Here is a 72,089-nt window from a genome sequence, read left to right on the forward strand (position 1 = left end):
AGACAGAGTGTCACCCAGTCCTACAGCACAGCAGGATGAATTATGAATGGAAATAGCGAATAAAAGAAAAACGGATCCAATAACGAGTATACTCGTTGTTGGCGTCCAACGATTGGCGGGCTATAACGAATTAACTCGTTTTTGGCGCAGAAGCGGTTAAAGTGGCCTTCTCATCAGAAAACGTAAATTAAGTACTAATCGACCACAGAAAAAAGGTACATAATGTACATTATATTAGAGAGTCCAACCAACAGTCATTGCGGTCGCCGGCAAGTGCTCTCACCGCTACACTAACCCAACCCCCACCCACCCTGATACACGCACAGCAACACTAGTTATGTAATATATGTACTTATTTACATACACATTGAATATTGTCAATACAATATGTAAATATATTACTCACGGCTATAAGAGAACATACATTATGTACCTTTTTCCCTGTCGCCGATTAGTACATTATGTACATATTTTAAGCAAGATCTTTTCTCTGGAATGTCACCACAGATACACAGTTCATAATACTTAGTAATGCTAATGCTGCGGCCCAAGGGCTTTCATCGTTGGGCCGCATTCGGCGATAGATAGTGACTTAACAGACATTTACTTAAATGGAGATCTCCCTCGATTGAGTCAGTAATGATCGAGACCTTTGACCTCCCACAAGGTAGAGAGACCATAGAGCTAAGAGGACATCAAACAAATCTTACAAAACTTTAAGCCCCTTCTGTAAACATTCATGATAATCCTCCCCCAATCACCCAAGGGCCCCCAAGAGGACCCGGGGCCCTCTCATAGGTCCTCCTCCAGAATGCCAGCTATGCAGGGATCTTATCTACGGATCACTGGGCTGACTGGGGGCCACGTGGGATCCACTGTGCCAAAGAGCCCTAAGCTTGATCTACACACATACTCGCCACATAGACACAGCATGTGGGTGTTCTCTGCCCATATATGCCTCTCCTCTCTTTGTCTTAGTTTGGTCACACATACTGTAAACTGAGTTCTGTCTCCGTGCACATGTTCACACCACATGCAAACAGTACAACTCTCCCAGTGCTGCAGTGCAGGGCTGTGGCTAAAGGAGAGTGCAGTGAAAGGTTAAGCATGACTGTGGGGGTGGGGGGGGCAGTGCGTGCAGAGAGTGACAGAGAGGGCCAATGCCAGAGGAGAGGAGCACACTGATGGCAGTCCGCCAACGGACCTGCAGGAGGCCAACCTGTCATTATGGAGGTTTATATGATGGAACCCATGCTCGAGGGGGCTGGATATTCTAAAACAATACACCAGTAGCGGGGGGGGGGGGGGGGGGGGTGGAAAACATTTTATGCATCAGAATACATCAGTCTGAATGTGGAAATTCAACCGGCATTCGAAATGAGTGAATTAATTTATTTTGATTAATTAGAAACAACTCTTACCTTGGTGTAGGTTTTAATTGCGTATACATTTTTTGCTGCACGAAACAGTCCTATGACATGTATTCCCGTTACACTACTAAAAATGAATTTAATTGAGTCACACCATGGTGAAAGTGTGAGATTTTATGATGCATCAAATCCTACATAATTGAATAGCCTGCGCCTTTTAACGACCAGTACCATACCAATATTTTCTATTTTAATTATTGAAAACATCATACTGTTATAATAGAGAGAGAGAGAGATCTACAGTATATCGTGGTTAATGGCACTGGCATACTGTGGTCAGGGGCGTAGCTGGGGGGGGGGGGGGGGGGGTAGCTTATGATGATTCCAAGGGCCCAGCACTGGGTTTTTTTTTTACTAGACATCACTGTATTATTGATGCTCTCATTGATACTATGTTTGTTTCTGAAGTGTGTGTGTGTGTGTGTGTGTATGTGTGTGTGTGTGTGAGATATATAGAGAGAGAGGGGGGGCTTTGGTAGACTATTGCATTGGTCCATTCATTGAAGATGAACGCAATGCGACATCCTTTACTAGGCTCACCCACCAACAGTGCAGGTGCTGAACTGCTGATCCGAATGTATAGGTAAAAACCATATTATGCGTTTTTTTCATCAATAAAAAAATTGCCAAAAAAAATCTGCTCGCGCGCTTATGCGCGCTCGCATTCACTGGGGGCCTACAAATAAATTCTTTCATGGGGCCCAGAATCTGGAGCTACACCCCTGACTGTGGTCATAGGAACAAAGCCATGTTCAGTAGATCGGTGCCAACAACCATGATGTACAGTAGCACGACCTTGAAGTGATTGTAATCTAGTGACTTAATTAAATGTAAGCCGGAGTCATCATAACAGTCAAGTTGTATGGTACCAGTTCCTAAATCATTTGATCGTTAATGGGAAGCCTCTCGTCCAATCATAACGCACGGTCATTATTGTATTAACAGCTATTGAATTTGAAGTACCAGACCCAGTATCAGTATATTAAAATAAGATCCAACAACACCAAGCCCTTCCCCTGCTACCCACACTGACTCCCTTGCACACTACACACAGTGACAGTAATACAGACAGACAGTTATGGTCATAGACACTGAACGAGTACTAAGATTCAGAGTACAGCCCGACACCAGCGGGGAGAGAGTACCAAGTCACTTATAGCCTCAATTGCTTAGTGAGAGCGAGAGATGCCCTCTCGTCCACTTTTGCACTACTCCGGGGCAAGTCGTTTGACAATGATTCATAGAGATGACCGGCGCAATGTTCTCATTCGCATCCGCCCTGGACGGAACTTAAGGCACAAAAACACACATATACACTCACTCTAGCTATTCCCCCATTTATGTCAGGTTTGATTCTGCGCTGCAAATATGCTTAATAAATGCCCCCAAGACAGACTGTATTCACTATTTATATTGATGCCATGTCTACATCAAAGTATCTGACTAAACCTATCCTCTGTATTTGGCTGCATTTATATAGCGCTTTTATCCAAAGCACTTTACAATTTGTTCCTCACATTTTACCCATTCACTCACACATGGCGGAGGCAACCATGCAAGGTGCCAACCTGCTCATCAGGAGCAATTAGGGGTTAAGTGTCTTGCTCAAGGACACTTCAACATGCTGCCCGGGAGGAGTGGGAATCGAACTGGGAACCTCCGGATTACCAGACGACTGCTCTAGCTCCCCGAGCCACTGTGTGTCCATGTAGGTGTGTAGGTGTATGTGTGTCTGTGTGTGTGTGTTTGTGTGTGCACACTTGAGTCATCAGTGCTTCATGAGCCAAACCCAAAAAATAACTCCTTGTCATTCAAGTTTGTATGCGTAGCAGTCATAATTAATTAATTTGCTTCCCTGCATCAGATTCTCTTTTCTTCCTTTAAAAATAAACAATTAATTTAGTGAGAGATATGAGCTCCTGATATGAGCCACAAATCTACTGTTCAACTACACAGGCTACTGAAACTTTGCTTAATACCACACAATATGTCAATAGAAAATGTGATAAAGTGCAAGTCAGCATAATGTTTAAAAGGTTACAAAGGTAAAGGATATTCACCCGAGACCAGGAAGTTCGAAAGGCCCATTAGTAAAGGTGAACAGAGCAACTTGCAGTACTTAGCACTTGAAACGAAGGTGCCATCTTACCTCATCATCAAATCAGTAATGGGTTTCTGCTACAGTAAGCGGTCCACTAGAGAAAGCAAGAGGCAGAGAGAGAGAGAGAGAGAGAGAGAGAGAGAGAGAGAGAGAGAGAGAGAGAGAGAGAGAGAGAGAGAGAGGGAGAGAGAGAGAGGGAGAGAGAGAGAGAGAGAACTGCTGAAAGAGAGAGATTGAGAGAGATTAGCCGTGTGTAGAGAACGACAGCAGAGAACGGAGGCAGATGCAAGGTGCTCCCTGGGCTTAGCAGCAGAGTGCTGCTGATTGTTTGAGTGATGTGACACGAAATGCCACATTAATAAGCAGAGGGGCGATCCAAGGGTTGGAGCTGGACCCCCCGTGGTGACTGGAATGTTATTTGTGTGCCTCAGGCTTTCACTGGCTCTCCTGCCAACCTGGCACTGAAAACAGAATACAAATGAGTAGAGGAGTTATTTGCAAAGTATGGGTTGGGGCGAAGGGGTCAAAAAACATCCCCTCCTGGGGGGGTTGAGTTGGTTGAGAGAGAGATGGATATGTGTCCTGAGGTGTTATTGAGTGGGTAATCAGGTTTAGCCAAGAAGTGGCAGGGGTATGTGACTGTACTCTTTTCCCCTTCAAACCAAATTACCTCGTTTACAGTTTACCGTTCAGGAGGTTCAGGGCGATAGAGCGCATGGAGGATAGGCAAATAGATTTCACGCTTGTGTGTGAAACGGTCCCGATAATGACAGTTCTGCTGCATAGTGCCAAACTCCACGGTGTTTTATAGAGGAGCAGCTGGCATGATGGGGTACAAAAGGTGGAGTTGTTTGATCGGTTGTGCCGGTGAGGCCTCTCTCTCTGGACTCGTCATCCTCTCCATGGGCAGATGGGAGGGGAAATGGCCACATGTGTTTCCTGCTAAATTATTATTGTCCCTTTTCTAGCGACCCTGCCGACGTATAGCCGGCAAGAAGAGAGTGTGACGCTAGGAACGTTCCTGTGTTCACGTCGTGTCCCCAGAACTCGGTCCCGGTGTGATACTTTCATCGTTACAGTGCCATCCCCACTCAAATCATACGCAATGGGTAATTTGGTTGGCATAAAATGTTTGAAAAGTTTGTAATGGAAGTTGCTTGGTTTAGAAGTGCATTGGTTTGGTGCCTGAATCACCCAATGTCCTCACGGGTTATTCAGCACCGGGGAGATGACGCAACCTCTTACCATGCGGGGAAGACATTTTCAAACTTGACGACGATGACATCTTATTCTTATTGGAAGTTTGATGCATGAGAAGGTCAGTGTGTCTCATTCACCCCATGCTCACTCCCATGACAACATCATTGAATGGCTGTCATCTGAGATGTACCAAAGGAAATTACCATGATACAGTAGGAAAGGTCCTCTATGCATGTGTGAGTGTGTGTGAGTGTGTGTGTGTGTGTATTCATGTTTGAGAATGCCGACATACTAAAATCGAAGCACTCCTCTGTCATTTAGTGTAATTTCTAGAAATTGGCCAATTGAATGTACCGTCTTTAGAGAGCACTTGCATGTGATTGGCCTCCCCCGACTTAGCACTTCCACACAAAACTCACGTCCCGGTTTCCAGCGAGTATACATTTATAAACTTTTTATAAAAAAAAAGTGTTATTTTGTAAAAAGAAAAAAAAAAAGTATTATTCCCTACAAAAGAGAACCATGTATCTGAAATCCAGAGCACTCTGGACCTTTTCTGGTTTTCTGAGTCAAAAGTATGTTTTAATAGATTGCAATCCATCCATAGTTAATTTCCTTGGCCTCTACCGGAGCTATTACCCCAACATGTGTCTTTGCCTGCGATCATTAAAAAGCAAGAGGAACATGTTCAGATGGGGCTGAGGGCTCTGTCTAGCAATAGGCTAATGGTGTTCCAATGATTGGTTAGATCATGATCCAAGGGACTTCACAAAACCGATAGTGTCATTATTTTGACAATCTATGTATATTCACTAGACAGATATGTTATTATTTTATTTCTCCATAAACAGACACATTCATAGAAACAGACAGATGCAGGAGGGACATCTGCAGTTAGAAGATTAAGCCTTTAATGCTGCTAGATGGGTTAGTTCTGCAGAAAACCGGAATGCAACAGCTTTTTATTTTTTTCATGATGTACACTTTGAGCCTCAAGCCAAGTGACCCAAAAGCCATGATGTAATACCTAGCCCAGAGAACCTGCTCTTCCTCTGAGCTGAGTAAACTCAGCCAGGTAGCAATGCAAACACACAGCTACAAGCAACAGACAATTCAAACAAGATCTAAGGACCAAAATAACAGCCATCTCAACTCGTCTGTTTGTGAATTGCACCCCTCACTCATACGCTTGAGCAATTTATGATGAATTTTTTCCTCCTGGGAAATAATGACCTTATTGTTCCAAGTGACAACATTTCCGGATAGAATGTGATAAATCTCTCAGGCCCTGAGCACCGACAGTGGGGTGCGGTGGATCAGCAGTAGGTGCCACATTCAAATGCCATACACCTTTATTATACATACATATTATTATTATGAAATTTTGTTATTGTGTTTTGAATATTGCCTATTCAAATGATGAACGTTCTGAGTGTAGAGGGGCTTGGGACGTTATGTGATGCAAAGACCGGCACTGTCTCACTGTTGATACCATTATAGTTACACAGATCTTGTAAAACTGAGCCATCTTGAACACTCCAGAATTGAAGAAAAAACTAAAACAATAATAATAATAATAATAATAATAATAATAATAATAATAATAATAATAATAATAATAATAATAATAATAATAATAATAATAATAATAATAATAATAATAATAATAATAATAATAATAATAATAATAATAATAATAATAATAATAATAATAATAATAATAATAATAATAATAATAATAATAATAATAATAATAATAATAATAATAATAATAATAATAATAATAATAAAAATAATAGGTCAAATAAATCTCTCCAGAATAACACATTAAAACACCAGCTCCACTAACTTTTGACATATGACATATAACTCTCTCCAAAATTGTATTTTCTTATTGCACCGGGGCGACAGTGGCTCAGGAGGTAGAGCAGTCGTCTGGTAATCCGGAGGTTCCCGGTTCCATTCCCACTCCTCCCGGGCAGTGTGTCGAAGTGTCCTTGAGCAACACACTTAACCCCTAACTGCTCCCGATGAGCAGGTTGGCACCTTGCATGGTTGCCTCTGCCGTCGGTGAGTGAATGGGTAAAATGTGAGGAACAAATTGTAAAGCGCTTTGGATAAAAGCGCTATATAAATGCACAATTTACCATTTATTGCCAATGTACCTAGGTAAGCCATACATCTTCTGAATGGTCTAGGTATTTACTGGTTGGTTTACTAAAGTTTTTGTTCACCAGTAAGGTGGATGAAGGCCACTTTCATCGATTTACAATTACAGTATGTATAATTAAGAGCAGGGAGAAGAGGGAGGGAGAGGGAGATTTTTACTAGCGCCTGGTGGATGAGAGAAACCCGGAGATTAGTTTGCCTGGGGCAGACTTTTAAATCATTGCAGTCTTTCATTCATGATTCATGACCAATGTGGCAATGTAGCCAAAAAGAACCAGAGGGTTGGAACACTTCTACCTTTATTTATACATTTGCATGTATTTCAAAGCCAAATACTCTCTGCAGAAAATACCACAAATACCAAATAAATGCATTTTTATAAGAACTATTTATTATAATTAAATCAATGGAAATAAGTGAAGGGGGTTTAGTACTTCTTTGAGTGACTGTATATGAACTAAACCAGTAGTTTAGGTCATGCAGGCCCTGAAACCCTGTGTCACACACAGGACAAATCACTAGACTCAGGCTCTGTCCCAGTCTATTTTAAGGAGGCTGTCGTACAGCCCCTTCTCAAAAAGCCCAATTTAGACCCCTCCATGCCAAATAACTACAGACCGATTTCGAAGCTGCCCTTTATCTCAAAGGTGTTAGAGAAAGTGGTGGCAAACCAGCTCACCACCTATCTAACTATACTCACAAAATCTCAGACAAATTCCAATCAGGTTTCCGCAAAAAACACTCCACTGAAACTGCCCTCCTCAGAGTCTCAAATTACATTATGATGTCCTCTGACTCCGGCGAATGCTCTGTCCTGGTCCTGCTGGATCTCAGTGCAGCGTTCGACACAGTAGACCACGGCCAGGGCCGCCTCAGGGGGTGTGCGAGCAGTGCGGACACGTTTGTAGAATGTGTCTGACTTGTTCCTCTGCGGCTCTGCAGCAGACATACTCACTATTGGAGCTCTGGGGCTCTGCAGCAGACATACTATTGGTTTCAACGAAGGGAGGGGTTACAACTTACATGTGTACAGACTCAGTCGGCCGGCGTGCGTCAGCTGCGTTTGACTATTTCGCGCGTGCAGCATTGGAGGTTATTATGCTTATGCCAGCCAAGACAAAGAGGACGGTCAGATGGACTGAAGATGAAAGTTGTTGCATGTTAGACAGTTCAGTCAGGCTAGCCATGTCGGCTTAGCTAAAGGCAGGGACAGCTAGTTAGCTTTAGCTACGTTATAATATCGAGTGCTAACGTGTGGTTCAGACAGTCGGGATAGCCATGTCGGCTAGTAGCTAGCTTAGCTAAAGGCTAACTAGCGTTAGCTAACCTAGAGACAGCGCGTGCAGCATTGTTATGCCAAGATGAAGAGGACAGTCATTCGGCAGATGAACTTCGTCAAATGAACTTCGTCAACTCCACGCGGTTGTCTCCATCCTCTTGGACGTTTGGTGAGTTTTTAATGCACTCTATTCTATTCCCGCCGTGGATATATCTCTCTCTCTCGGGCCGGCTAGCTATCATGGTTAAGGCTAACGTTATGTTGGCTAACGTTATGTTGAGCCAGGCATGCTCTCTCTCTCTAACACACAAACACACATGCTCTCTCTCTCTCTCTCTCTCTTTCTAACACACACAGACATGCTCTATATCTCTCTCTAACACAAAATGACATGCTCTCTCTCTATATTTCTCTCTCTTTCTAACACACATATACATGCTCTCTCTCTAACACACACACACAAACACACATGCTCTCTCTCTCTCTCTTTCTAACACACACAGACATGCTCTATATCTCTCTCTAACACACAAAATTACATGCTCTCTCTCTATATTTCTCTCTCTTTCTAACACACATATACCTGCTCTCTCTCTAACACACACACACAAACAGACATGCTCTCTCTCTATCTCTCTCTTTCTAACACACACAGACATGCTCTATCTATCTCTCTCTCTTCAATTCAAATGGGCTTTATTTAAATCTCGCACAGGGCCTCGCATTTCTCCCAGGCGGCCCTGACCACGGCATCCTGTTAATCAGGCTCAGGGAGTGGGTGGGCCTCACCGGGAGCGCCTTAAGTTAGTTTACCTCCTACCTTCAGGAGAGAAGTTTCGCCGTGGCTGTTGGCCCTTTTAAATCGGACCCTTCACTCCTCTTGTGCGGCATACCATAGGGATCTGTGCTTGCGCCAATCCTGTTTGCGCTCTACAGGCCCCCTAGGCCTTCTCATAAGCTCATTTAAGGGCATCTCCTACCACTACTACGTGGATGACATCCAAATATATTTCTCCTTCAAACCTGAACATTTGGAGAAATTAAATATCCTCCACAAGTGCCTGTCTGCCATCGAAAAAAATCATGCCACATCACCCCTGCACTGGCTCCCGGTAAACTCCAGGATCAATTTCAAGGTCCTGGTGTTCGCCTAGGCCCTAAGCCCCCACCTACATTAATGAGCTCATCCATCCACTTTCCTCCAGCCGGTCACTGCGGTCATCCCATCAGGAGCTCCTGGTGGTGCCCAGGACCAGACAAAACAAAAGGGGACCGAGCTTTTGCAGTGACTGCCCCAAGGCTCTGGAACGCCCTCCCCTTAAACCTGAAAAACACTCCCTCAGAGCTCATTTTTAAAAGGCAGCGAAAAAGGTACTTCTACAGGCAGGCTTTTTAAACACCCATAGCTATTTCTTTCTGTTTATGTCTTTTTTTTTGTTTTAGCTAATTTTAATGTTTTTCTTCTCTTCACATGTTTTATTTCTTGTGTTTTTACTGATTTAAAATGCTGTGAATCACTCTGTGCACTTGTGCTGAGAATATCACGGTTGTGTTTGGAACCCAATAGGCAGACAAAGAGAGACGGCAGACAGGTCTGGATAAAACCCAATATGGGTATATTTAATAGAATGGTCAATGTCCAGGCAGGGATCGATACATGGGGGTGATACCATATTGTCCAGGGTGTGCACAGGGACAAAAGAGTCAGACAGACAGGGGTCAGAGCAGGGACAGGGATAGTCAGCCAGGCAGGTGTCAGAGCAGTTCCTTGCAGGGACGTGCACAGGACTTTAGAGGGGCAGGTGCTCAAAGGCTGAAAAGGGCTCTATACCTGTGTGTATTTTAACCGAGCACGCGAAACGCGCAAGCCTGATTTTTAAGGGCCCTTTTCGGGCGGGGGGGGGGGGGGGGGGGGGCCTTTTTATGCTTTTTGGGGGGTTTTGGTGATCAAATATTGAATATTGAACTATAATAATCAGTGCAGGAGCTCACTTATCCTTGAAAGACACTTTTATCACTGACTTAAAAGGCCCATACTGTACATCTCCATAAATGTTCAGGGGGGAGGGAATAAGTGCTTACCCTACAGACCCCAAGAAGTGCTGTATATTCTGTATTGTTTAATATAAATGCATTTTTTATTCCAATCCCGATTTGTATTTGAGATTCCCAAATCCCATCGGACTTGACTTCTTCGTGTACCTCAATGAGTGTAAGCATTCAACTGTATGCGCCACAGCGGTTTCTATCATCATCATCATCATCACCCACGCTATGCATAAAATATATAGGTCTGCGGAGAGGTACGCTGAGGAGGCCGTGCAAACTGCAATGGAATATGGGGCATCTCTCTCTTTACCTAATATTTTGATTCTATCCTGACATTTTTCAGTTGGAAGGGCAGTCTATATGCGTAACGGTAAAAAATTTAAATAAAATATATATATATATATTTTTAATGGGCACTTTTTTATGAGGCTCAAAAGGGCAGGTGCTCAAGCATCCCCCTATGTGTGCACGTGCCTGGTTCCTTGTGAGCCAGCCAGTGTCTCCAGGTCTTCACCAAGCAGGCTGAGGAGAGAGAACGAGAGTACAGAGTTAGACATGGTCAAAGAACATGAGATCCAGGCAAACAACTAGAAGCATCAGAATAGTGAATACGAGCAAAGTAACACGGCTAACTGTGTATGAGTACGATCGTTTACGATCCAACAGCTTCTCCACATCTGGGGCGGGGTTATATACCCGATGTAATAGGCCCACAGACGTCAGATCAGCTGCCACGCTGAACACCACACCTGCACCTACTTGACCCATAATGAGAGTGGGAGAAGGGGAAAGGGAGAGAGGAAGAGAGCACTGCCTGGCAGGAACCATGACAGAGAAGGGCGCTATAAAAATTAAGTTTTACTTACTTACTTACTTACTTACTTACTTACTTACTTACTTAATTACTTAATTACTTAATTACTTAATTACTTACTTACTTACTTACTTACTTACTTACTTACTTACTTACTTACAAACATAAAGCAAGACAAGACATTTTTCTCGAAAGCCCTTTTATTAACCGGCTAAAGCTAGACAAAGACTAAAGCATCATGCATGGGTGCCGTGACTGAAAAGAAATGTTGAGAAGCGCTGGTATATGGTGTGGCTCTTTGTGGTACCACAGTAATTTGTGTGGCTCTTAGTCTCTGACTGGTTGGCCACCCCTGGTCTATGCTGCTGCCTGGTGGAGATGTGTGCTCTACTGAGTGCACCTTTCTAGTTTCTTGTTGTAGTTTCAAGGCTGTGATTATCCTAGAGGTCATAATAGGTCATTTTATACCGTGAGGTCAAGTAAAAAAAAATATATATAAAAAAAGAATGGTGTCACTATATTGATGGTGACTCACATCACACATGCAATTGGGCTCAGTGGAATTACAAGAGCCTCAGTTTTATAACTATACCCAATCTATGCAAGTCCAAGTCCAGAAAGTGGCAAATATATCACAAGGTAAAAATAACATATTTGTACTGCATTCAAAAGTATGCATGTTTTTTTTTTTTTTATATGGACATGCCCATTTTCCGAAATTCAAAATGTAGCTTGAATTTGGATCTACCCCCTTTTGCCGGTGAGCTGTCATGCCATGGCTGGTATCACTGGATTACTCAACATCTCTGATTTCATAATATGCTTTATGACAGAGGTTCCCAAACTTTCTTTAACCAAGGCACCCCTGAATTTTTCCTCCTTCTCCAAGGCACCCCAACCTTATACTAAAACCAATCATAAAGTTTATGATACCACTATAATTCATAATATGCTCTATGATACCACTAGCATGTCAAAAGTGACAAGTCAACTGGTTAATCAACAGTCTTATTACACATAAGAAGATGCTTTTGGAATAACCTATTTGATTTTTGTAATTACCGGTACCTGGATTTCAGAAATGTGCCACAACTGTTTCTAGAGACTAAAGGCCCCATATGTGAGACTGCAATCTCATGAGCTGGCAAACCCTGCATTAATAGACCTAACACAACCTTTAACCTTTACATAACTACAACAATGTGTTGAAGCTAAATCTTTTTTTATGTACAAATTGAACATTCTTGAGTATTATGGACTGTGAAACACACCATAACTGTTTTAGTGCTACATTGTGGTCACACAATTTATATTAAATTTGTAAGCACAAAACACGACATCAACCCCGAGCGTCATTAGTCAAATGTGAGCCTTGATGCACAGAGGCTCACTGATTTGTACTGAAATGATGCGACCTAGTGGCCATTGGAGGAACTTCTCTTTCTCTTGCATGATGTTACATGAAGTGATGACGCATAATGACTCGGTGAAAGAGTGTGACCTCTGCTTTCTTTTCTTTTTCTTCCAGGAAATTGTGCAAAAAAATGACACATCCTACCTATCCTCTCCTGGTTGTGCCACAGTGAAGACATTGAGACGATGGACGGGGGGAACATGCAGAACTCCACTGTGAACACCAGCATGGCGGACATCCACCTCGTCCCACATGGCCTCTGGGAGGTGATCACCATTGCCACGGTGTCGGCCATCGTCAGCCTCATTACCATTGTGGGCAACGTTCTGGTGATGCTCTCCTTCAAAGTCAACAGCCAACTCAAGACCGTGAACAATTACTATCTGCTGAGTCTGGCAGTGGCGGACCTCATCATAGGTGTGTTCTCTATGAATCTGTACACCTCTTATATACTAATGGGCTATTGGGCTCTTGGGAGCCTGGCCTGTGACCTGTGGTTGGCCCTTGACTATGTAGCCAGTAATGCCTCGGTTATGAACCTGCTAGTGATCAGCTTTGACCGGTATTTCTCCATCACCAGGCCCCTGACCTACAGGGCCAAGCGCACTCCCAAACGGGCCGCTGTCATGATTGGACTGGCCTGGTTGGTGTCTCTCATTTTATGGGCCCCGCCTATTCTCTGCTGGCAGTACTTTGTAGGGAAAAGGACCGTCCCTGAGAGACAATGCCAGATTCAGTTTTTCTCCGAGCCTGTGATAACCTTCGGGACAGCGATCGCTGCCTTTTACATTCCCGTGTCAGTGATGACCATCCTATACTGTCGCATCTACAAGGAGACAGAGAAGCGGACCAAAGATCTGGCTGAGCTCCAGGGGATTAACTATTCTGCAGACACTGGGGTCAACCAGCCCCAGAAGACCATCATCAGATCCTGCTTCAGCTGTAAACTAAACTCAGCCTCGCGTGACAGGAACCAAGCCTCCTGGTCCTCCTCAAGTCGGAGCAATGCCGCCAAGTCAGCCGCCACCACCAACGACGAGTGGTCCAAAGCCGACCAGCTGACCACTTTCAACAGCTATGCCTCCTCGGAGGAGGAGGAGCGGCCCGTGTCCCCGGGGGTCTTCCAGCCCTCCTATCGGAACCAGGCCTGCGGCACCGGCAAGAGTGTGGCGGGAAGCGAGAGTGAGCAGCTCAGCAGCTACGAAGACAATAACTTCTTCCATACGCCTCCCAAGAGCAACTCCCAGAAGACTAAGAAGTGCGTGTCTTACAAGTTCAAACCCGTGGCCAAAGACACCGGCGCCGAGCAGCAGAACAAGAACGGGGACACCAAAATGGCTCCGTCTGCGTTCTCCTCGGCTGAGTCCATGAGCGCCCCATCCACCTCCTCCACCTCCAAGCCCATGGACGCCACACTGAAGAACCAGATGACCAAGAGGAAGAGGATGGTGCTGATTAAGGAGAGGAAGGCGGCACAGACTCTTAGTGCCATCTTGCTGGCTTTCATCCTAACATGGACGCCTTATAACATCATGGTGCTGATTTCGACGTTCTGCTCTGACTGCATCCCCCTCTCCCTCTGGCACCTGGGCTACTGGCTGTGCTACGTCAACAGCACCGTCAACCCCATGTGCTACGCCCTCTGCAACAAGACGTTTCAGAAGACCTTTCGCATGCTGTTGCTTTGCCAATGGAAGAAGAAGCGAATTGAGGAGAAGCTCTACTGGTATGGTCAGAACCCAGTGGTTGGCACTAAACTGACATGAACCATTTACTCCACGATGACCATAGACCATGATGGACTATAACAATGGATATGGAAATATACAGCGATGAAGATGATGTTGGATTTCAGTACTTGAATTGTACAAACAATAGGAGGGTTGTAGAATATTAATGGTATTGTTCTTTAATCAGTATTGCATTTTGATCACTGAGAGATCAGATCATTCATTAATTTGTCCTCGTATACATAATTATATATTGACATTGCATACTTTAAGTGAAGCCAATGCACCCCCCACCCCACCCAAAAATCTTTGATAAAAGAAATCACACTCTTATGCACACAATGTTATAGAAAACACATTATGATTGTTTCATACTGTAAGTATTGTGTTTGAAGACACACATGTTGGGGTATTTTTGTTTTGTTTTGTTTTAAAGGGCTAACAATTATGTGTTTTCTTGAAGTCTGAATCAGCTTGCTATGTAAAGATTGTAACTCTGATGACGACCAAGGCCTTTTTCACCTGTGCCATTCCCACTGATCAGACACCATGTTTTCCACATGGAACTGTTTCAAATCATTTGTAATTTTTGCCCACAATGAAGCCTGACAAAACACAAACTGAACTGGGCGATGGTTAAAGCACAAACTAAATGGTCCTCGAATGATGTGGTATTAATTTTGGCTGAGCTAGGCCACAATTTGCTAAACAACGGCAGTGTTTACATTCATAGTGGGTGGAAGAGGAGCAACATTAACAAGCACTCGTTCTACCAGTATATTTGTCATAAAACGTCTGTTTATTACTCTCTCCATCCTCAGGATATCATTTTTCCCCCCTGTTTTTCTTTTGAGGGTTGAAATACAGTATTTATTTCCCCCGGTTTAAATAAATGTCATTATATATCCATATGTATTTTTTACTAATATGTAAACTACTGTATCAAAAATGTTGTTTGTTCTTTCAATGTTACAGTACATCCGAGCGTCAGTAAGCATTGGATGTGAGTATCTGCTGAAGTTGTTTTTACATGTGTAATAAGCTAGGATGTCATGACCCACTCAAATTTATTTTTTACTGTGATAAAATGAAAGCTGCACTTGTGATTTGGGTGAAGTGAGAGGCGATTTGCTGTAAGTACATGTATATGGTCTACGGTGAAAAATAGAAAAAAGAACTAGAAAACCAACTACAATACTGTTTTTTTTATATTGTCAAAGCTTGTGATGAATCAATTGATTCTTGTTTTCTTTATAGTATTTTGTGATCATGTCCGTGCATTTCTGAATAAAACGTGTTGAAGTTACTATTAGTTCATGTCTAATAATAACCACATAATAAATCCTCTCCACGTGTAAGTCCTGGAGACGCTGTCTTCACAGCTCGTCCTTCGGACAGTCCCCAGAGTAGATCAGCTTCACCGCGTCTGACGGTCTCACCATCATCCAGGCATACTTGCACAGGTGCTCCTTGTTGCAGTCCTTCTGCCAGTAGATGACGTTCCTGCGGTTGAGGTTGGCACCGGCGCAGGCGTCATACCACCAGCCCCCGCCAGCCACCCCCTGGAACTCCAGCTTGGCACAGTTCTGGTAGTAGTTGTCATTGTCTCGGTCCTTGGTGGTGAACTTCTGGTTGTCGTGCAGGTAGTTCTCCGTGTCCTGGGTGAGGGCGTCTACGGCCGTGCCCTGGAACAGCCCCAGCCTCAGTCTGTACGCTGAGCCTTCGCTCTCCACCAGGAACGGGTCGTACTCCCCCGCCTTGGTGACGGCGTCCTTGTCCACCATCTTGATTCCCAGCTTGTAGTGCCCGGGCCCCCGGGTGAGGTGGTGGAGGTGCTCGTTCCCGAGCCAGTGGTCCCCGGTGAGGACCCCGAACCCCTGCTTGTACTCGGCCCAGGTGCGGTCGAAGTTCACACTGCTGTTCATGGTGATGTGCTGCACCACGGTCCAACCGCCCTCCTGCATGGAGCAGTAGGCCAGGATGGGGGACTCGCCTGGCTGGATCAGATACACCCCGTCTCTGGCCCGAGCGGCGGAGTTCATCGACATTAGCATTTCATAGCAGTCCCTGGGCAACACTGTGGGGGAAATTAAAGCAGGATCAAAGTGGGAAAAGTGTTATCCAGATGGCAATCCATAATTATGTTTACAAAGCTTCATGTTTCATTTGATTGTCAGATATTGCCACTCAAAAGACATGATGAATGCCTGTGAGATAACTAGAGGCCTGAGTGTATGAAATACATAATTTACAAAGGGATAATAATATATATATATTTTCTTGCAGATGCTAGCAAAGTCTATTTTAGTTAGTAACACATGTCCGTGTTCTAAACAAGAATAATGCTAATATAACTTTATGTCAAATCCAGGTGAAACTAATAAGGTTGGTCAATTGGGTACCTCGTATCTATCGATACCATGACGACATAGAAATACGATTGCTTATCATCCATGGGCAGCAATCTACAGTAGATGACCTTTTCATTGACCCCGCAGATAGACATGGTCAAATATTGTTGCTCTCAATGTCACAACTGTTGGTCTGGGAAAGGTTTGTGATATGGTTTACAAATCTCTCTTATCAGCTGCTGAGATGATGACTGAGCAACACATCATAAATGAGTCTGTAAACTATCTGGGTCTGTGGAGTTCAACCTACACCCCTAAGCAGAATCAAATCAAGAGTGGTATGTCATCTCAAGGACTTTCTATAATGTAAGGTATTTGTCTCTCAAGGCATGGCGTATTATCATAAGTGAGAGTACAGAAAGTTTTGCACAATTGATTATTTTGTATGAATCATTTCTTCAAAACTGTTAGCCATGAGATTGTGTTACATAGTAACATCCAACTATCTATCTTCACATAGTAAGGACAACCATACCTTTCATTCCCTGGTTAAGGACCAAGTCGTGCTCCTCTGGGTGGAGGAGATGGAGGTTTTCAGCCTGAAGATGCTCAGCGTGTACTACTCTATACGTCAGGCTGAGCAGCAGTGAGAGCGCTGCTGCTACCAGCTGGCATCTCACAGTCATCATCCTTAGTCAAACCAAAATAATTTTTTTTTATATCAGTGACATGCAGTTCTGTCATTTAACCGCAGTGAGGTTAGCATAAAATAACTGAAACAATATTTGATAATAAATTATTCAGTCATGGGTTTCAAATACAAAAATTAACACACGCTCACCTTTGGTGGAGCCACCAGCCTTGTCGGAAATGTGCTGTGCTCTGTACCCGAATCTCCTCACACACGCACACACACACACACTGTTGTTGAAATGAACAGAGAGAGCAAACAAGGCTGCCAACTCTGGACTCAGAGTCCACCGAGGTGCAGCCTCTCCATCCGGGCCTCTGCAGCCAGGCCACAGCTGGACTTCACCCTCAGGTTTGCTTCACAACAGCAGACACCGAACCCCCACTTATCTGTGTCACGTGAGATTGTGAACTCGTATCTCTCCTTTATCGAAAGCACTTCCATAAGTTTGGATTGAGTGGATGAGTCTGAAGTCCAGCTGGGGTTGGACTGTTTAAGAGCCCTGTGTACCTCAAAAGACCCTGACATGTATCCTGTTGTTGGTGGCCTTGTTTGCCTTTTTCTAGCTTTCTGTGTTCAGCGCAATTGAAGGGACAGTTCACTGTATATGATCAAGAACCACATGCATTTAGCTCAACTGACATGTCCTTTCCCCCCCCCATCATTACAAAGTCACATGAGTACAGTAAGTCACTATTGTATCTCCTCTGGGAAGAGGTGGATCTAAACCTTTGTTTTGGCATTGCAATCAATCACATTGGTTTGTTTTTATCAGAAGAGACAACAGAACAGGCAGTGAGTAAAGTACCAATCAAGGACAGCCTCTATATTGTGGCTCTCACAAATGCCTTGGAATTTCGGAGACACCTATGAAGCTCATTTACTGGTAGTTGATGACACAACACACAATATGGCCAACTTCAGAAGATGTGTTTGTGAGTCAAGAGACAGTCAATTCAAATTCCCCATAATTTACATTTTAATTCTCAAAAAAGTACAGTATTTTCTTTCAAGTCATTATACTCTTTGCCCCGGCAATTGTAAACATCAATGCTACATGTACTGGTTTACATTACAATTAGTGCAATTAGTGCCACAGATTTGATCTCATGACAGGATTTTTTTCTCACTCCATAAAACAGTAGGAGTTCAATCATTTTGTGTCCTGTACTGTATAATTACAGTCCTGTGCCACTAGGATGAAAGCAGGACAGTGGTAAAATAGCAGCAGAACAGTGGTACGTTTCACTTGAAGTATAGTTTCAATATTTCAGAATTAAAGAGTTCCATCCATTGAAATCTTCTTCTGTAGCATGTTGTGACTTGCTGAGGCTGCTACATGATGAATTCATCAAGAGGCTCTTCCTTTCCCTCAGGTTAGTTGTGACGAGAAACAATCAATGTCCTGAGGAAAACAAACTGAATATTTAGAATTATTCCATGCAAAATAATTAAATTCAATTCAACTTTATTCCAGACACTTAGGATGATCAATAGAAAAAAAACATAGTACAACAATACAATACAAAACTGTAAAAACAACAATTCTTGGCATCAAAAATACAGAGATAGAGTTGAACCTGGTGTTACTTTTGACAGGATTAATTAAGGCCAAAATAACACTGTTCAATGAGTCATCTAATCTACACATAAACCTGTACATAAGGTTTCTTACAAGTGCCTTAAATGTAGACACTGTGCCATCTAGGTACACACAAGGACAGTCGTAGAGCATCATTATAAGCCACATTTAGTCTTTGCATGCTGTTTTTCCTGTCCAAATTTTCATTTAAGTGTCACATAGATAATATTGTGAGGGAAATGTATCTTAGTGTGGGTATTCTCTAACGTTCCAAAAACTGTCTTACTTTTTCTGTTAGAAAGAAGCTTGTACTTCAACTCATCTTACCAATAATGGATTATGCAGATGTTGTTTATCAGGTTGCATCCAAAACTAATCTCATTCCTCTCCTTACAGTTTACAACAAACTATGCAGATTTGTTCTTGGATGCCATTTTATAACTCATCATTGTGTAATGTACAAAATGTGCCCTTTCCCACTGTAAGAAGACCACTGGTTAAATGTTTTTGATTTTTAATGTACTAATTTTAATTATCCGCAATATCTAAAACTGTCAGGATTGGGGGGGGGGGGTGTAGGACACGCCTGAATACTTTTGACAACAAAAGTTCCGCGTCTCTGATTGGCCAGGTCATTTCTGGTCATGTGACATGTACGCCCAATCGTGGGACCACTGGTTAAGCTTAGGCGCTCTTTCGAAGTTGGTTAAGGTTAGAGTTTGTCTTAGAGCATGGCGATAGAACGCCAGGTAGTTTGCAGGCTGTTGGACCCGGAAATAGGCGCAGAACTTGCTGTCCCACGATTGGCGCACATGTCACATGACCTGGCCAATCAGAGCGCAAAACTCGCACGCGGAAACAAACTTTTGTTGTCGAAAGTATTCACGTGTAGGACACACATGCAGACACACACAAAAAAGGGACTGGAATCGCTGAGCGAGGGTGGGGGAAAACACAAGAATAAAATAAATCAAAATAAAAGCTGTAGGAAAAAAAACTGGGGGGAAAAACCCAAATAACCACCACTGCCATGCAGTTGAAAACAACAAGAAAAACAATAGCACTAGAGACAGAGAAAACCCTAGAAGCATGAGCTTGGGATACTCCTACTATTGAGGGAAAACATGAAATAGACAAGCATCCGAACACAGTCAACCAAGCCTACTTAAAGGCACTGCACACCTGACACCAATCAGGTGGCAATCAAGCCCACACACCTGCCATGCCGCATGGCAATTAACTGGTGTCTGGTGATTGACAGCTCACCAGAGAAAACCAAAAATACATCCAAAGCACACTAGAATAAGTAAGGGATAATGTATAGCTACGAGGTCATTGTCGCAAAATAATCGACCGACACTGCGTTCTGGAACTAAACGCAGTGAAGGTCAATTATTTTGCGACAATGACTGAGTATAGATATACATTATCCCGCTTATTACAAGGCTAACTTACTAACAATATACGTAATTCATTTTACACCATCGACAAGACAAGATCAAATGCAAATGCAGTTGTTCCGTTGCTCCTCGGTCATCGCCGGCAGGTGTGTGGACTTGATTGCACCTGATGTAGTGCAGCCGGTAAAGCTTAGCTTTTGTGACTGCAATCAAAATGCTTGATTGTGATTGGTCAATAGCGCTCTGTTGCCCCTAACAACGGTCATTATTGCGCGTTGCCCGTAGCAGCAGTGAATTATCGAGAAATAATTGACCGCTGCTACGGGCAACCAAGCGCTATTGTCCAATCACAATCAAGCATTTTGGCGAATGTTAAAACGCTATGTAATAACCTAAAATAAAACCCACATAAACCATGATCCATCACAAAAACAGTACTTGGCTCCATATTCTTCCAATTATTATTTAAGACATTCTAGCCAACTCTATTTTATTGTACTTACACTTTCAACACTCCATTCCATTTGATATTTTAATTAATAATAAAAAATGCGCTGTCTTCTTATTATGAGAGTACATGTACATGTTTATAATTAATGACGAGTAACTATAAATATACTGCATACTATCATGACTTTTATGACATTCATGACTGATCTTTTCGAATTAATGATCCATTCCTATCCTTGCTTGACTTATGTTTTGTTGTTTTGTTTATCCTTTGTATTTTGTCATCTCGTCTGTTGGTTTACTTGTTTTGTATATTTGTTATTGCTTGGTTGATTTTGTTGTTGTAGATTCTGTTTCGTTGTCTAATGTTTTCTTTTCTTTCTTTTTTTTGGGGGGGGGGGGGGGGGGTGCATACATTGTATTGTGTCTAGGAGCCCCACGTAAACGAGATGCTATATCTCAAGGGGTTATTCCTAATAAAGAATTTCAATCATCAGGTGAGCAGTATACAGCGGCGTACAATATAGCTCTGAACAGTGAGATTTTGACATCTGAAGTGCACATATGAAATGTACGTATCAGCATGTTTGCCTGTGCGTATAGTTTACATTACAACACTGTCTCTGAATGTCTTTATCATCAGACAAATCATCTGTAATACAATGGATGAGGTATTTAATTGACCACATCAATGTATTTTTGTATGTATATTCTATCTATGCAGCACTTACCTTTGCCATGTCCCCTGCAGTTCCTGGAAGCGATTTCAGAAAAGGCTGCTGGCACCATAACTCCAACAGATGCTGATTGAAGACTTGGAAATGTCTTGAAAACAAAATTAGAGACATGTAGTCACCACATAGTTGCCATTCTGAGCAGGAACACACACATCTCCGGCTCAAAGCTTACAGTGTAACAACGGGCAGCTCCAGTACTTACTCGTCCAACGGAGAATTTGTTGCTCCACTGCAGCCACTCGTAGAGAGTTCCTCCCACCAGTTTTTCAAAACAGCCTGAATCCATTTTAAACCGACAATAAGATACCTGGTAGAGCAAAAGATAAATATAAAAATGTATTTAAAAAACAACAGCGTCTCGTCTTAAATGTTATTTGAATGAAATAGTCTTGAAAGAGATGATTTGTTACAGATAAGACTCACTCTTCGTATGGATGGGCGAGAACCTTCTTCACTAATGGAAAGACATCAACGCAACAGCCGATGTCGAATCTGGGAGAGTCCTCTGTAATGCTGAGGTGAAAACAATAAATAAGATCAGATTTTCATACTTTTCATTTTTGTCAATTACTGTATCTGTATTACTAAGCAGCACCCAGTCAATTACCTTTTGGTTATCATTGGAAGAAAGTCCACAAAAACACCAATATCTTGGATTCTGCAGAAGGAAAGTTTCGATGATCATTTTGAGCTGCAATGACTGAAAGTTAAACAGCTAAAGTCGACAACAACAAAAGAATAGGACGGAGTACCTCAGTAAGTATGTCAACAGTTCCCCAACATTCCTTCGCCACAGCGTCAACGCCACTTTCAACCTCAGGTTTCGTCCAAAGAGCACGTTAGTCATTGTGCTGTGATCCTTGGAGAGCTGGAGGGCAACATCGTTAGACTGAGATACTTTGACATGCATTATACCACTTCAATAAATCATACTGTGAACGCAACCCCGCTAGACTGAGATACTTTCACATGCATTATACCACTTCAATAAATCACATAACGCAGCCCCGCACAAAGAACAGAAACGTGGTCTTGTACGGAGATTCCATTTCTGACCTCTGTGAGCATGACACACTCTGTGTGTTTAGAACTGGTTCCACCAGTCTTGGAGCTGTTGTTGACATTCGGTGGGAACTCCCAAGGGTCCATGTAGAATATCTCCTGGTCCATATCCTGCGTACAGGCCATATCATTCTCCTTGTTGGCCATATCATAGGTCCTCCCAGGCACCGCAGGCTTCCTCCGAGCCACTGTCACATGATGGGTCTTCCTCTTACACGACACCACTCGCTTTTGTCTGCCGGGGTTGGTGGCAGTCCGACCAGCTGGACATCTGAGTAACAGAGAGAAACTATGAAAAGCTATTCACGAAATCTAATCTAATCTAATGTCTCAAATTGAATCAAGACTAAGTACTCGCTAGTAGGCCTTTTCTTAAAGGGACCGATTTGCTTTGCGCATAATCTCACACATATCCCAAGGCGAAATAGCTATCTCTATTGTGATCCATATCTCTTTTCATTGAGCTGTAATTAACACAACACAATGATTCTCTGATGACATCACAGGAGGAGATATTCAAAGTCATTAACTCTCAATGAAATATCAAAACAAAACAGTTTAGAGCCTTGGGAAAAGTGTGAGCGTATGTGCAAAACAGCGTTGTTTTTCCCGGTGAAGTGCCCCTTTAATACGACCACAAATCCAGACCTACCTCTTTTTAAAGTCCTCCTTTTTACCATAGTCCCCCTAAAGTGAGGTAGAACATTAAAAGGGTTAAAATGCAGCAACCACAATGCCATATAAAGTATTTTCAACTAGTAAAAGATCAGTAACGCAGAGTCCTCCGACTCTGTCCTCTCACTGTGGCTGCCTTGAACCAGTCCCAGCTCAGCTCACCTCGTTTGCATTCCTCCCATGAGAGTAGCTCACTTCGTAGTGGACCATAGCCCGAGGCAAGGCGTCTTCAAGGTTCTGATACTCCCCCTCCTCACTGTTGGAGTCCATGGCAGACCTAGAGAAAGAGCATCTCGCAATCAACACACGGCACCATTATGCAGTGGCAGGCTATCAACATATTGTGAGGAAGAGTTGGAGAGATATAAACGTTTTAATGGTGGGATGTTGTTTCTCTTCATATTTGAAAAGGTGCTGTGGATAAGCAATATTGATATAGGCCTAGTTCACGCCTCCAGCCTTATTTGGTGTTTATAGTGTAAACAAGTCATCAGAATGATCTAAGTTAGTCGTCTATACCTCACCATTTCTACACTGTACTGTATCCTGCATTGTATAGACTGTACATATACTGTATATTGAAATTCTTTTTTTGTTTACACTTGGTTACGTACTTGACTTTCTATTTTATACTTATACTATTTTACACAATCTTATTTTATCTAGCACTCTCAGGAGCAAAACAGAAAGAAGCATTTCATGCAAAAGTATTCTGTATTTCTGTATGACGACAACTAATAAAGAAACTTGAAACTCGAACTTGAAACTACTTGCTGTGTTGTAGGCAGTGGAGCATTTGATCCTCGACCCATTGACCTCTAAAGGTTATGTTAAAGTGGTGTGTGGTCCAGTTATGCTGTTCTGATTACATCCTCTTGAAGTTGACATAATGTTTGCCATGTTTTCTATCTCCCCCCCCCCCCCCCCCCCAAAGTAACTAACTGATTGGTTCAGATAAATGTAGTGGAGTAAAAGTACAAAGTTCCCTAAAATAAAAATACTGTACCTTGAAAGTAAAGGTGCAGTAGTTGAGTAAAGATCCTTAGTTACTTTCCACCACTGACTGTAGGCTATGAGGCTACCCACAATCTGTAAAGCTACCATTTAATTGCATTCTATTATACAAGTGTTGACAATTCCAAGTAGGCTATAGACCTGGGGAGTCATGTGATAGTTTTAAGACCTGCCTGGTTCTGGACACATTTTTGCCCATGGTCTTTTTACCATCAAAGTTTCTCAAGGTAACAGGTTTATATGCTTCCACTTATTCAATTGGTCTGACATTTGACGGGAGCAGAGTTGGGCATAATTAAATGATATCCGCATTTTTACATTTTACAGTCTACCCACCTAATGAAAAACTACATCTGTCCGGGAAAGGGTTAATTGCATTTGAGACCCGGTCTCCAGCGAACACTGCGGAACTGCAAGGATGATGTTACGAAATCAAAACAACAGACATAGCACAATATTGGAATTATTATTATTATTTTTTGTATTATCTTTTCCCCCTCCTTTTTCCGTTTTTCCTCCCATCCCAATGTTAGTCGTTATGCCAACTCCCAATCCCCTTCCTGGTCGTTGCGCACTCTACCCCCTACCGTCGGTCTGGTAGGGCGGAGACTATCACATGCTTCCTCCGACACATGTGTAGCCAGACCACCGCTTCTTTTTCACCTGGCAGCGCACTCTCACTGGGGGAGTGTAACGTGTGGAAGGGTCACACTACAGTACCTCCCCCAGATCCTTCCCTCGCTGTGCAGGCGCCCCGACCGAACTGTAGGAGTCGCTGTTTACAACGACCAGGACCCACCCCACCGGCTTTCCCACCCGCTGACACTGCCAATTGTGTTAGTATGGACGGCCGACCAAGCCGGAGGTACCGCAGCTGGATTCGATCCCACTGTCTCTGCGGTGGTAGACTGACGCTTAGTCCGCTGCGCTACCGCCGCCCACAATATTGGAATTATATACTAATGATTACATCTGATGCTCTGAACTTCATAAAAGTCAGTCAAAGCTTGCCAAAAGCTTCAACAGTGATCTCCAAGCCCACGTGGTTAAACTCAAACAACAACGAAACAGGCTAAGAAACTATGTAAATACCATGATCAAATCTGCACAGAGAAATTTCGTCAATGATAAAACTGAGGAAAACAAAAACAAACCCTGTGAGCTTTGGAAATTACTCAACAACCAGCTAGACTGCAGTAAAAAACTGAAAACCAGATTTACAAACATCAACATGAAGACAGAAAACACTCTCTCATCACAGACAAGCTGGATGTGGCGAATTACTTAAACATATTCTTTACAAACATAGCCACAACACTGGTTAATAAACTACATTTACATTTAGTCATTTAGCTGACGCTTTTATCCAAAGCGACTTACAAGTTCTGTATGACAAGTCATCAGGAAGGGTACAACTCTATCAGCTGAATAACACTTTTTTTTAGCACAAGTGTTGAGTGCTACAGTGTAGGTTAGTTATTAGGACAAGTGCATGACAGTAGACTTTTTTCATTTTTATTGTTTTTTCATTTCAGATAATGGTTGAAGAATTGAGTCTTTAGTCGACGGCGAAAGAATGGATGGGTTTCGGCTGTCCTAACTGGGGTGGGCAGTTCATTACACCATTGTGGGGCAAGGACTGAGAAAAGGCGGCTTCTCCTTGATGACCCTCCCGGAGCTCGGATAGGAGTGGGTCTGAGACGACCAGAAGATGCAGAGCGTAGGGGTCTTGAGGGTATGTATTTAGAGACCATTGACCGGAGGTAGGCGGGAGCGGTTCCCTTTGCCGCACGGTATGCCAGGTCGAGGGCCTTGAAGCGGATTCGTGCAGCAATGGGGAGCCAGTGCAGGTCCCTAAGAAGTGGGGTGACATGGGCTGACTTCGATAGGTTTGAGATCAGGCGGGCCGCTGCGTTCTGAATGAGTTGAAGAGGCTTGGTGGCAGTGGCCGGGAGGCCAGCAAGCAGTGCGTTGCAGTAGTCGAGGCGGGAGATGACTGTTGATTGGATGAGGAGTTGGGTGGCTTCTTTTGTCAGGAAGGGCGGATCCTTCTGACGTTGCTCAGGTGGAATCTGCAGGTTCTGGTTGTCGCTGCGATGTGAAGAACGGAGAAGTTCAACTGGTCGTCGAGGACAACACCAAGGTTCTTGGCGGTCGGGGACGCGGTCACAGCTGCATTCTCGACTGTGATGGAAAGGTTGGTCAGGGGGGAGGATTTGGCCAGCAGGTGGAGCAATTCTGTTTTGCTTAGGTTCAGTTTGAGGTGGTTGGCCGTCATCCAGGCGGAGATGTCAGACAGACAGGCAGAGATCCGCTCAGAGACGTGGATATCTGAGGGAGGGAAGGAGAGGAAGAGTTGAGTATCATCGGCATAGCAATGATACAAGAAGGCATGAGACGTGATAATGTTACCCAGAGATTTAGTGTAGAGGGAGAAGAGAAGGGGTCCTACTGTAGGACCGAGCCCTGGGAGACACCCGTCCGCAGGGGGCGGGTGGCTGACAGGGTCCCTCTCCATGACACTTGGTAGGAGCGGTCATTGAGGCATGATGTCAGCGCAGAGCCAGCCAGTCCCATTCCTGCGAGAGACGTGAGGAGGATCTGATGGTTGACTGTGTCGAAGGCTGAAGATAGGTCTAGGAGAATCAGGACAGAGGAGAGGCCTTTCGCTTTTGCTAAGTGAAGTGCCTCTGTGACCGCAATGAGGGCCGTTTCTGTGGAGTGGCCAGTCCGGAAGCCTGACTGATTAGGGTCTAGGAGGTCATTCTGTAAGTTGGTTGGATACAGCAACACATCCTAGCCTTCTACAAAAACCTAGGGGTTCGCAAAGACGACTTCAACCTCGAAATGGTAACAACAGATGAGGTGTTAAAAAAACAGAGTGCCCTCCAACCTAACAAGGCCACTGGCCATGACAATATCCCCTCCAAATTCCTCAGAGACTCAGCAGCCACCATCACCCACATAATAAACCTCTCCATAAAACAGGGACACGTCCCCAAATATGGTAGGTACTGGTAGAACCCAGGCACAGAAGACAAACCTTCTGTTAAATCATAACATGTTATTTGTATATAAATTGTTATATGTGTCTGTGCTCCCACTTGGTTCCATGTAGAATCTCTGGCTGCCCAACCAGAACTGGGAGAGGCCAAAGCCTTTTCTGGAGGAGAGATTTGGAAGGAACCAAGTGTGGTAGAGTATTATGAGAAGGGAATAGACTTGTGAAGTGCCCTAAACACCGTTTAGTGTTTTGTGATGGTAGATGGAGTGATACATCCATGTTGTACAGAATTATTTAAGGTGTAAAATAATGTCTGTATTACTTAATTGATTGATTGTGATTTGTTTGTCTCTGTAGGAGGAGCTTCCAGGATAAAGCCTGGGATAGAAGCTCCTCTCAGGGGGAAGTGGAAGGAGAAGGAGAAGCAGAAGCAGAAGCAGAAGCAGAAGCAGAAGCAGAAGCAGAAGCAGAAGCAGAAGCAGGCTTGGAAGCGAGACACAGCTGTGCTGGAGCTAGTTAAAAATAGTCTACGAACAATTCGAAAAGTACCTTGCAGAAATAAAGCTAATCTACAAATTCCAATCTGGCTTCAGAACATCCCATTCCACTGACACATGCCTTCTCTATTTGAACGACCACATCAAACATGATGTTTTGATAGTTCATGCTACCTAGAGGGGAGAGAACAGATGGTGGAGGTGAACGGTACACTGCCCCTCCCAGTGAGCTGTGGTGTTCCACAAGGAAGCATACTAGGACCTTTACTGTTCCTAATTTATGCAAATGACATGTCATCAGCTTGTGACTGCAACTCGGCAGAATCTGCACCTGGATCGCTGATAAACTATCATTACACCTGGGTAAAACAGAATCCATTCTCTATGGATCAAATAGCAAACTCAGCAAGGCCTACGGCTTCTGTTACAGTGGGTGACAATATTGTCACAAGGAAAGATGAAATTACCTACCTGGGTTCCATCCTAGAGGCAAATCTTTCCTGTGACAAAATGGCAACCAATGTAATAAAAAAGTCAACCAACGAACAAGATTCCTGTACCGGATCTCCTCTCTGGTAAACAAGAATACCTTGAAGACTCTTAACAGGAGCACTCGTTCAAGGGTACTACGACTATGCTTGCATCTCATGGTACCAAAGCACCTCAAAGGCCCGAACATCACAGGCTACAAACATCACAAAACAAACTGGTCAGACTACTGCTTGGTCTTACTCCTAAAACCCACCTTACCCCTACCCATTTTGACAAACCTAGGATGGCTTAGAGTAGACGACAGAGTACAGCAAGTTGCAATGGGCCTGGTCTACAAGATACACTACATCACTAAGATACCCATGTACATGTCGAAATACTTCCCAAAGGTCAGTGAATTCCATGACCACAACACCAGAGGGAGTTCCACAAATCATGTTCAACCCAGATTCGGCTCAAACAAGGGACTAAGCACGTTTAACACGCAATTATGCAATTATGCCACAATAATGTGGAACGCCCTACCCACAGCCATAAAAGAATGTGAATCCCTACCCTCCTTCAAAACCGCTCTCAAAGAGCACACGGGTGGCTGAAATTAGAAACTGGCCCCGGTAAATGTCCAAATACCCCCCCCCCCCCACACCCAACCCCCTCCAATGTACAGTTTCTTCCCCTTCGGATGTACAGTATATATTTTATGATCTAAAAAAAGTACTGTATGTCATAAATGTCCTGGTGAATTGAAAATGGAGGACCCTGATGTAAACAAGACAAAAGTATTTTTCTGGTCTGCATCCTCGTAGCAAATCGTTTGTTTTGAGCTGTACTGTATTGTACCCATTCTGCAATCTGTTAATAAAGTTTTCAATCAATCAATCAATCAAACATGACTACCGGTAATTTGTTTTTAAACCCTGTAGTTTTTATGTTTTGTACATTGTATTCATGGCTTCAATGAAAACAGATGGCAGTGAATGCCGCAATAACCAATGAGAATGACAAGGGATATAAACCTCAAAGTAGTTGTGCTCTTGTGATTGGTCAAAGATTGGAAAGGCTTATGGGTGCTGTAGTAGTTACCATGGCAAGATTACGGTATAAGACAAAATTTCTTGAAAACTGGTTGTAACAGTATACGAATTAAATTATATATACCTCCATCAAAGATTATAAACCTACACAATACAGTTTGGCTGTAATACTTTAGTTTTATCTTCAATGGGTGGCTACAATGGGGTAAATCACAGGTAAATCTTGCTATTGTAGGAAAAAAAGAGGAAAGTTTAGTTTGTACTTTGTCTGTAGTTTGAAAACATTCCTCTTTTTTTCCCATTATGATCAATATGAGGCCTTGCACATAATGTTTGTGTAGTTCTGTCTTCCAACATGGCTGCCTGTAACATAGCAACCATTGTTTTGTATATGGCAATGGAAGAGACAATGGTTGCTATGTAGAAAACAACGGTTGCCATGTGTTGATATACTGTGGCTGCAATTCAAGTTTTCAATCAGTATGGGAAATATATCAATTTTTTTTGTGTATTATTAGTCACTGAAATGCTTTTCCAGTATTTACCTACTCTAGCACTGCACAGAAATAATTATGCATTTTCTTTTGAAAGTCGTTACCAATGGTTACAGGCAGGCTGAGGCAGCCACTCTACTACTCTAGCCATAATGAAAGAAAGAGAACTACACACATTCCCTGCAAGGCCTCTATTACCCACAATCCATAACAATGACGTACCAGGAACCGTTTTGTCCGCGAGCCAAGCAGCTTGGCTGTTGTTGTGAGTATTGAGCTATTCCCCCCCGCCCAATCGTTTCGCATAACATTGCCAACTGGTTCTAGAAGTCCTTAGCTTTATTCAATATACATGATTTATTATCACTTGCTTTCAGAGACTGAATGAACAACGTTTGCTTTCTAGCAGTAGCATAGCGGTGGCTAATTTAGCAAGGGGTAAGACATTGAACAAACGTTGAACTATCGGCTGTCAAAACAAGAGGCGCTTGTGCTGCAGTCGGGCTACAGTACCTCGCATCAGAATGAAACACGTCCCCGTGTTAGAAGAAATGCCAAGACATTCTACAATTGAGCTGCAGACATCTTATTTAAGAACAACGAGGTGTTAGCCGAATCGTTTTTAAGTTTGCATTCAGGCTGAATATTATTCTCACCTTGCTTCCTTGCTTCCTTCCTTCTTCTGCTAAGTTAGTACCCGAGCGGTGGTAATGGTAGAAGACTCCATAGGGGTAAGAGGATCGCTGCTTCTCTTATTATTGTTGTGTTAAATGTCGACTCATCATCAGACAACAGTCCATTTATTTTCTACTCATGAGTCATAGTGGGGGACCCTGGTGGAAACAAGACGAAAGTCTTTCTCTGGTCTGCATCCCCTTAACAATTGTATGTATTGAGCTGTACTGCACTGTACCCATTCTGCAATCTGTTAATAAAGTTTTCATTCATTCATTCATTCATTCATTCATAGCTAGTACCTCTCTGACAATGGGAGCATCCTATTCATGCGTGTGCAGTCGGTGTAATGTGCGCCCTCTAGCGACTCAGATGCTGTTGATACCAAATTCAAATCCAAACATCCTATCAAAGCCAAGTCACCCAAACAGTGGCCATAGTGTACTGACGTTAGCCACCTCATCAACGTTCACTTCTAACCAAGTACTTGGAATAAGCTAATGGTGTGTCCTGTAGTCTACAGATTGCTTTCTTCCACACCACTTAAAGTTTAAGGCTGCCTGCGTGTGTTCCACTTCATGGCAGTTGCTCAGTAGTAGTTATTCCCTGGGTGCAAACTAATCAGCTGCTTTTATTGACACATCATCCCTTTCCATGCAGCTCTTGCTGACTCTGCTACTTCTGCATCTGCTGTTTCATCAGTCTGGTTGACTGATTTAGAGTTCCTCACCAGAGACGGGCAATAACAGTGTGACTGTGTAAAAGAGAATTATCTTGACTACCTAGGTCAAGGCTTGTTCAGTTGTTTCATATTGTTCCAAAAGAGACAGAGTCCACTGTTCTGCATTTTTTATGGTTGATACAGTTAGGCCTATCACCATCACATGATCTTTGATACAAGGCCCTGCTATAATCATGTGACAGCAGGAGCAGCCTGTATTTCCTGTGTTAATGTGAATTGTAACATTCTTCCCCTCAGGACCTTGCTGCAGTAGCCCAGTTTCGAAGATGGTGTCTGTCTATGCTCTCCGTGCCTTGTTGTTGAGCCTTGCACCCCTGTTGGTCCTGGGTGTTCCTCCCATTTGGACCCAACCAGAGCAGGTGCACCTGTCGTATCCAGGTAGGTCTTTGATCTGTCTTCATTTAAAAAAAAAAAAAAAAATAATAATATATATATATATATATATATATATATAATAATCTACATTTTAACAAACAATTCAATGTTAGAATGAGTCATACACTCTTCCTTTTCTTGAAACTAGTAGATAAAATAATCTGCCAAGGGATGAGATCATTTAATTTAATTTAGGCTATTTAATCCAGCTTTTTTCAAGATTTGTTTTCACGCTACCGTATTTTCACTTGTATCGACAACATTGCGATTTTAAGAGTTCAAATGGGTTTCAATCATTTATTACTCTGGGGATTTTTTTTTTGTAGTTTCAATTCATAAGCTTCTTCTGTGATAGTACACCAAACAAATGTGCAAGTGTCGTGGCAAATGATTAAATAATACAATTATGATATTGACCATTTTATGAAGTGGAACAATTTAATAATATGCATGTGTTGTGTACCACTGCAACAGTGGGACAGTCTTATACTTGTTTTTAAAGAATACATGTAATTTCCTTTATTTAAACAGGAAGAAAAGCATACAAACACCATACTTTTTTATACTATACTTTTATACTTTAATACTACTTAGCAAAAATGCAGTTTTTCAGAGGGTTCCTGTCCTGCAGCAAAAGAAAAAGCATAGGGTGTTAAAAAAAAGGATATTAGAAGGATATTTAGAAGAAGTAGAAAGGAAATTAAGAGGAGAGAGGAAATACAGAAAGTAAGGAGTCATGTGGCTCTTAGTATCTTAGTACCGTGGCTCTTAGTCCTGTGGCTCTTAGTCCTGTGGCTCTTAGTCCTGTGGCTCTTAGTCCTGTGGCTCTTAGTAACGTGGCTCTTAGTCCTGTGGCTCTTAGTAACGTGGCTCTTAGTCCTGTGGCTCTTAGTCCTGTGGCTTAGTTCTGTGGCTCTTAGTCCTGTGTCTCTTAGTAACGTGGCTCTTAGTCCTGTGGCTCTTAGTAACGTGGCTCTTAGTCCTGTGGCCACCCAAGTATTGCCTCATCACCAAAATCAGTGAGTAGACCTGTCCCTCCAATAGGAGATTTCTCATACAGCCAATTAAAGCCAACAAAAGTGAATTACTGCGTACAATTAGGGGCATCTCATTCCAGTTTACTGTACCACCGTGAAAGAAAGAAACGCTAAAAGTTCAATGAAACACTAGAGCATAATAACATGGATAAATAATGGACTCTTGTGAGATAATATGACACACTGCCAGTGCCAACAACATTTTTCATTTAATGTTCTTCTAAATAGGCTTGCTTTGGAAGAATATCCCAAAATGAATTCCCGTTTTTACCAGCAGGGCGCAGCCATGCCACTTGTAACATGCCACTGATGTCACATGAATGGGCCGCTGTTAGTGACTTCTGCTTAGGAACACACTTGAAAAAAGTAAACAAAAAAACGCTCAAGTTGTTGTTAAAGAGTTAGCTGGTGTAATTGTATATACCACTTTATAATCCATGGCATATAGGCCTAGTAGTTAATTTCACTGTTCATTGCTTGATGCTGGATGTAAAGGACGGCTGATATTCCATACATTGCATGTATTCCATATGCCAGCCATAGATGCCACCCAATGCAAATCCTAGGAGGCATTCAGCCCCACGGCATTCTAATTTGCCGTGCTCTGTGTGTACTCTCCCAATAATTTACCGCTGTGACTTGGGGTCAGCCTTTGTCATATAGTATCAAATTCCTATTGCGGTTTTGTCTGAAAATGTATATTTGATCAAATATCTCCACTTTTCCATGAAATTGACACAGACCACATTCTGTGAACGCAAAGGGGATAGCAATCACAGAAGCACGGGACACGTAAAAACCTCCACTGTGGTCCGTGTGAATCTTGTGGAAAAGTGGAGATATTTTATTAAATGATTCCCCAGAGGCTGCTCAGTTCAGTCCCAGGCCTGATCCCTGAGCCCAAGCCCCCTCTCCCTTCTGCGCCTCGCCTGGCTATACTAGGGGAGTGAGGGGATGGCCTCTGATAGCTGAAGGCGACTCACATGCTGTGATGGCAATTGCTTTTGACATGTTGTGATAGAGTAGTTGCCCGTGCAGACTGCTTGTATTAGAAGGGTTTGTAATAATTTTCCTAGAAAGCATGATAGGATGAACCGCTATATAATTAGCTAATCACTTCATATCTCCATCTGATTGTAATAATTTATTTGAGATCAGTTTCAGTCCTTAAAGTTAATTGTATGCTTTCTACTGTGTAAACCTACAGTAGTCTACAGTGGTGTGGGCCTACTATTCTGGTGACGTCACAGTAAAAAAATAGCAGCGTGCAACAGCTTTCAAAGAAATAGTTAAATAAGGTGATTCTTTTTAGATTTGTGAATTCATATTGCACATTATATATGTATATAATAACATACTATTGATTCTAATATTGGTGTTTCACATCCCTTTAAAGGTAGAATCTGTAATCCTGTCAAACAGCGTCCTCTAGTCTAGGCAAAAGAGCCCCTCTTGGTATTGCACTGTTTACATTTCTTTGTTTACATTTCTTTGTTTTGTTTTGATGTGCAGGTTGGATTTGAATGGGTATAGGCCAGGGGAGGCATTTGTATTGCTGGCCACACCTGGCTGGCTAGCAGCAGCAGCCCCTCCTGTATACCCACATCAAATTCACTCCACAAATCAAACCAAAGCAAAGACACCTAAAAACAAAAACAAGAGGTGCTCTGTTTGGTGGCATTTGGGTAGAGGGCGCAAGTTCGGTAGCATTTGGGTAGAGGGCTGTTTGGTAGCATTTGGGTAGAGGGCTGTTTGGTGGCGTTTGGGTAGAGGGATGTTTGGTGGCGTTTGGCTAGAGGACTGTTTGGTGGTTTGACAGCGTTACAGACTCTACCTGTAAATCTCTGATCATGTGAATCTGCTCCTGTTTTCATGACTACTGTGTCGGGTTTATCTGTAATATAATGTGTGTTTTTTAAATGTGCTTATAATGTCTATGTATTTCTGCATTCCTGCTTGTCCAATATATATAGGCCTATATTTTATTTTTGTTTAGTTTTTTACTTTGATTTGATTTTATGTATTCTTTTTTATTTGGCCTCTTGGCCAAGTCGTTGTTGTGAATAGTAATTTGTCTGACTAGACATTTGAAGCGATGAAGATCCTTAGGTGATCAAATCATGGATCTTTCAATAATCATTTAGTGGGAGCTGCTCTTCTGTCTGTCCCTGCACCTGATTACCACCGTGGATATGTGCAGGCTCTACTTTTCTAATCTCAAACATAGTTCATAATCATAGTCATTCAGAAGTACAGTAGCTGGTCATTGACAATGAATGGGAGACAGAATTTGAGGACCCAAATTACTATATATCCAAATGAGCTTTATTCTATAGTAGTGAAACAGGATGCTCTGTGTCACTTTTACTATCTTTCCCAATGCATTATCTATGAAGCAGCTCCAGACCTTATACCTGATGACATCTCAAATTCTGAAAATGGGAATAGTTCCCCTTTTTAGTCACCTTTCCTTAGGACACGTCTCGCCAAAGCCTGGAGATCAAAACCACCGCTGTACCTAATCAGTAAGTGAATCCAGTAGTCCTGTCTGATCAGTCTGCCTCACATTCTGGATAATGGGATGTTTCTCCCCAGGGGTCCCAGGCTCCATGGAGGTCACCTGGACCACCTTCAATAAGACTGAGAGCGTGGTGGAGTACAGCCTGTGGGGGGGTCGGCTCTTTGATATGAGTGCCACGGGCAACGCTACTCTGTTTGTGGACTCTGGACCGGAGCGGAGGAGGATGTACATCCATAGAGTCACACTCGCAGACCTCAAACCAGCCTCTACTTATGGTGGGTGGGACTTAGTTTGTTTTTGGTATTGGTTTTGTTTGGTTGTGTGGTGTTGTTATTATTAAAGGTCCCATGTTTTGCTATTCCTTTCACTATTTGGGCAATGTTACACAATTCCTGTGAGTCTATGGAACACATCTGTAAGGTTTCTTTCAAAAAAATTCATTGTTTTGTATTTCTAATCAAGTACTCTAAACTAAAGCAGCATTTTTCCACTTCAAGATTTCAAGCTGTTTTGGGCTGGGCTCCGCCCATGATACTCGCAAAGCGCTTTGATTGACAGTCACCCACAGTCTGCACTGACAGACAGAGAGAGACATAGAGAGATAGACAGGGAGACTAATTAATTTCGCCGCGGGAGGGCATAATCCCACGGCACAATGCATTGGTAACTTGTTTCAAATGAGAATATATACCCCTGTGAATATTATTGCACGGATCGGAATACGCGTGGGAGTGTGCGTGTGCACTATCATATTTTGCAACAGGTTGACATGACGCAAGTGCCGACAGAGAGTGTAAATGCTCCGTATCCCTCTCTCTATCTCTCTCTCTCGCTCGCTCGTTCTCTGCTCTCTCTCTGTCGGCACCCGCGCCACGTCAACACGTTTGAGGAAGTGTCAGTATTTCCACTCGCTCTGTTGAGCGAATTGTTGATTGTGGGCGGTGACTACAACCAGTGCCTTATTCACGTCAGCGAGCGAGTCAAATCAGAATGGCTTAGTTCAGTGAGGGAGAATCTCGTGAACTCGAGACTGGACTGATGAGCCAAAATGAGAATTAGAGACACAGACCCCATTGACACAACCCCACATTGCTAGAAAACAATGCTAAACACTGGAAAAGTCAATTTATAAGACATGGGACCTTTAACACTTTCCGTGCCGGCCGTGTTTTCCTTTTTACCCCCTTGCATGCCGCCACCCACTTCAATGATAGCGTTGTGAACGCATGGCTATATGTCTAATCTGCCCGTGGCTTATCAATGACTTGTTTGCAGTCAACATTGTCGAAACTGATTGTTTTTTAATCGGTTCATTTTCGTTTTATAGCATTTTGAAAAGCCCTCGTTTTCTTGAAAGTTTCTGGAAAATATAAAGATTCCGTGATAAACGGCATTTACTGGAATATTCTGGAATACACAAACGTTGTAATTTTTCGGCCTATTTATGAATCATTTTCAAATAAACGCTAGATTATCGATAGTATATGTGTACTTATGCACGCTAGAGAAAGGAGCTGAAAAATCTATTCTCTCATTTCCTGATCAGCACGCACAAACACACACACACATGGGACACGTTGATATATACCGGTAGGTGAAAACGGCTCTGATTATCCTAAGACTGGTAAAATAGATTCCTTACCTCAGATCAGATGTTCTCCAAAAAGATTATTCCAATTCCTGATCGGCATTCCAAATATCGATCGCGTTTATTGATTCAGTGCTGGGTACTGTAAATATGTATTACACGCTGTTTTCCGGCTCTGCAATCACTTCTATCCTTCAGATGGCTTGCCGGAAAAGTAAAATGAGGAAACTGGACCCCCCCCCCCCTCCACCAGTCTAATCCAATGGGGTGCAGTTACACAGGGAGAGACGATAGGGGGCGGTATTTTCCCAATGGAGCTCTGAGAGAGGTTGCTACACTAGCGTGAGCCTAGATTGATGAAATATGAATTCAAATCGCTAATACATTTAAAAAAAAAAAAAAAAAAATGCTATATAGCGTTGCTGGCAATAAACGGTCGGCATGAACAAACGACATAGCGTTGTTGGCAATGAAAGTGTTAATATTAGTAGTAGTCGTCAAGGATACACCACTACTGTATCAGATACCAGGCCTAAAACAGGTTATCGTATCGGTTCATGCAGTTCAATCCAATGGGGGTGACTGTGCAAAAGGCAAAACATTTTCACAGTTAAATCTTTTTTATATTTGTCTGCTTTTGAGGTTGTTTTGACTGCCGCACGGTTGCCCTATTGAGTTTAACGTTTGCCGGGAGAGTTGCAGCCAATTCAAGTGTGCAGGAAAAAAGACAACTCAGTCGATCCAGTTGACACTGGATACTCAGAGGGTTGAAAAATACCTTCTAGAAAGGGTATTTTCTTGAAAATTACTGGAATTATGTTCCAGTTTATCTGCCATCTGCAGCTATTGACAATACATACAGTACATTGGCTATTGTAGTGTACAGAGTTCAGAGATAAAATAAGAAGTTTCTACCCCAGTACAGAAGTAATAGAAATACAGAGAAGGGTGAAAAACTAAATACAAAGAGCATAGCTCAAATAAATAAGTCTCAGCTTCATAGTGCTAAAGGGATTGCTTAGGTTAATGCATTTGCTTGCAGCTATTCTGTTAGTGCTGTATATACTGTGTATATACTGTATATTTACCATATATATATTTATCCACATCTGTCTTTATATATACCTGCATATAATACTTTTTACATACCTGTAGATACTATATCTATACAGTGTATCTGTACATATTCCTTACCTACTGTTACTAGTTATACTGCTAGCCAGTATGACTTATAGGGTCTTTATACCTGTATCACTGTACATACATCTGATTAGCATTATTACTCAGTGGTACTCATTTATATGTACGCCAGTTTAATCACCTGTACATTAGGGCTGCACGATTTTGGGAAATAATCTAATTGCGATTTTTTTCCTGACAGATATTGCGATTGCGATAAAATTTCCGATTATAATTTTTTTTAAGCAGCCCCACAGAGGTTTATTGTAAAATGCGGCTTGCATCTGCCCTACGCGGTGGGTCTTTTCGTGACACCGAGCCTGAACATTTTTCTTTTTACCTGGGAATCGATACCGGTACCCAACGGTACCTTTTTTTTCTGTACTTTACTCTCCCTCTCTGAAGTCTAAACTTCACAACACACAATCTAAAACCACTTTAAACGTACTGTTTTTTTTTTTTTTTTTTTTTTTTTGCTAATTGCATCATTCCAAATCGTGATTTCGATTTAAAATCGATTAATCGTTCAGCCCTACTGTACATTGCATATTGCTGTTACACTTTACCGTTACATTTGCACTCTGGCTAGATGCCAAACCTCTTTTCGTTGTGCTGTACTTGTGCTGGATAATGACAATACATTTGAATCTAATCTAATCTATTCAGAAGAAATAATGTGGATGTACCCGTAATACCCCCCCATGTCCATTGTAGTTTATCACTGTGGCGGCGACGGCGGCTGGAGCGACGTGTTCTTCTTTACCGCTCTGAACGACAGTGCCAGCTTTAGCCCCAGGTTCGCTCTCTACGGGGACCTGGGCAATGAGAACCCTCAGTCTCTGGCCCGTCTGCAGAAGGAGACTCAGCTCGGCATGTACGACGTCTTCCTACACATAGGCAAGTGGCCACGTTGACAGAAAGTCTCGGCTGTATTATTCCAGCGCTCCATTCAGCACTGTATAATCAAGTTAAAATTGTATGGTATTCTATTGATTATAATGTTGAGTTTTTATTTTTATTTTAGGGGACTTTGCCTACGATATGGACGAGGTATGGATTTTTGTTATTCTTCTCAAAATATCATAAACTCTATAGTTGAAAAGGTTGCCCAGTTAAAACTGAGTGGGGAGGGGGGGGAGTTTAAAAGGGAATTCTCTCATCAAGGGCTTAGGCCCTGAAAGCCAGGGAGATGCTCCCAAGGCCACAGTGACAGATGAGATGAAGACGCCTCACCGCATGAGTTATCACCGGCACGTGTAATGACCCTCTGCTGTGCGTAAGACACAGCTTATGATTGACATTACTATGGAAATCCAATCATCCCGTGTGCTGAAAGACCGGAATCAGGGACATGTCACCCAAATATCTCAGGAATCAAAACGGGAACAACTTGTACTTGTATTGGAACACAAGTTCAATCAATCACTGTGAGCAGAAATACGCATTTTTCTCCACGTGATGATTTTAAATGGGTGTGTGGTCCTGGAGTTTTTCACGCCTCTTCTCAAATATGAAGGAAAATTGCTAGACGCATGAGTGCACGACTGCAGAAATTAACGGCCACAATTCATCCTGTGCTTTGAGCTGGAATGTCTAAAGTCCTTTCTGTGGCTTCACTGATATTATAAATAGGGAAACAGCAGAAGAAACTCTGTCTGAACACTCATTAATGTCCGCCGCGGCGAAAGCCTAGAGGACGGCCACGGACCGCAGTGTTTTTAAAAGCCCAACAGCCAACCTTAGTGAATCGGAGAAATAATCGCTTCTGGTTTCATTGGGGTTTGTTTGGTGTATGGATATATGGGACATTCCTGAAGCTGTCTGGAAAAAAGGACTTATAGGATTCATAACAACAACTTTTGGCTGAACATCAGTGATTCACACCATGCAAAATGCCATTTTCATCTATGTCAGAATTGTATGTAATAGACTTTGTTTTCACTTATTCGGTATATTGAACCACATCAAGCCCTGCCCTCTTTTCTTGATCCTCCAATCACAACTGTTTCCCTTTGTCCGAGGCTCTCCCTGTCCTTTATTGTGATTATTATTTATTTTGCATAATCTCGTATGCGTCTCTTTTTTTGCTGCTTTGTAAAGCGTCCTTGGGTTTCTTGAAAGGTGCTATATAAATCCAAGCTATTATTAAAAGAGGGCGGGGCTTGATATAGGTCAGTTGTTATTCAAATTAATGGCTTACTATCACTGTCCCAGGATAATGCCAGGATTGGAGATGAGTTTATGAGGCAGATCCAGTCAATAGCGGCCTACGTTCCCTACATGACCTGTCCTGGAAACCACGAGTATGCATAGTAAGTCTCTCTCTCTCTCGCTCTCGCTCTCGCTCTCGCTCTCGCTCTCTCCCTCTCTCTCTCTCTCTCTCTCTCTCCCTCTCTCTCTCTCTCCCTCTCTCCCCCCCCCCCCCCCCAAATCATTTATCCTTATCTTTCGGGGATGTGTGATCAACAGCCCAATCAGACTTGGGATCCACGACAAGTGAGCGCAGCCTGGTCCACCCGAGAGAGGTGGTCTCATCTCTGGCAGCTTTAAATGAACCCTGGAGCTGTTCATTAGAAGTGAGGACGCAATCGGACAAAAGAGGAGATAATAATCAGGAAATAAGAGGTGCACCGTTTTCCAGAACTGAGTTCTTCACAGTACTTATCAAATTTCCGTATATAACAATTACAGGAACGATTTTGCCATCATTGACCTCAAAGAATCATGTTTGCAATCATTTACATAAATTCCCACTCAAATGTTTTGCTAAAGTGAATGTCGTATCAGTACGGTTTCATTTGCCAATGAGTCCAACGACTTTGTTACTGGACAAATACTATTTGCATCTCTTATCGAAGATCTTTACTTTTTGCTTCAGTGTCTTCAAAATATTACTTTTTTATACTAAACAAATACATAATACAATTAATTACCAACAGTGGATTGGACAACCTAAATAGCATTTTGTAAGTAAGAGTGGAGATGGTTCCATTGGTTTGTTAGGATCAAAACTTTGGTCCAATAAATGGCCAACATGCAGGATTACATGACCCCGTCTACAAAGCACATTTGTCAATTAGCAATAGTACGTACGGTATAACCAAACTAATGAAAAACTGCGACGAAAACGAGAATACCACTTCTGATTCAGACCGCTTCAAAACATGGCGAGAGCTCTCTCCCTTTTTTCCACTCTCCCCCTTAGTTCTCTCCTATTAAGGACACACACGTGTACACAAACAGGACAAACACGCGTGTGCACACATGTGTACGACACATTCGGCGTGTTGTTTAAAGACGACAGTGTTTTTTAACCGAGCGCACGGTGAGTCAACATGTCTTGCTGCTTCCCATTACCTAACTCTTTCCTCCTCTTGTACATTTCTCGTCACATTCCATACAGGTCACACGTGATCGACGGCAATACTATTATTAACAGATTTTTGGAGAGAGGCGACGGTACATTCTGTATTTCAAATTTTTGGTGGAGGGGACTGCCAGACACAGACGAGATGTATCCACAATTGCCTACTGTAACTGCGAGGCGGGTGGTGGGTGAAGCTCAGAAAAACAAGCGTTCTCGGTCAACCGCAGCTTTTCCACTGTACAAAACACTTTGGTCTGTCGAGAGCGATTCACTGTACCATCGCAGCAGATGGGAGCTATTTCAGTGTCTCATGGCTGGATTGGCGTCAGGAACCACCAACATCTAAACAAGTTCACGTGCTCCAAAACAAACACTTAACACACTTAGTGGGACCTGGGAAGGATCGTCTCGCCCCGGAGAGCCCCCCCCCCTCCCCACAACACCCGGTTGGGAACTTTGTGTTTTGAGAACTGTTTTGTTCTTTGTTCACTCATCTTGAGTCATTGCAAAAAAGAAAAAAATTCTTCCTGACTTTCTTTTGTGTTCATCTTTGTTGACACTTGACAGTAAATGGTGAAATATACGGGAAAGTGAGGAGAGATGAAAAACAACGTTGCACGAGCGCCAGGAGTCAAACCCACAGCCATAAAATGACATGGTTGCACACTAACTGGTGGAGCTAACAGGGACTTTAGGTTTAAGACTTTAGGTTTTAAGTGCTGGAGTTATATTAATATATTGAGATTACTTAACGTTGCACCGCTATCCGTCTATTAACTCCATCTCGGGGGTTTGTCCTGCTCCTCCGGATGCATACGCCACCTTCTTAGCCCGGCAGTTCGCTCAGTTCCACAATTCTAGCCCCTGATATCTTGGTTGAGGTTTTCAACCCGCTGGAATATTCGCACGAGGAGAACAAAGCTTTAACAGGCTCAGAGGCCCCAGACGTGTGTAACTTATGTTAAATTCATAGCCCATCTGCTATAGTTGATCGTGTGTGTGTGCGTGCCGTGTGCGCACATTTGCTTCATGAAGGATATAAAACAACCGTCCTATTTCTGTGGCCCCGGTATCCTCAGACAGTCCCTGCCTGGACCCGTCCCTGGCTGTCTGTAATTCGCCGTACCACCTGGCCTTAATTAAGGAGCTGCTAACAGTAGTCTGTTTTGCTTGGCCACGCCACCTGATATTAGAACCCCATATCAACAACCACCAACTCACTGCATTGCATAAGCGGGGGTCTCGTACCCCTGTCTCTCACTCTCTCTCTCTCTCCTACACAGTACCTATGTGTACCACAGTGTTTGTTTTCTTCTGCGGGGAGCACCATTTAAGAACCCAAATCTCCCAGCAGCTGGATTTCCTTCCTCTCTTTCCAGCCTCAAGAGCGACCAAGTAAAAAGGCAATTGAAACGGCCATGACCACAAAAGTCAGTCAGCATTCCAACAGCGTGAGGCCAGCGGGTCCACATGAGATGCTAAGGCCCCAATCAAGACCGTCTTTGTTCTCCCGGCACAATGTATAGATAATCTGGTTCTCAGAGTGAATGGGAAGTGACTGTTGCCATTTGAGACAATCGCCTGTGACGTGTGTTAGCGATACTCAACGTTTCCTGCAGGCTACACTGGTTTCTTTAATTTCTGCCTGGATTAAGTGGGCATCTTGCAGGCTCAAGGCTCATCAGTAGATGAAAGGGCGGATTTGATTCTCTGGGGAGCCATCCTGTTGAGTTGGTTTAATCGTCAGCCTGCCCCTATTGCATATGACGTCCCCAACCCTCGGAAAAAAACATCCCCCGCAAGATTTGTATCTCAACAGTGTATTTTCATGGAAACACAAACATGCACATGGAGACATGTGTGTTTTGGAGGTCACGGGGAGCGACTAACAAGTTATGCTACGCTGCCGTAACGCAGATTAATGCCACAAACAGAAGCGTATCATATTTTGGAGTTGATCTGATTTTCCACCGCTGTAATGGAGTAAAAAAAAAAAAAAAAAAAGGAAATGTCTTAAGCTCCAATCGTACCCCCCCCCCCCCCCCCACAAGACAAGACAGATTTTTATCACTCCGAATTCCTAGAAAGTTCTGCGTATTACTCTACTAAATAATCTTGATGGCTCCCCTCCCTTTCCCGCTGCCCGGGGGCTTCTAAATGTCAATTGTGGGAAGTATAATAGGTGTGCTGTCTGGAGATAGGGAGGCCCCTGGGGCTCATGTCCTGTAGTTCCAGCACCAGCTACCCCTGCGTTTACTGGTTCTCTGGCGAACCACAAGATGGAGGTGTGGACCTGGGAACATGTGACACGGTGCTCCATGTCTTCTTTTTTTGTATTAGACCAATAACAACTCCTGTTGTTGCAATCTCATGATGACCTCTCTTTGCGGCGGAGTATGGCTTTAGTTTATCCAGCGTGAGTTAGGACTTAATAATCGGTTATTATTTATGAATTAATTTATTTTAGGATATGATAGTGAAAATGAGGACAATAGAACATTTTTCGATGCATCAATCCTCTCTTGAGGATTGGGGCAGTTTGAATTTATAGCTGATGTGTAAGATCGGCGAATGATAGGCAGTGATAGGCAAATCCCTTTTTGGTTACCGTGATACCATGGTCTTTTTTCGTGTGCGTCTGCAAAGGCTGCCTTGAATGATCACTGATCACAAGCTGACGTATGACCAATTATATCCCTGGCCTCAGACATTATTTTCATCTTAACCTCAATGTCTACAGAGAGCGCTGGTGTCGTTCATTTTGGACTTATTCAGCATTAGCAAAGGCCTCCCTACGGTCCTCTTCTCCTGACCCTGTCCCCCGGCCTTTGACATCTGACCTCTGTACTTCTCTGGTTACCCCCAACGCTACATTAACCCTGTCTCATGACCTTTAGGCCCAGCGTCATCCACCCAGGGATTTCTGCGCTGTTCCACTCGTCTTGGCGGGTACACTGCCTGGCGCCTCGTCTCTCTCACATGCGATAGGGAAGCAATCATCCCCATCACCTAGCTATGTTAATGGGCCGAGGAGGAGATTGGCTCCCACTTTTATAGCCAAATTAAAAGCCGTACAAATAAAACAGGCTTCAGGATTAGAGTTTGGGAGAGCTTTCCTAGGAAGACTTTCCCTTCCTTTTTGTGTGCTGTGTATCAACACCGGTTTGGCCAATTCTAATATTTGGACATTGGCACATGATTGAGTGGATTTGGAAACGAGTGTTCTTTTATATACGCACATGTCTGGAGTTTCGGGTGTGTTTAGGATCATCTTGTCTTACAGGAAGCGTCTGCGTGTCCTGATCTCGGGAGCCTGGTGTGGCGTGTTTTTTGGGTTGAAAAATGAGCAGCGGTCAAGATGGTGTCAGCGGTAGACAGAGTTGATTACCACAAGCGTCCTGTCATATCTTAGTAACGCAACCGCTGATATCCTGGCTACTGCAGAGAGCCGGTGTAACGTCTAAGTCTGTTTTTTTAATGTGCGCGTCTGAAGCAGCCCGATAGCCATGCCTATCCCATGGCCGGTTTTTAAACGTGAAAATTAAACACTGGTGAAAGTGGAGGGGGATAACAAAAGGAATGCGCTGAGGTTGGCCGGTAATTCAACAACGGTTGTATGATATCTTGAACCCACCTTAAGGAATGGAGCCGCACTCTATTCTGAAGATGTTTGCAGTCTATAATTAGCTCTGTTTATGAGCGCTTGGCACAGCCTCCGCTAAATGATAGAGAGCAGGACCCTGTGGTGCTAATTGGCGTTGTCTGGATATTTTCGGCAGGCAGATTGCATGGTCCCATGCATCTCATTAGCTCTCGCTTCTGTCTCCTTGTTTGTCCACAGCAACTTCTCTAACTACAGGAACCGCTTCAGCATGCCGGGCGACACTGAGAGCCTATGGTACAGGTAAGACCAGGAGGAGAAACATTAGTGCTATTTGGATGATGTGATATTTGAGCTGTTTTAATGGTTGCTCTTCTCTGGGAGGAGGAGGGGCTTTGAAGTCCTGCGCTTGAGTAGGTGAAATAACCACGTACGCAGGTTTTAGTCGATGGAAGAATGCCATGAAAAGTGGACATTAGTTGAACCCAGTGCTAGGAAGAAAGAGAGCATTATTTTTTCCATCAGAGGCCCGTATGAAGTATCATGTGAAAGTTTACCATAACTCCTGCGGTATTTAAGTAGCCATTAATGAGCTGAATCAGCCATGCCTGGAGAAACTGGCGACAGAGTTGAGTGGAGCCCCCCCCCCTCCCCCTGTCCTCCTATCTGAGGGGTATGTCGGGACGGCACAAAGGAGCTATACATCCCGCCCCGGTGGCTGAGTCACAGCGCTACTACAGGGCCCGTTCTCTCAGGCAGTAAGATAATACCCCTGCAAGACCACAGGCCAGCTGCCCGCTCTTCTGTCTCTTGGCAGGCCTGTTGGGTTAGGGCCCCTTCCGTCACGTGCATCAGACAGTAGGAGCGAGGGGAGCCTGAGGATGCCTGGCTACTGGATCTGGGATCTGGAACACCATGACCACTAGTATAGGAAACCATTCTGTCCGTGACACATGTACACACACACGCACGCACACACACACACACACACACACACATACAGATACACATACACATACACAACAGACACATACACAACAGACACACACACATACACATACTGTACACATAGCTACACACACACACACTCACTCACTCTGGGCCTGTCAGAGAACTTGTCCAGGTCTCTCAACCAGTTACAATAAATCTTGTCAACATGCCCAAATCCCTCTCTGACAAGAAAAACAAGGCAGTAAATTTGTGTAAATGATTGAGAGGTCACAACTGGGAGTTATGGATAATTTAGATCTGGCACGTCATCAGTGGCGGTGTAACAAGCCGATCCGCGGATTTAGTCTTGCGGATTTCTCTGCACGTTGGTGTTTTACGAGAGTATTTTCTTACACTCTCAGAAAGCCCAGATGAGGTCTGCCGCTTTGTGCCTGGACTTTACGCGTGTTTGCGTTAGTAGGTCAAGGCTCTCCATCATTTCTTACGGTGTGCATCTTCCTGTCGACAGCTGGGACGTGGGACCCGCCCACATCATCTCTCTCAGCACAGAGGTCTACTTCTATCTGGATCTCGGCCAGGAGCTCATCCTCAGACAGTACAAGTGGCTGAGCAAGGACCTCGAGGTGAACACCCCCTGTTTAATAACTCAACACAACAAACGTGTTTATGTGAGAAACCAGCGTCCGGTCATGAGCGAACATTAGTGCACACACACACACACACACACACACACACACACACACACACACACACACACGTCACACACATACACACACACACACACACACACACAGACACACACACACACACACACACACAGAGACACACACACACACAGAGGCGTGCACATACATTACACACAAACTCATACTTCCTTCTCTGTCTCATTGTCTCATCTCAAGGGTCACATTGTTTTTCAAAATAATTGAACCCTGTCTCGCTTTCTCTATTCATCTCTGTCTCCATCTTACTGTGCCTCCACAAGTGGCTCATTATCTTTCAAAAAATAATACCATTGTCTCCCTTTCTCTTTGTCTCCAGTGTCTCTTTGTCTCCACACATGCATGCACACACACACACACACTCACTCACTCACTCACTCACTCACTCACTCACTCACTCACTCACTCACTCACTCACTCACTCACTCACTCACTCACTCACACTCTCTCTCTCTCTCTCTCTCTCTCTCTCTCTCTCTCTCTCTCTCTCTCTCTCTTGGCTCCTCTTCCCTATAGGAGGCCAACAGGCCAGAGAGCAGAGCGCTGCGTCCATGGATCATCACCATGGGACACAGGCCCATGTACTGCTCCGATGACGACCAGGATGACTGCACCCAGTTTGACTCCTATGTACGTACAGTCCAATAAACAGTGAAATAAATAGAGCTCACTCTTTTTTTTCATATTTATTTCACTCTCTTCACTCTGTCTCATTTGATCCATTTCTCACAATCTCCATTCTGTCAATTCCTCACGAGTCTTATTTGATCCATTTGTCATATTCTCATTCTAATGATTTCTCATAGTCTCATTCTGCCAATGTCTCATAGTATATATACTATCCATTTCTTCTCGTTCTATCTGTTTCTCAGTGTGCTAATGGCACTTTTAGCGGGATGGAGATTGAGAATGTGATCAATCATCAATATTGAGTGTTAAACGTTGCCAACGCTAGAACGTAGCCATGATAATAGTCTACTGACCATGTAGAAGATGTACGTGTCTCTCAGTGCTACTGTTACATAGTGTTATAGCCAACAAAAACAGGCCATTAAACATGAAATATGGCGTGCACTGCATGAACCAGACTGTATATCAAGAGATTGTGACAGGTAGATGTGAGGAGACATGTGAGCAGATGAGGAGATAAGAGAGGGTCCGTACTGCTTGTGCTCAGCACAGCCACGGTGGCACGGCTCGCATTCCTGCTCAGTTCATGCTTCCAATGTGACTACCGATAGTGGAAAGTAGACTCATTAATTACACCAGTTACTGTAATTGACCTGTGTCAAACCCTGCCCTCTTTTCTTGACCCTCCAATCACAGCTGTTGCCTTCCGAGTTGCTTTTGTTCTTTTAAATGTCTGTACTTCTGCTCAAGTGATTTATGCCAAAACAAGTTTGTTATTGTATATAACTGTTCAGTTATAAAAAAAAAAAAAAACGAATAAAATTGGGGCACCACGGTGGCGCACCACGTAGCTGCGCTCGCAGTGTAATCGCAGCGTCCGGGGTTCGAATCCGGCCTGGGTACCTATGCTGCATGTCCTCCCCATCTTCACCCAACTTTCCTCTCTGCCTGTCCTATCTTCGATAAAAGCTGTAAAAATGCAATAAAATAAAATCTTCAAAGAAATGTAAATATATATATATATTGGTGTGAGGAATAAATGTACAGCCCCCCCCCCCCCCCCCACAAAGTAGTACAGTAACTAAGTACTACTCTTTTCCATAAATCTTTTTTCCACATCTGATCTGGAACTCTCAATTAGAGCAATTTTTTTTCCCGTTTTTCATCGTTCTCGCAGAGTACAGTATATGTGGCAGTCTGTCATTGTACATCGTGTGAAGGAACAGCGTGTCCATATCTTTAAAGGCTTTACTGTGTTACATAAAGGAATTAGCCAAATCCGTTTCCAATGTGACCACAGATAGTGGAAAGTAACTAATTAATTACACCTATTCTAGTTACTGTAATTGACCTGTGTCAAACCCCGCCCTATTTTCTTGATCCTCCAATCACAACTGTTGCTTTCCAAAGGTGCTTTCAATGTCTGTTCTTCTGCTCAAGTGATTTTCTTAACTGTTTACATAATGTAACAAGCATTTTTATTAAAGGAACATGCCAACATTTTGGGAAATTAGCTTACAGTCTTCTCCAGACAGATACAAGAAGATAGATACCAGTTTCCTCTCTGTGCGTTCAGTAGAAAGCTATCTGGCTGCATGTTAGCCTAGCTTAGCACAATGAATGGAAGCAGACATGACCGGTTAGCCTAGGCATTGTCCAACTAACACCTCTCCCGGTCATGTCCGCTTCCATTCATTGTGCTAAGCTAGGCTAACATGCAGCCAGATAGCTTTCTACAGAACGCACAGAGAGGAAACTGGTATCTATCTTCTTCTCTCTCTCTTCCCAAATGTTGGGGTGTTCCTTTAAGCATTGGGTTGATAATGCCTATTTAAATATTTGAAAGATTATGCCAAAACAAGTCAGTTATTTTATATAACTGTTTAGTTATACACATTTTATTGGTATGAGGAATACATGTACCACCCCCCCCCCCCCCCCCCCACACACACACACACACACACACACACACACTCCATTTCCATTTCTGGGGGAACCCACTTTGGCAGCCTATCGTTGTACATGGTGTGGAGGAACAGCGTGTCCATATCTTTAAAGGCTTTACTGTGTTACGTAAAGGTATTAGCCAAATCTATTTTCTGCTGTGTTGCCGGACATTTTAATTGCCGCCTGTGGAAGACCTGTCTCATCACTCCCCCTAAAGCACATGGATCTGGGCACGCCGTCGCAATCGCTGCAATTTGGATCTAATGCTTTCCATTTGGACCTGTTTCACTCCGCACTTGGCTTCACCGTCGAGTGAGGTTGGCATGGGGCATGTCGGGGTTCCAACGGCTAGGGTTTCAGATGCTAACTCTCTCTCTCTCTCTTTATTTATTTATTTCTTTCTTTAAATTTTTTTTTTCAGGTCCGGTTGGGGCGGAACGATACTGAACCGCCAGTCCCAGGTCTGGAGGATCTATTCTTCCTCCACGGTACGGTCCCTGCTTGATGACCTCACTCACCGACTTTGTGCTGCTGATAGGTGTTCTGCTCATAAATGTACCCACTGAGACAGACCAAATTCCCACTACTTGGGGAGAGTAGAGCAAATCCAAACGGACAGCCTTTATTACAAAAGCAGGCGGTTTGGTCTGGCCGCCATCCCGACAGCCTTTCTCCAAATGTTTTTCCTGTATTACATTTCTACAGGCCTTTAATCTGAATGGTTCTGCCAGCAGTGAAAGATTCTGGGAGCTCCCGCCACAAGCGTCCAATCGATAGCTGAGACATTTCTAAATTAAAACACAGGAGATGAGTGGATAAGCTATGGCCATCTGCGCTTTGATTCTTCATCCTCAGTTGACCCGCAGTTTTTTTTCTATATATATATTTTTTATCTGCACACAGATGGCTTGCTATAAATAATAACTGAATGTTATTAAGGACGCTTTGTCAAATTATGAAATGTCTTCTCTAGGGGTGGATTTGGAGCTGTGGGCACACGAGCACACGTATGAGAGACTGTGGCCTGTTTATGGTGACAAGGTCAGTTCCCACGTTAAATACATTCAATTATTTGTCTATTGTCAACATTAAGACCGCCAAAGAGACCACCTATCCTCCTCTCTCTCCAGGTGTATAACGGAAGCACTGAGGAGCCTTACGTGAATCCCAAAGCCCCGGTACACATCATCACCGGCTCCGCTGTAAGTAACACCGTGTGACATCACATCAATACCTTCAGACGAGCAACATCGGGGCACGTAATGTTCCTCTCGGCTCGTCTGCCCCGGGAGCACGACGGCACCAGCTGCTCTGATGCTTGAGTGTTGATCTGATGTGACGCTCACCAGCGCAGGCCTCGCTTCATCATCCAGCCACAGAGGCATCAGTCACTAGCATACCAGAGTGCGGTCAGGCCCCCACACAGAGAGCAGAGCCATGGCTGTAAATGTCACACTGGGCCGCATGGAAGGAATCATAGAGAGGCACGTGGCTCACCACTAACGCAGGGCTGAGAAGGTGCCTGCTGAACTGGCTTAATCACTGTTTGTTTCCCTCGCAGCGCTGAGAAGGTGCCTGCTGAACTGACTTAATCACTGTTTGTTTCCCTCGCAGGGCTGAGAAGGTGCCTGCTGAACTGACTTAATCACTGTTTGTTTCCCTCGCAGCGCTGAGAAGGTGCCTGCTGAACTGACTTAATCACTGTTTGTTTCCCTCGCAGGGCTGAGAAGGTGCCTGCTGAACTGACTTAATCACTGTTTGTTTCCCTCGCAGCGCTGAGAAGGTGCCTGCTGAACTGACTTAATCACTGTTTGTTTCCCTCGCAGCGCTGAGAAGGTGCCGGCTGAACTGACTTAATCACCGTTTGTTTCCCTCGCAGCGCTGAGAAGGTGCCTGCTGAACTGACTTAATCACTGTTTGTTTCCCTCGCAGGGTTGAGAAGGTGCCTGCTGAACTGACTTAATCACCGTTTGTTTCCCTCGCAGGGCTGAGAAGGTGCCTGCTGAACTGACTTAATCACTACTTGTTTCCCTCGCAGGGCTGAGAAGGTGCCTGCTGAACTGACTTAATCACAGTTTGTTTCCCTCGCAGGGCTGAGAAGGTGCCTGCTGAACTGACTTAATCACTGTTTGTTTCCCTCGCAGCGCTGAGAAGGTGCCTGCTGAACTGACTTAATCACTGTTTGTTTCCCTCGCAGCGCTGAGAAGGTGCCTGCTGAACTGACTTAATCACTGTTTGTTTCCCTCGCAGCGCTGAGAAGGTGCCTGCTGAACTGACTTAATCACTGTTTGTTTCCCTCGCAGCGCTGAGAAGGTGCCTGCTGAACTGACTTAATCACTGTTTGTTTCCCTCGCAGGGTTGAGAAGGTGCCTGCTGAACTGACTTAATCACTGTTTGTTTCCCTCGCAGGGTTGAGAAGGTGCCTGCTGAACTGACTTAATCACTGTTTGTTTCCCTCGCAGCGCTGAGAAGGTGCCTGCTGAACTGACTTAATCACTGTTTGTTTCCCTCGCAGCGCTGAGAAGGTGCCTGCTGAACTGACTTAATCACTGTTTGTTTCCCTCGCAGGGTTGAGAAGGTGCCTGCTGAACTGACTTAATCACTGTTTGTTTCCCTCGCAGCGCTGAGAAGGTGCCTGCTGAACTGACTTAATCACTGTTTGTTTCCCTCGCAGCGCTGAGAAGGTGCCTGCTGAACTGACTTAATCACCGTTTGTTTCCCTCGCAGGGCTGAGAAGGTGCCTGCTGAACTGACTTAATCACTGTTTGTTTCCCTCGCAGCGCTGAGAAGGTGCCTGCTGAACTGACTTAATCACCGTTTGTTTCCCTCGCAGGGTTGAGAAGGTGCCTGCTGAACTGACTTAATCACTGTTTGTTTCCCTCGCAGCGCTGAGAAGGTGCCTGCTGAACTGACTTAATCACCGTTTGTTTCCCTCGCAGCGCTGAGAAGGTGCCGGCTGAACTGATTTAATCACTACTTGTTTCCCTCGCAGGGCTGCAGGGAGAGGACCGACCTGTTCAACCCTAACCCCAAAGACTGGAGCGCCTTCCGCAGCACGGACTACGGCTACACCCGCATGCAAGTCGTCAACTCCACCCATCTGTACCTGGAGCAGGTCTCTGACGATCAGGTGAGCACTGAGGGAAGAACACGCTTGGATGCATACATGCCATGTGACCCCAGGGAAATTAAACTATCTGTATCTGCAAATGAAAGTTAAGTGTGTGCGTGTGTGGGTGTGGGACGCTTGCGTACGTTTGTGTGCGTGTGTACCGGTAATGTCCATGCCTGTGTTCTCAATTGTCAAGATTTCTTCTTCGCCTTCAACCGCTAATCATTACTGTGTGCCATCTTGCTGAGTCAAAGCACGTGCAAAGTCAGTTACTGTAAAACAATACATGCATCAGTCTGCCAAGTGGATTAATAAAAAAGTACAGAAAGAGAGGATGTGTCAGCAGCACTTGACTTGATACTCTTCATGTGTCACAACACGTAACAGCAGAGGCTTGTCTCTCTCTTCCAGTATGGAAAGGTGATTGACAGCATCTGGGTGGTGAAGGACAAACACGGCTACTCCGCCTGGTTCTGAGGACGCCTGTTGGGGGTTTTGGATTCCACGACTGCGCTGGAAATGCACTTTAAAGTCCAAGTCGCTCTCTGCAGAGTCTGCACTTTGAAGTTCAAGTCATCCTGCAGAGTCTGCGGTTTCTGCTGCTATCGGACCAATTACACACGATGTTATTCCTCCAGCATGGAAACGGCATTGCAGATCCGCGGTCACAGAGGGCTCGTCCGTCAGTGGTCCACGTGCTTCAAATCAGGGAGACGAATCTTCACATTTCATACCCTGTCCGTTATGATTTATACTGGTAACCTTCTACCGGTAACTTTCCTATTAGGAACTCTAGAAATGCTGATGAAATAGATGGATCCCACCAGATCCCAGGTGGAGATCCATAAAACACCCTAGGATAGAAACACCTCACATGTTTAAAAGTCTGCCTGATTGTAACAGACACAATAAGAGCCAAAGATCAAATGATGGAACGTTTTTTTTATTTTTATTTTTTTTCACTTTTTTTTTTTTTTTTTTTTGGAGATATCAATCCGTTTTCATGAGGAAATGCCAAATAAGTTTTGATTTGTTTTGATTTGTAATGTTTTGCTATGTGAACAATGTGAATGTGAATCACCGGCACAGGTAAGTCTTTTACTTTTTAAAGGGATGTTTCACTTTAGTAGAACATATCAAGTTTCCGCAGTCTTTCTACAAGTAAACTAGTGACCACTGCTGTCCCTGTTGTCCACTGTCAACATCACCATTCCTCCCAGGTGTCAGGCTCCTCATTCACTTCCATTCATCATACTTCTATATAAACAAACTACTGCTGTGCACATTTCAATAAAAGAGACAATTCTAAGTCAAAGGTACGTGTTTGCTTTGACATTTGATGTGTCTTGATGTATTACCTTTGAAAAATAAAAGCAGAGCCGGTCAATTTGTAACATTCTGAGTAAAGTTGGTCAAACTACACCTCATGTGAGAAATATACATTTTAAAATGCCCACATTAGTTCGTAGAAACAAGTACCTTTGACACAGAAGTAGAAGTATGATATTTAGACTAGGTCTCCAAAGTGAATGGAAGTGAATGAGTGGCCTGACCCCTGGGAGGAATGGTGGTGTTAACAGCGAACGACAGCAGTGGTCACTAGCTTACTTGTAGATGCTCTTACTGTAGATAAGAGGTAATGCCGATGAAGTGAAATATCCCTTTAAATGTGCCATTTGCTTGGTTCATTGTCTCCTAAACAATGCCCTGTAAACAATGTTTGTTATGAGTCTCAATAAATCCTGCTTTGTCTACAGTTCCATCTGTCAGGTGAGTTCATCCACGAGCAGTGTGGTCGCCACAGGGCCCCTCGGGGCCAAAAGACGGGACTCCTGTAACTCTAAACCTGTCCCTGGGTCTCCCCCTCGCCTCCAAACTAATGGACAGTCTGGACCTGGCAAGCACCAGGTCCCATCCTACAGTACGAACCTTGAGAGCAACGTGTTTCATTGCGGGAAAAGCCTGGAAATGCACTTAAACAGATCGGGTCTCCCTTGTATCACTCGATCAAGATAACAGATTCCTCCCTGGCAAATCAAGTCGGGACACTGCAACCCTTAGCTGACTTGTCCGGTGTTTTCACCTATCGGAGCAGACGGAGGTCTAGCAGACGTACACACTGTTACATAAGCCTGGGGATGCTTGTGGTTTGGGCAGATGTAGACTGGTGAAAAAGTGTTGCACATGCCATGAATCACACAGCTATTGTGGTATTAATTGGTAATAGCAGTAGGCTGCTGCCTGAGGTGGATACTGGCAGACGACCAGTGCATCTTAAGTGTGTGTTTGTGTGCGTGCACGCCTGTGTTCTCACTTTTCAAGTTGTCTTCAGCTCCAACCTCTAATCATCACTGTGCATCAGCCAATTGTTTTGATGCGGTATAAACAAAGTCGGTGACTGTATAACAATACATCCATCAGTCTGACAAGTGGATTAATAATAGAAAAGTACAGAGAGAGAGCGTGTCGGCACTTTTAGTGATTACCCTTAATGTGTCACGACACGCCCTGTAACAGCTGAGTGAGCTACAAGAGACCCGCGGTACTTTCATGAATGTAGTCGGGTATCGGACAGTAGCAAGTTTGTAAGACTAGCCACGTATTCGCGAAACTTCGCCCCCACAGCCGCCACGTTACACTCACGTGTCTCTCTGGTGCGCCTACCTACTGTTAACTGCCAGTTTAACTCTGTCTCATTAAAGTATCTTTGGAAAAGTCCAACAACACTGCGTTCCTAACCTTTGACCTCCCGCACGCTGCCCTCGGAATATTGCGGTAACCCCGTTGAGCGAGAGGCTGGTGGCGCTGGGGCGGAGACAGCAGAGAGTGGAGGGGGCTGCTGGGGTTATGCGCCGGGCAGATTGAATTTATAACCTTAGTGAAACGTCGTATTTGTTTACAGTGATTAGGCTAGTGATCACATTTATAATGCTATAAAATCTTGGCTGTTTTTCCAGTCAATAATCTAGGCCATGTGCAGTGTATGATGCATTTAGAAGGGCCTTCATGTACTCTACTGTGTGTCTCATACCAAAACAAAACAGCAGACCGGCTTAGCAAGCACAAAGTCACATGGCATACACGTTTCTTTGTTGTGGAGGACTTCATGCGAGTTTTGTGGGAACCGCTTGAAGAGAAAAAAGATTGAACGCAATCCAGAAAAAAAAGAAGCTGAGTGAAAATAACATGTCACTTCAGATCGCATGCCTATGCTGAAATACGATGTGCTTATTACTGTCCATGGTAGAGACAGCAGGTTTGCGGTATCGTGGGTTAAGGGTCTTTGTTGACAGAAATTTATTCTTGGGACAGGGCATCTCAACACGTCTAACCCTCTAACCCCTGTCAGTCACTCTTTAGAAAAAGGAAAAAAATCGGGGTCAGAGGTTAAATATTTGTTTGCTCATCTCCATAAAACTCACTTTGAAGAGTTGCATGTTCACATGTTCAGAATCAAAGCAAGCTCGTGAAACCCCCCCTGCTTTTCACAGTCTCCCTGATAGTGTAGTCCATTTAGTGTGTTTAGCCCGTGTTGCAAGAGGTCAAGGAGATCCGGGGCCTTCTCAGATAGCACTCCTTGCCTAGGAAGCTGAGAGGGTCCCCCTGCTGTTTTGCTTGTCTCAAATGAACTGGCTGGAATTTACCTTGTTGGCCCTCATCGCTTGGCTCTGGAATCCATTAACAGGCCTGGCTCCTGAGTTATGATAAACTGTGTAGGTGCGTTCCACTGTCCTATCTGACTACCGCCCTTCCTGAGACCTTGATAAGACCCGACTACCGCCCTTCCTGAGAGCTCGATAAGACCTGACTGCTGCCCTCTCAGAGACCTTGATAAGACCGGTATTGCCTGCCCGCAATAACTTTGCAGGCACATTCATTTGTACTGACCGATCGATACTGTAGCTAAACACCTCCTCTATCCCCCGGGTAGTGGGATCGGCAAACCCAAGCAGAGATGAACTCTGTAGACCACATGGAGGGCTGGGAAGTGGAATGTCTCCTTTTATTTAAAGAAAACAGCACATTCTGCTAACAACACTCAGTTGAGTCTTCCTCACTAAGACTCCACGGCTTATTTACACTGTTTATCTTTTTTTCAGCAGCATCTTGAGTAGCTAGTTATTCGTCCAGCGACGTATTCCCCCAAGGAGGCTTCTGTGTGGTATTTCTTTTTCCATGGGAGATCAAGAGACGGGGCTTGATCCAGGGCTGAACTGTGGAGACTGATGCGTAATGAATCCAAGGCCTCAGATGTTGCTCCTCGGGGGAGATTCCATCAACTGAGAGACTCTGTGTGCTGCCAGCACCACTGCGCCACCGTTCAGCCGCCTCAGCCCACTACAAAGACCGGCTGCACATCCCTCCTCCCATGTCTGCCAACCGTAGATCTCTCTTTTCAAACACCACAATGAATTACAGGACCCAGGAATGTGGCATTAACCGAAGGAATCGCAGCAGCGAGCATGCTTTGAACGCGCTTATCCACCACAGTAAATCTGGAACAAACGTGGTTGCAGGCTCTTTGGAAGTGTGGCCGTTTTTCAAGTCGCAGGGGAAATAAACAACACATCTTTATCACCCTAAACAAAAAATGTCAAGGGATGTAGATTTGTCTGGGTGGCGGGGGGTTAATGGAAGATGTATATTATTTCTGGAGACGTGGGCGGGAGGTGGCCCAGGACAGAATAACAGAAACGGAGTCCCGGTGTGGAGGTGGGAGATGGAACACAATGGGGGAGTGGAATAGCACGTGTCCCGTCTCCCCCCACACGCACATGGCTGTAACTTCAATGCAAGAGAGAGAGAGAGACATGTCTAGTCTCAAAAGACCAGCTTGGATTGATTGATCTTCAACATATGCAAATTGTTAGCGCAAGCGGCACCTACTGTAGCGGACAGTGTGCAGGCATGAGGCGTGTCGGAGGAGCGCTGAGTCCTACATGGTAACCTTTAGCTTCGACTGGGGAAGGAGTTGCATGCAGATGCATGTGTAGCATCAAATGAGACTGCATATATTATATATTGACCTTTGCCTCCTCGACATGTTCTCAAGGAGGCAAGGCCAGAACTTGGACTAACCCACCTCCAACCCCCCCCCCCCCCCCCCCCCCCTCTTGAGGGATCATTTACATTGTACAGATGTCCGTCTCCATGCGGTTCTGACCGCTCGCCAGTGTTGGGAAAGTTCACTTTCTACATGAACTAGTTCAGTTCACAGTTCACACATTTTTAAATGAACTAGTTCAGTTCATAGTTCATAATTCAAAAAACCTTTTTCAATACGTTGCTGCAAGCTATTATTTGTAAAGATTATTGCCACAACCCATATAGAACCACAGACAGCAATCAGAATACTGGCATTTCCATCACACTGTGATTATTTGTCAGTGTTTCCCCTACCATTGCCTTGAAGGGGCGGCCCGCGTCTGCGTAACGAGTCTCTCTCCGCCCGTCCCAAATCTGGCACACCTTTGAACGAAGTTATACTGTGATAGAGCGCTGAGAATGAACGTGTTCACAATTACGTTAATCTAGCGGAAATACAGTACGCTCAGTTCGCGTTCGCCCAAAATATGAACGAGTTCATGAACGATCGTTCATTGAACGCGTTCAGGTACATCACTGCCGCTCACCAGGCTGCTGCTCCGAGGCAGAATGATGACTGAGCATCTGAGGCACGACACCCCACAGCCAGGGATGCAGCGATGAAGAGAAGAAATGCAGGTCAATCACTGGACAATCAGAATCAACCCATGCAACAAGGACCACCGGTACAGACCCCATGCAGACCCCCTGCTCCAGGCAATTGAACAATGTACAGTAAGAGAGGTTCTCGCCCTAACTCTCATCAATGCCCTATGTGGGTCACATCAATCTCCATACTCCAAGGAGCAGTCCTGAAATCGTTTGGCAGGCCAAACTGTGAGACTCCTCCCTCAGTCTGCAGGAACTGGAAGTGTTGGCTTGTGCCAAGGGGCACACATTCAACTCATTAATTTTGAGCCCTGACATTCGCAGGTCATCAGGGGCTAAACGACAGCGGCGGGGTATGCTACCAAATAGGCTGCAGTTGGCAGGCCACAGCGGGGCTCGCCTCCAGAGTATAGAAGGTCCCCGTCGAGGTCCAGTTCAGCGGCCTCCTTCGTTTTCGGCAAACAAAGTTGTCTGAGGCTGATCCGTCTGTCTGCAACACACGGTACAATGAACGCTCCACTGTGCGACTGCACCGTATGCAGTGACTGGAAAGTTCTCTATAGTGAACGACTAGGAAAGAATGTACCGGTAATGATTATGCGGAGCTGTTGTCACATAATTGGAGTCGGTCAACGTGAAGGGATAATTACTGGGCCAAAAGTAATTTTTTTTATGTATTAGCTCCTAACATTATTGTTTAGTAAACATTTTGTTGTGAAAATGTCATGCCACCTATTATACAGTAACAGAAGGTGAACACACCTCGGCAACCAGAAAAGGTGTCACGATTTGCACCGTTATTAACCTGTCTTATATAACTCCCGTTTAAAGTGCTTTTCAAACCTAACTGATGTGTAATTGCACATCGATACATATGTTACTACTACAGTGTATTGGAATATCGCACAGTGGTACTGTACAGATCCAAGGCCCGCCGCCGCTCGAGACCTCTAGGTCCGCCGGGACGCCAGGATCCAAATCAACCAACATTCCCACAGTTGTGGACATAGGTACGGCAAACGGAACAGTCCGGCTGGCGCTCCTCACAGGTTGGCACCAAACGGCCAGGGCTTTCACAGAATGCCACAGAGAACAATGCCAGGCTTGTTACGCCTTCTACCCTCAGTCCTCAAAACTGTCGCCCCTGCCAGGCAGTCACTCCGTCTCCCCTAGCTTCGTTTATGTTATGTTCTCACATTTGGCGCAAAACATTGTAGAGACATTTCATTGGTCGGAACGTTGCTAACCTGTCGATCCGTGTCCACTTGTCAGATCTACTTTACCGCGGAGTGCCGTTTTGCGTTGAGATGAACGGTCTCTCTATGGTTTCGGGTACAAAACCGACCCCTCTATCTGCGCTTGAGATCGGAGCTCTGGTAAGGGAGAGGTCAGTGGGTGGTTTACATGTCCGGAGGGATACAGGGGTAATACAAGAGGCCTCGTAAGTCTCAGATTTTAAAGCAATTTAGATACTGTAGGAACGGAGCGATAAACACTTGTGATGGATGCTGCGCAGTAAAAAGGGTTACAGCCCCTTTAAAACATCAGTCATCCCACAGAGTCCCGAGCACGTGCAGTGGCCGCACTTCACTCTCCTCGCATTGGAGAAACAAATGGAGTGGTGGAAACCACAGGTCCTTTGGGCTTTTCAAACACTGCATGGCTGCTGCCTCCATTCCGCGCGACGCTCACCAACGGCTAAAGCGGACCCAGCGGCGTCCAAAGGAAGCCATTTAGCTCTATGAGAGTGTTATGACAAGGGTTATAACCCGGTGCCAGACGGTTAGGCCATGTTTCAACACCTTGTTTCCTGTGGGGAATTGATACTGGATCTCTGCTTGGCAACTTCAGCAGTATCCACCAGGCTACTGGCAGGGGCCAGTGGCCTGTGATGGATCTCTCTGAGCTTTGGTCAAAATGACTGAATGTAATTACCTCTGCTTCTCTCCTTTCCCCCCGAGGTGGAAGGTCCAGTGCTGTAGACCTGTCATCTCATCTCCATTGACAAGTTCACATGCTAACAGAGGAGTCCTTCATACAGGCTGAGAGGACAGTGATGATCACTCAGACTGATTCAAACCACCCGCAAGTGCTTTGTATGGGGCCCTCGTCTTGGCACTGGTTGGATGGATGGGGGTAAGGCTGAACAATACTGTAAAAAGAAAGGTTATTGTGATTATTGTGATGGATATTGCAATTGCAATATACTTCACAATATTAGATGGAAGGAAAATCGTTGTCATTCTCATTTTCATCGAAAAACATTTTGAACATATTTATTTGGCGACGGTCGTCTGGTAATTGTAAGGTTCCAGTTCGATTCCGGCTCCTCCCGGCAGCGTGTCGAAGTGTCCGCAAGACACTTAACCCCTAACTGCTCCCCATAAGCAGGTTGGCACCTTGCATGGTTGCCTCCACCACTGGTGTGTGTGTGTGAATGGGTGAATGTGAATGTGAGCCATAAGTTATAAAGCACCTTGGAATAGAAGCACTATATAAATGCAGTCCATTTAAATAAGAATTATCATGGTGTGATTTTAGCTTTTTTACCAATAGTAGAATAGGATTTGTAGGCTGGGACATCTCTGCAGCACCACAATACTTAATTTAGAATGGTATTTTGATAGACATCGGTCCTTTGTGTGTGTGTGTGAGAGAGAGAGAGAGACAGTGTGCATGTATGTGTGGGGGCGTGAGGAGATGTTTTTCTTTTATATCAGAATCAAAGACACTTTATTAATAAAAAAACAAAGAATGTAGGGGGTCGTGATGACGGTACAGAGACATTCCACAAGTCGCAGGTCTCACAGTATCACAGACACAACCTGGTCTCACAGTATCACAGGTCTCACATGATCACAGTCACAACCTGGTCTCACATTATCACAGTCACAACCTGGTCTCACAGTATCACAGACACAACCTGGTCTCACAGTATCACAGGTCTCACAGTATCACAGTCACAACCTGGTCTCACAGTATCACAGGTCTCACAGTATCACAGTCACAACCTGGTCTCACATTATCACAGACACAACCTGGTCTCACAGTATCACAGACACAACCTGGTCTCACATTATCACAGACACAACCTGGTCTCACATTATCACAGACACAACCTGGTCTCACAGTATCACAGACACAACCTGGTCTCACAGTATCACAGACACAACCTGGTCTCACATTATCACAGAAACAACCTGGTCTCACATTATCACAGACAACCTGGGCTCACATTATCACAGACACAACCTGGTCTCACAGTATCACAGACACAACCTGGTCTCACAGTATCACAGACACAACCTGGTCTCACATTATCACAGACACAACCTGGTCTCACAGTATCACAGACACAACCTGGTCTCACAGTATCACAGACACAACCTGGTCTCACATTATCACAGACACAACCTGGTCTCACAGTATCACAGACACAACCTGGTCTCACAGTATCACAGACACAACCTGGTCTCACATTATCACAGACACAACCTGGTCTCACGGTACACAGGGACGACACAACCACAACAGACTGACATCACTACATCAGTCTATGAATGTAGTACTTTGTACATCTGTTTTGCAATAAGGTTGTGGCTTCATGTGTGCGAGAGAGAAGATAGAGTGACAGGTATTGAAAGCCGTCTCCGTCCTCACTGCAACATATCGGGGCTGTAAAGGCAATCATCCTGGGAGAGAGTGGGTATCTGGTGTTGTTTCTGAGAATGTGCGATCATGATACGACTGCCTTGCTCGTGACAGCAAGGTGGTTTGGGTGTTTATGGAGAGTTCAGAAATCCAAGAAAGGAATGCCCATTCATTGAATGTGGTCCTTCAACCCTACTCTCTTCACCAGCCTGATGGGACAGACAGACGGACGGGACTGAACGACTGACTCACTGCAAAAACACAGATGTCTCAAATCATAGGACAGAAAATATTCAGGATTATCTGTCCAACAACAACAGGCGGCTGAATTGTTAGAGCACCTTGTGTCCTTGGTCGCGCTGACACTGGAGAGCCGGGACTCAGACAGATAGGTATGTCCCCCTGTCTGGACACCGAATGGCTGCTTTAACGTCTGTCCACCTGCCCAGGCGTCCGGTCAGGATTAGGCAAAGATGTGCTGTTATTGCTGTGTTATTCATGGACAGATGGAGTCCAGCTGTATCGGTGCTTTATGGATACAGTAGGTTATATTGTGACTAGAGTGCTAGACGGTGTACTGTAGAATTTTTTTTTATTAAGAGGGGAGTCTGAAGTAGCCAATATACCAGTGCTTCGGTAATGTGCTGTAATTGTAAGAACAGCTTTTACTGAATAGAGGATTTAATTTAATGATTGTGCAAATAAAAAGTGATTATGTAACCGTTTATTTCAGGATCCACACCAAAAAAAAGAACGAGAAGAAAACCACACGTCAAATCACGTCACGCCCCTGGTGATAAGAGAAACTGATGCTTTGGTTTTTGGACCGCGTTTGGCCCCGCAAGGAGCAGAGAATTAAGCTAACAAAAACACAGCTCATGGTGTTTGTCTACCTTACAATAAAAGCGTGTTTGACCAGCCTTTAAATAGGCCTGCCATGGACAGTGGATCTGGGCAGATTGGAAGCAAATCATCCGATGGCGGGGGGAAGCGTTTCTTTTCGTGCTGCCACACACTGGCTGCTGGAGGAGCCTGTTTAAATAGCCCCAGATTGAAAGACTTAATGGTCACGCTGACAGCAGCCATACGAGATGTAGTGTCTAGTGAGGGTGATGGGGTTGTGGTGAAGAGGGGGAGCGGGAGTCGTATTAGTGGAGGAGAGAGAGGGGAGGGCGATGTTGTGGCTGCCCTCTGCTTATGTAAACTCCAGGGAAAAGAAGGTTTGGGAGATCCTGTAAAAAAAAAATAAGAACTTCACTGTTTGTTCTAATAGCAAACCAAAACCAACTAACGGGGCATAGGATCCCAGCGTACCGAGGCGGCCCAAGGTGTTTTTCTCGTTTCTGATGTTTGCTTTAATGTCACCTCAATTAAAATGTGGGAAAGTGGATACAGTGCAGCACAGAGCTGCGTTAAAAGTGAATTTTGTGTTTTCGTAAGGTGGTGGGCGAGTTTGGATTACATCCCAAATATCGCCGTACTTGTGTTTTGGAATATATTTGCGACTGAGTGATTTCCTCCCACCCAGAAGCTGCTCACACGTGCTGGACACGTGCTGACGGACAGGCCCATTTCTTGCCATATGCGGACTATGCGGTTGCATAGGGCCCCGGAAGCCACCAGGGGCCCCCTAAAATGCCATACTTTAATAATAATTATTATTATAAGAAAAAAAATTTATTCACTCAATACACTGTATACTGTATATATATATATATATATATCCTGTAGGGATGTAACAAATCATAAGCTTAAAAGAGGTCACCGATAGGCTACTGCTTATGACCGCAAGTGGGCGTTTCTTTATAAATAAAAAAGAAATACATAAGTAGCTTACTGACTCAAATGTAGTTGCATTTTCAAACTTTATTTAACTTTAACTTTATCTTAAATAGTTCCATTTAAATTTAAATTGCAATATTGTAAGTCAGAAATGTAAGGAAAATGCAGTATCTGTCTCATTTATGTGCATTTGGGAGATGTTATAATGCAGATTCGGTAAATCCTGTAAGTTTTCAGGAGTTTCTTGATGTAGTGTTTCCTATTTATTATCATTTTCTGTCATTGCTGGGGTCAACTTGTTTGATTTGATGTTTGATTTGAATTTGTGAGAAAAAAAAAGATATATGTTTTTTTCATGGATCTACAGTAGCCTCTTTTCCTCTTAACACTATCAGTGTCGGCCGTGTTTTCCTTTTTACCCCCTTGAATGCCATCATCCACTTCAATGTTAGCGTTAAAAATGCATAATCTATGTTTTAAATTATGGCTATGTGTCTAATCTGCCCGTCGCTTATCAATGACTTGTTTGCAGTCAACATTGTCGAAACGGATTGTTTTTTAATCGGTTCATATACTTTTTATAGCATTTTGAAAAGCTATCGTTCTCTCGAAAATTACCGGAAAATAGAAAGATTCCCCCATAAACGGCATTTATTGGAATATTCTCGAATACACTAGACACATTGTCATTTGTCGGCCTATTTATGAATCGTTTTTCAAAAAATGCTAGATTATCGATAGTATATGTGTACTTATGCACGCTATAGAAGCGGGCTGAAAAATCTATTCTCTCATTTCCTCAACATCACACATACGGGACATGCTGTTATCTCAGTGAATACAGCTCTGATTATCCTAAAACTGGTAACATAGACTCCTTACCTTAGATCAGATGTTCTCCAAAAAGATTATTCCAATTCCTGATCGCCATTCCAAATATCGATCGCGTTTATTGATTGATTATTGGCTGTTGTAAATATATATTCCACGCTGCTTTCCAACTCGCGATCACTTCCCTCATCAGATCCCTCGCCAGCATAATGGAGCCAGTTGGTCCAGCAGTATAATCAAATGGCCTGCAGTTACACAGGGATAGACGATAGGGGGCGGTATTTTCCCATCTGAGCTCCTAGAGCAGGGGTGCCCAACCGTTTTTGAACCAAGATCTACTTTTTTATTTACCACCTAGCCGAGAGCTACCAGCCAAAATTGTATATTGTAAGCCGTCATTTGAGGCTTTATAAAAGCAGCATAATGAACACAAATCTGCCAGTGCCGAGTCCGACCTCATCTTAAATAACAAACAGCATTGCTTGTTGTAGTTAACAAGGAGAGGCAGAGTTGATTTTGCAAAAATCAGCCCGCGATCTACCTGTCCAGAGGAGGACATTGGGCATGTCCGTCTACAATCCAGAGGAGGACATTGGGCATGTCCGTCTGCAATAACACTGGGATCTGCGGCTCATTTACAGACGGACCAGACATTTTGAGTGAATAATCACAACTAAAGAAACATTTTGAAAATCAAAACAAACACTTTTTGAAAATAATGAAGTTTTCTTTTAAAATGTGGGAATCTGGAATATTGATGCCATCCTCTCGGAATCAGTGCAATAGCTGGATAATCTGTGGGAAATCATCACACACAGATTGTCCTCAGTTTTTTTTTTATCCTGGTCGGGCCCTGGGTTTGTAGAGGGGAGGGCCTGGATGTCGGAGCACTTCAGATCCTCTTTCTGTGAACTTTGCTTAAAGGAACACCTCAACTTTTGGGAAAATTTGCTTATTTGCTATACCCATGGAGACAAGCAGATACATACCCTTTTCTTCTCTGTGCATGCATTAGGCTTAGGGAACAGCCGCACCGTTAGCCTAGCTTAGCATTATTCACTGGAAGTAGGTGTGCCAGTGTAGCCTAGTTCCCAACAGTCACTCCAAATACACTCCAAATACAACTCCAAAACTTTCCTGTAAACATGTTGTGACCTGTGTATTTACCACATGGAGAAAAAAAAATGTATTAGACATTTTCGTTTTCTAAGCAGATCTGAACAATTTTTTTCCGAACCACTGCTGCCCGGTGCAGTGATTTCATGCATCACCTGAAAAGCTCTGGATATCAAACGGGGCTTTTCAGGTGATGTGTGAAATCACTGCGCCCAGGGAGCAGTGGTTCGGCAAAAAAAAATCTGCTTAGAAAACTAAAGTCTGTACATTGGAGGTGGGGGTGGGTGGGGGACACTGTACACTGGAATACTGACAAAGCCATACTTGGTCATTTACTGTACAACTGGGTTAGGACATTTGTAGGGGCCAGTTTCGAATTGCAGTCTCCCGTAGGTGTTCTTTGAGAGTGTTTTTGAAAGTGGGTAGTGATTCACATTCCTTTACAGCTTTGGGTAAGGCGTTCCACATTGATGTGGCATAATTGCAAAACGTGTTTAGTCCCTTGTTTGAGCCGAATCTGGGTTTAACATGATTTGTGGAGCTCCCTCTGGTGTTGTGATCGTGGTATTCACTGACCTTTGGGAAGTATTTTGAGTTTGACATGTACATGGGTACCTTGGTCGTAGTACCCTTGAATGAGTACTCCTGCCAGAGTCTTCAGGGTATTCTTGTTTACCAGAGAGGAGATCCGGTACAAGAATCGAGTTTGTTGGTTGACTTTTTTTATTACATTGGATGCCATTTTGTCACCGGAAAGATTAGCCTCTAGGATGGAACCCAGGTAGGTAATTTCATCTTTCCTTGTGACAATATTGTCACCCACTGTAACTGAGAAGCCGTCGGTCTTGCTGAGTTTGTTATTTGAACCGAAGAGAATGGACTCTGTTTTGCCCATGTGTAATGATAGTTTGTTATCGGTGAGCCATATGCAGATTTTGCCTAGTTCCGAGCTGAGGGTTTTTTCAACCTGCAACTTGTTCTTGTATGTCATATATGTTATGATGAATTGAAAATGGGGGACCCTGATGTAAACAAGACAAAAGTATTTCTCTGGTCTGCATCCCCTTAACAATTGTGTGTATTGAGCTGTACTGTATTGTACCCATTCTGCAATCTGTTAATACAATTTTCAATCAATCAAGCTAGGCTAACAGTGCGGCTGTTTCCTAAGCCTAGTGCATGCACAGAGAAGAATCTCTGTAAGCAAGATGTATCTGCTTGTCTAACTCCAGGGTAGATGGCAAATAAGCTAATTTCCCAAAAAGTTGGCCTGTTCCTTTAAAGACCAGACACGCATTTGTGATCCTTCCTGCCTCTTTGAACATTAAGAATCCAAACATCCTTCTTATGCAAGATATTTTCATATTTATATGAGGCATTAACGTTGCTCCACCACATAGATTTTCATGGATATGGAGACTTGCCACAGCAAAAACAACCCTTGTGGCTTTCCATGGAATATGTGGGTATTCCCATGCTTTGATTTGCTAGAAAGGCTATACTACAAAAATGAACCCCTTGAGTGTGATTTTGATTAAAATGCGTCTGTGTGCAATCATTCAAGTCACAGTTCAGAACAAAGTGTATATTATGTAATTTAATAATTAAATTTGTTTTGGTGAATTTACTGTATGTGGACATTATTTTAGCTTTGACTCCACAGTTGGAATAATAATACTTTATATACTTTCAATACTTTACCGCCTTCGTATTTTCCATCGAAAGTTTTTTATATTTCTTTGGCAGTGCATATAATTTATTATAAATCTCTTTTTCATTGCCGCTCTGTGCAGAGGTTAAGAATAAGTAATGAAATACATGTTGTACTCAATGTGCAGCATCACCTGATTTCTTCATTATAGGCTGTACTAGAATGGTTTAATAATACAAAAACAAGCCTACTTTAACACTTTCTGCGCCAATCCAGCTGTTGAGCGCCAATAACGAGTTAACTCGTTTTTAGATAGTTTTTTCTTTTTTTCGACTTTAATATCCTATACACTCTCACGGACCTCAGTGTTATCATTGGAACTCATTCTGAGACCCCGAGAGTACAATGCCGACCGAATCCTGCTAGGTGACAGTATCGCCCACCCTTTGAAACCTTATTTCACACTGTGTGTTACATTATATATGGTCCGGGCGGAGAATTTGGACTCGGGCAAGTTAAACACTTCATCCGAGTACCTTGTAACGCGTTCAGCACACTTCATGCATATTGTGTGCAATTTCATGTCAGGGACCCAATGGACATCAATACTGGAAATCGCGATCAGACAATTGGAATATTGTTTTTGGGATACCTCCTAGTAAAGGTAAGGACTATATGACATCAATTCTACTTTGATCCAACAATTATTTCACATTGATCGCAACGATCATATGTAACATACTCCCAAACGTATGCCGTTGCTGACGATTGCATCAAAAAACACCCCCCCCCCCCTTTTGATGCATTCATGATGAAACATAATACCTATTATATACCTTTGATTTTGAAATAGTAACGTGTCCAGGCGAGCAACGCGAACGACTTTAGCAAAATTCACATAGCGCTCCATAACTGAGCTTTTCAGGAATTAGCCCGGATCACTCTGAAACTATACAATATTCACCATGGGATAACACGCGAACGTATACATGAAAAAAATCTTTTTTACATGTTGGACGAGAGATAGTGACTGTCAAATGAGCCATAGTATTGTCTCCATAGCTATAATATAGATATAGCTCTGCAAACATTGTGATGCACAGTGAAAATAGGCAATGGAAAGCTGGCGCATAGACTACAGGGATGAGGGTAATAGCTGGCGCTGAATGTGTTAAGCTGGACCACGACACCAACACATGCGTATGTCAACAATGGGGAGTCAGCCGGCCGGTCGGTTACAGACATTCGCTATTGTAGGCTGGCCTTCCGGGTCCAGCAACAATCACAATACAGTATAAAAGCTAATTAAATTAGTGCCCAACCACTCATATTTGACAAAAGGCTATAACAGCTAAAAATGTATTATATTATATTATAATTGTTCTTAGAAAAAAAGGAAAATGTCCCATAATATCATCCTTTCCCGCTTCACCTATCTCCTCTATCTGTGTCCTCACATAGCACTGACCATACGAAAAATTCATTATGAATTTGGAATTCAGAGGCCACTGGCCCCCGTGAAACAGCTGTGAACACAATAGCCCTGCGTTATTGGTGCACTCCGACTGCAGACATTCAAAGGAGTAAATAAAACAATCGGGCCTGTGACAATATGGTCTATGTCTGCTTGACAGACAATAAGACTGAGGGGGACTGCCAGAAAAAGGAAGAGAGAACTGGAGAAGGAGCCGAAAACATGACTCTGCAGCACCGAACCAAACTTCTGTTGGTGATTTAAGACTTCCCAGCCTGCATGGCGATGGCTATCCTCCACATTCCCGGCCCTAGTCTCTTCTGAGATTACTTTGGGGAGAGAAGGATGCTGGTTGTACGTCCGTCTTGCGGTGGTTAGAACTAATCTCCTTCAAAAGAAAGTTGCCAGTTCTTTTTTTTTTGTAATGAAACCGTTTCCCTGTGTGTTTGTGGAAATCTGTTTCGTTTTATCTCGAAAAGGTTCACCGAACATTCAACCCAGACTCGGCGGGTTGGCGCGACAATAATGGCCCTGCCTCGACGTGGGAACATCTTCCAAAGCATCGTATGATGAATGGAATAACATGGAGTCTTGTCTTCAGCTTTGCTACTGAGTGTCTAGATATTATAGTAGAGAAATGAATGGATTGATCTTGGCAGGGATTATATGGAATGCGTATGACTCATTGGATATGAGGCCAGCATGCCACCAGACGGGGACAGCATTTCCTCTTTGACCAGACTTTATTATTTCAGAGACGGTTACACAACAGAAATGTGTAGAATAATATTTTTTAAATGGGAGCTGTGGAGGACTGAAATAAACTACCCTCCTCAGTCACGCAGGGTCAATGTCTTGCCTCGCCATCTCATATTTCTTCTCAAATCCCACCCACATCTAAACGCTTCCTTGTCTGATTCAACCAGGAACCGACCCGGAGTCAGTCAGCTATGAGCTTAGCATAATGGTGAGATGTTCATCTCGTGTTTGGCTTAGTGCTTCCTGTGCGGGCTCAAGATGTTCACATCATCTGTCATGTTTGTGATATGTAAACTGTCATGGCCTGGACTGGTTCCTGCTGTCTCTGGTGAGTGTACAACATCTAACACCTCCTTCTGAAACAGTATGCTACTCTGTGGGACTTCAAACAATAGCTAGATCTCAGAGTATTTCAAGATGGATGGCAAAATTAAAAGCACTAATATTCAGAGACAGCTTCAGGGATGGAAATACTGGAAGACTGAGTGCTCATAAATCAATGACCCTTCTTTCAACTTAACTTGATGAATGTCTTCTTGTACTTTATTATTGAAAATGACCAGCAGTGAGAGACTTGCTCTCTGTGAAAGGTTACCAAAATATAAAGTGAAATATAGCCTAACCAAGAGCTGGCAACACAAACACTTAATTCTGGAACTGATCATATTCATCTTTGAATATTTAGTTTGTAAGGAACACAATCAACTACAATCAAACTCACTGAACCCCCCCCCCCCCCTTCCCCCCCCAACTATGTTACATTAACACACCCCTACTGAACTATATTCTTGCATAAACAACCAAAACATACCTGTTCATACTTCGCTGATTCATAATCTTTGCACATAAGTGCCCAATTGCACAGCCCTGGCCTATTCCTATTTAATTTTTTACTTATAATTGTACTATATTCTATTGTGCTATATTTAATTTACCGTAATTCCTCTAATAGTAACCCCGGCTTGTATTTGTTTCAACTGTAGCGGGTACCAGGCTTGTATTAGGAGTAGGCATGTATAAGAGAGAGGCCTATATTTCTAATTTTCAAACGGATCATAATGAATAAATCAACATTTTGTGTCCGTTTGAACCCAGTAAAATGTACTGGGTTCATTTATTGAAACCAAGTACTGTATGAAATAGTAAACAGTGCAATTACAGGTGGTCACTGGTCATTTCAACGTTTTCAAAGTGAAATCAAGTAACTAGCTCAGTATGCAGCTCAGTATATTAGTAACCCGGCTTGTATTAGGAGGTCGGCTTATAATTGCTTAGCTCAAGAGCGCACCCGGCCATTAATAGAGACCCGGCTTGTATTTGAATACCGGTTACTATTAGACGAATTACGGTCGTTTATATCCCATTTCATTGTATTCAACCTCTTTATTTACAGTTGTACAGCCCTGGCCTATATTTTATTTCATAATTATATTATATTCTATTGTGCTTAACTTAGTTAATATTTCATTTTATCTTACTCCACCTCTTTATTGTATTATCAGTCTGTTAATGTCTATCCGCTAATGTCGCACCGAAAACGACCAAAGCAAATTCCTTGTATGTGAAAACTACTTGGCAATAAAGACCTGTCTGATTTTGAAGATGATGGCTGACCAGAAAAGCCTATAAACAAGGCTATGACAAACCTAGATAAGAATTGTAGGTTAAAAATTGTAACAGCAGAGATGCAGGGAACCTCTTTCCTAATCCATAAAAAGTGCTGATCCCCAAGAATAAAAATGCTATCTTTCTCAATGAAACACATAAAAGTAAAAAATGCTTGGTAATGGAGTGTGCAAGTTACGAATTGTACCACAAAGAGAAGAAGACTGGCATTCCAGTGCATAAAACATGCATTTACATAGTCATTTAGCTGACACATTTGTCCAAAGCGACTTACAAGTTCTGTACGACAGCAGGAAGGGTACAACTCTTTCAGCTGAGTAACAAGCTGTGGGGCGACAGTGGCTCGGGAGGTAGAGCAGTCGTCTGGCAATCCGGGGGTTCCTGGTTCGATTCCCACTCCTCCCGGGCAGCATGTCGATGTGTCCTTGAACAAGACACTTAACCTCTAATTGCTCCCGATGAGCAGGTTGGCACCTTGCATGGTTGCCTCCGCCGTTGGTGTGTGAATGTGTGAGTGAATGGGTAAAATGTGAGGAACAAATTGTAAAGCGCTTTGGATAAAAGCGCTATATAAATGCAGCCATTTACCATTTAACAATGTTCATCAAACAGTGTTGAAACTTGGGTGCTGCAGTGTTGAGTCCATAGTAGAGACATATTAGTATAGTACTGTAGGTAGTAATATAGATGAGGAAGATTAATTAGTGGAAGAGTGCATGATATTAGAAGACAGTAAGAAGGTTTGTTTTTTTCTTCTTTTTTCACTTCAGATATTGATACAAAAAAATGAAAAAACACTGGGGAAGGAGCTGGGAGAGCTACACTCTAGCTTGAGCTAGAAAGATGGGGGGGGGGGGTCCTGGGCTAAGGACAGGGCGAGAGAAAGATAAAAACAGATAAAAGGGGAAGACCAAGAAGCTTCTGTGCAGATGTCTTCCACAGAGAGCACTGGTGGAGTCTGACCAGCTTGGGTGTAACAGTGAGACATACCCTCACACAGCCAATGGGACAGATGTTTGGACAGATCACGGCCTATGGCTGACTCTCTATGACACATGAACAGTGGTTCTGAAGTCAGCCGTGTGCCTCACATAGATAGGTCAGGATAGCACTGCTATCTCCATTGATGGCCAGTCAAAGCTGACAAAGCACACAGCTTGTGTTGATGTGATGGCCAGGAGAAAAGCTCAAGGAAACCCTTTTAGTTTCAAAGGGTTCCCCAGGCCATTGAGGTGTTAAACTGCACTTAATGGGTCAGCCTTTCAGAGACCAAGCCATCAGCTACTGTCCGACGATAGGTGGGTGAAAAACGCTGCTATGCGCCTGTGACAGAGCTTACTGGGACCATGGAATGGGCCATGGGGGAGTTGCCAGAAGCTGTATTGAGTC

The 72,089-nt window shown here is 43.7% G+C and overlaps 4 protein-coding genes across 8 annotated transcripts; 2 read left to right on the top strand and 2 right to left on the bottom strand.

Annotated features, from left to right (window-relative positions):
• Positions 1-12,641: 12,641 nt before the first annotated feature.
• On the top strand, positions 12,642-14,222 carry chrm5a (cholinergic receptor, muscarinic 5a; the record flags this gene model as incomplete). Its single annotated transcript, XM_084309627.1, has 1 exon — positions 12,642-14,222. One exon carries the CDS (start codon positions 12,642-12,644, stop codon positions 14,220-14,222), a length of 1,581 nt encoding a protein of 526 aa, XP_084165753.1.
• A 1,340-nt stretch (positions 14,223-15,562) lies between these two features.
• Positions 15,563-17,223, bottom strand: LOC311225760 (fibrinogen-like protein 1-like protein; the record flags this gene model as incomplete). Its single annotated transcript, XM_084311154.1, has 2 exons — positions 15,563-16,263; positions 17,073-17,223. 2 exons carry the CDS (start codon positions 17,221-17,223, stop codon positions 15,563-15,565), a joined length of 852 nt encoding a protein of 283 aa, XP_084167280.1.
• A 974-nt stretch (positions 17,224-18,197) lies between these two features.
• On the bottom strand, positions 18,198-30,461 carry LOC311224968 (KATNB1-like protein 1). Of its 2 annotated transcripts, XM_084310139.1 has the most exons (10): positions 30,326-30,461; positions 23,297-23,411; positions 23,112-23,146; positions 22,454-22,730; positions 22,150-22,265; positions 22,005-22,055; positions 21,821-21,910; positions 21,600-21,704; positions 21,392-21,485; positions 18,198-18,633 (listed from the first exon to the last, which is right to left on the bottom strand). In XM_084310139.1, the coding sequence occupies exons 2-10, from the start codon at positions 23,402-23,404 to the stop codon at positions 18,601-18,603; spliced, it is 909 nt and encodes a 302-aa protein (XP_084166265.1). In that variant the 5' UTR covers positions 23,405-23,411; positions 30,326-30,461; the 3' UTR covers positions 18,198-18,600. The 2 variants fall into 2 exon arrangements, with proteins under 2 accessions (XP_084166265.1, XP_084166266.1); XM_084310140.1 differs by lacking the exon at positions 30,326-30,461 and having other exon boundaries at positions 23,297-23,510.
• acp7 (acid phosphatase 7, tartrate resistant (putative)) lies at positions 29,894-53,853 on the top strand. 4 transcript variants are annotated; one of them, XM_084310136.1, is made up of 14 exons: positions 29,894-29,934; positions 31,324-31,464; positions 35,094-35,294; positions 38,501-38,683; positions 38,811-38,836; positions 40,001-40,098; positions 44,995-45,057; positions 46,214-46,328; positions 46,944-47,057; positions 49,426-49,492; positions 49,978-50,045; positions 50,135-50,206; positions 51,997-52,134; positions 52,528-53,853. In XM_084310136.1, exons 2-14 carry the CDS (start codon positions 31,353-31,355, stop codon positions 52,591-52,593), a joined length of 1,323 nt encoding a protein of 440 aa, XP_084166262.1. In that variant the 5' UTR covers positions 29,894-29,934; positions 31,324-31,352; the 3' UTR covers positions 52,594-53,853. The 4 variants fall into 4 exon arrangements, with proteins under 4 accessions (XP_084166262.1, XP_084166261.1, XP_084166264.1 ...); XM_084310135.1 differs by lacking the exon at positions 29,894-29,934 and adding an exon at positions 29,977-30,273; XM_084310137.1 differs by lacking the exon at positions 29,894-29,934 and adding an exon at positions 30,323-30,400.
• The last annotated feature ends 18,236 nt before the right edge of the window (positions 53,854-72,089 follow it).

The sequence above is a fragment of the Notolepis coatsorum genome (genome assembly GCF_963971535.1).
Source record: "Notolepis coatsorum genome assembly, chromosome: 3".
In the NCBI taxonomy this organism is placed as follows: Eukaryota; Metazoa; Chordata; class Actinopteri; order Aulopiformes; family Paralepididae; genus Notolepis; species Notolepis coatsorum.

Bases quoted from the DNA above. Each gene is read 5' to 3' on its own strand.
- LOC311224968 (XM_084310139.1), bottom strand. From the start codon at position 23,404: ATGGACTCCAACAGTGAGGAGGGGGAGTATCAGAACCTTGAAGACGCC. The intron at 23,147-23,296 runs GTGAGCTGAGCT...ACCTCACTTTAG, and splicing joins ATGGGAGGAATGCAAACGAG to GGGGACTATGGTAAAAAGGA. The intron at 18,634-21,391 runs GTAAGTGCTGCA...TGTTTTCCTCAG, and splicing joins CTGCAGGGGACATGGCAAAG to GACATTGATTGTTTCTCGTC.
- acp7 (XM_084310136.1), top strand. From the start codon at position 31,353: ATGGTGTCTGTCTATGCTCTCCGTGCCTTGTTGTTGAGCCTTGCACCC. The intron at 47,058-49,425 runs GTACGTACAGTC...TTTTTTTTTCAG, and splicing joins GCACCCAGTTTGACTCCTAT to GTCCGGTTGGGGCGGAACGA. The intron at 50,046-50,134 runs GTCAGTTCCCAC...CTCTCTCTCCAG, and splicing joins GGCCTGTTTATGGTGACAAG to GTGTATAACGGAAGCACTGA.